The following is a 72089-nucleotide window of genomic DNA, read 5'->3' on the forward strand; positions in this document are numbered from 1 at the left end:
TGTAAAAATGTTTACACATTTTTTTACATTACGTCTACACATTACCCCTATAGTGAGTTGTAGAGGGTCTCCGCTAAAAAAAAAATAAGTTTTTTTTTGTTATTATTTCAATTTTTTAAATTTTTTTTAATTAAATAAGTTCTATTGTTTTTTTCTTTTAATATATTTGTCTAATTTTAATTTAATTATTTATACATATTTTCAACATTTTGTTTTTTTAATTAATATATGTATATTTTTATATGTCTAATTTAAATTTTCCTCCATCTACTTTAGATTTTTATCGATTTTCTTTCCATGCTTTTAAATATTTTAATCTCTAAACATTCTCCCTCTTCTAAAACTCAATCTCCCCCTCATTTAACCTTTTATTCTTTAGTTTTTCTTCTATTTTTACATTCCCTCTCTTCTTTATTAATTTTAATAATCTTTCTTAATAGACTCAAATCAATATCATTTACTCTACTTAGAATTATACCTCTCTTGTCCCCATTTCAATGTTAACTTCGCAATAATCTAATTGTACTAAAATGGAAAACTAATAAAACATTAATTTCATTAATTGAGAATATTAATAAAATTAATCTTTATTCTATTAATAGTTTTTAATAATATCTTAATTGACTCTTTTAATAATAAAAGCTTTATTAATATTAGCAACCGAAGATATCAAATGATTATTAATTTCCAAATAAAAATATCATTATAAAATTATCATTTTTTTCAATAATATTATTACTATAAACATTATAATAGGTCTTGAACCATTTTATGTAGTTCATCCTCAGGAAAAGGGTTTTAACTTATTAAAAAATTTCTAATTAACAACACTAATAACATATACATAAGTAATTGGATATTCCCATGGTTATTTATGTTGTTGAATTTTTTCACAAGAGAACTGTGTAGAGAATTCAAATGTTTCCGATGGTTGGGAGGAATGATTGAGATCTTTCCCATCCAAATTTAATTTCGGCAAATGACATGATTAACTTTGGTGTAATAGAGGGAATATTTATATTTCACATATTGAATATATAGACATGTATTTAGGAAAATAGAAATAAAAATAATTAATCTTAAAAAACTTCATTTTGTATGACCTAATTTTTTTAGTGATTATAGACTATTAATTAACTAAAATTTCTATCACATTAAGACTAACATAGATTTATCTTAACTCTGGATCTAACAAGGGTTGAGAGGGATCAAATCTCTCATGATGTAGAATTATTCTCTAGTGCCGAACTTGAAGAATGTTTGCACTTCGAGAGATTCCATTCCTCTCATAGCTTGGTATATCTCTAGTTATCATGAATCTATGATAATTTTTAATAATATTATTTATGAATTCAGGCTTCCGTGATCCATATTATGAATGTTGAGAGATCTTTCAGTAAAAATGAAATAAAGAAACTATAATTCCTGTCAAACCATCTAGTGTGGTTCATCTTCAGGACAAGATGAAGAGCCAGATCCTAGAATTAGATTAAATAGATGAGGAGAAATATTTTCTAGCCATTAGAGTATAACAACTATTTTTTAGTAAAGAATTATCATTAATTAATAAACGATTTTTTTAATTAAAATAAAGTAATAGATGGAAAGAGAGATGTTTTCTAGCTCTTAGAATATAACAACTAGTTTTGACTAAAAAATTATCATTAATTAATAAACAAATTTTTAATTAAAATAAAGTAATAAATAGAAATTCCTTGTAAATAAAGAATTAAATTAATTTTAATATTATTATTATTTTAATGAAAACGAAGGTAAGTAATATAAGGTTAAATTTAATTATTTTAAACAATAAAACTAAAAAATAGTAATAAGGAAATGGAAAAAACATAAATAAATAAATAAAATAAAAATAATAAGGTCAAATTTAACTACTTTAAACAATAAAACTAAAAATAGTAATAACAAAATGAAAAAATGAAATATAAATCAAAATAATGAATTACCTCAATTTTATCATTTAGATCCCAAAAAAATGTAGTAAAATTAATAATAATAATGTGGCAATTTTTTTTTAAAAGAATAAATAAAAATGAATATTAAATAAATAAGAAAGGAAGGAATACCATAAATTCTGATTAAAATAAATAAATAAATAAATATTATAAAAACTTAGGAATACAAGGTAGTGATCCAACACCTACTAATATTCCAACCACCTTCTCTATTTAGATTGATAGACCTCCTTTCAATTTCCAAAGCCTCACTAAAATTATGGTGATGAAAATGATCAATCCTTGCAATGACACTCCCCCTTCAACGCATCTGTGACGGTTTGTCTTTTTTGCATGTTCTACCAGAGTGGAGGAGTGAGACCTTCCATGTTTGATGTTAGTTGTGTGCTCAAGAATCCTCTAAGAGGCTAGTTTTACCAATGTACGAAGTCCCATACGAGAAATGGATGGCACAAACACATATTGGTTCATTGGATAAACTGGACCACATACAATATTACTAATATCCTTAAGAAGCATAAGGTTCCTTAGACATTTAGGCCCTTAAACACTATTTGAAGTTCCCTAAGATCAGTGAAGGACCATGTGACCCTAAAGATGGGACAAGTGTTTATGTCATCCCTTTCTCCTATGCGTCTCCTTACATTGGTGAAACTAGCCACTCAATTAATCAGAGGATTCTTGACCACATGGCTGACATCAAACATGGAAGGTCTCACTCATTCTCTTTGGCAGAACATGCAGAGAAGAAAAACCATTACATTTGCATTGAAGATGCCAGAGTCGTTGTAAAGATTTATCATTTTCACCACTGTAAGTTAAGAGAGGCCTTGGAAATTGAAAGGAGGCCTAGCGACCTGAATAGAGACAATGGTTGGAATATTAGAAGGTGTTGGATCCCTACCTTATATTCATAAGTTTTTATAATATTTATTTATTTATTTATTTTAATTAGAATTTCTAGTATTCCTTTATTTTATCTATATCTATATATATATATATATATATATATATATATATATATATATATATATATATATATATATATATATATATATATATATATATAGATAGATAGAATGTTATTTTTTTGACATCATTATTATTATTATTCGGATTTAAATAATAAAATCCAGTTAATTCATTATTTTGATTTACATTTTATTTATTTTATTTTTTCATTTTCTTATTACTATTTTTAGTTTTATTGTTTAGAGTAGTTTCTATTTTTTGTTTATTTATTTATTTATTTTATTTTTATTTTTTCCATTTTCTTATTACTATTTTTTAGTTTTATTGTTTAGAATAATTAAGTTTGACCTTTAGAAAACATCTCTCTTTACATCTATTACTTTATTTTAATTAAAAAAATGGTTTAGTAATTAATGATAATTCTTTAGTCAGAACTAGATGTTATATTCTAATAGCCGGAAAATATCTCTCTTTCCATCTATTATTTTATTTTAATTAAAAAAAAATTTGTTTATTAATTAATAATAATTCTTTATTTAAAACTAATTGTTCTTTTCCCCTATGAAAAATGGTAATTTCATTAGTAAAAGGAAATTACATTTTGTAGATGCATGTGAGCATATTCCAGAACATAACAGAGACTTGTCTATCATCATCACGTTCAAAAAATTGTTACCTTTGTTCCACCCAGGGAGGTAACAATGACTGTAATATACTGTAAGGAAATCAACTATATATAAAAACTTAAAAGTTTATCAGACCATAAATATATACATATGATTTTAAGCATAATCAACATAAAATTAAACAGTGATATCCATGAAAGGTCAGTGGTAGTATTGATAGTGTTCTCCATCTTGATGTTCCCGGATCATCCAGATGCCCGGATCCATGTTCGCTGCTTCTTTGGAAAGGCTGTCAGTAGCTGTGTTCTGCTCCCTGAAAATGTGTTTGCATGAAAAAGAGTCAAAGGATGAAATCAATCTCAGTGCCTCATCCAGTATATGTATCAAAGTAAAAGGAGAGCATCTAGAGGTTCTATTCAGCCAATCACAAACAACTTTAGAATCCCCAAATAATTGTAGATCTCTACAGTTTTTCTCCAATGAAAATTATATGAGGAATTTAGCAGCTAATAATTCTGCAAAGTTATTAGTGCCTCTTATGAATCCCATGAGCATGATGTATGAATGGTGTGGGTTGATATGTAGAATGGCCCCTCAGCATATCCAATCTCCTATGAAGCCCCATCGAAATAGGCCCATGGCTTGTTGTGATCAATTGATTTAGGAATTATACATCTATGCCTCAGGGGAGATGGATCCTCTCGAATGAGGGAGTAGTCAGCCAAGACCTTGGCTGCGATCACATTCCAGCAAGGGGGAAGGTTTTGGAAAATCTGTTTATTTCGGGCGATCCAAATGGCCCAGTTGATCAGAAGAGGTATGTTACGTTGCTTGGTGGCTGTGACGGAGCTATACCAATTCTTCTAGGCCTATGAGATAGATGCACCAGTCCAATTACTTTGTGGAGTAACAACAGGTGAAATAATATTCCATAGCTTATGTGCTTCAGGGCATTCGAGGAACAAGTGTTGGACTAATTCTTTGTTGCATTTGTAGAGGTAGCACCAGTGAGGTCCAAACTGTGAGCGCTTGAGTAAGTTATCACCAGTTAGAATTTTGTTCCTCAGAATAGACCACATAAGCAGCCTGGTCCTAGGGGGGCCTTAAGCTTCCAAAGATGTTTCCACCATGCTTCAATGGTCTGTGGTTTTCGGGATTCTGTCAGCATTAAATATCCATCTTTGGGAGTGTATCTCCCTGTTTTTGAGAGGGCCCATATGATCTCATCTTCTCCCTCAATAATACGGATGTGTGCTTCAGTAAGTGCCTAAGTATAATCATCCTAGAGCTATGCCCATTGAGGTGGGATATTTAATTGGTGAGCAAATTTCCAGGCCTGATGTAGAAAGGTGGAATTTTCTCCATCCACAATATGAGCCAGATGAGTGATATTATTATCCTGTAGATGATTTCTGAGTTCAATAGGCAGCCTGTGCATGTTCACACATCCAATCCATGGGTCTATTCCAACTCATACTTTATCTCCTGAGTGGATTCTCCAAGTAAGTCCAGCTCTAATGGGATCCAAAGCCTTAATCACAACCTTCCAGATAATTGAAATCCCTGTAGTGCTTCTTTGGGGCCTCCTGACCCAATCCAATATCTGCGTCGGGGCAATGTATTTTGATGTGGTCACCTTCAACCAGAGGCTTTCAGCAGATACTAAATGCCATCCAATCTTAGTAGCCAGAGCAAAAGAGAAATCATCAAGTTTATTTATACCCCATCCCCCCATCTTTTTGGCAAATTAAGGGCATCCCATTTGACCCAAGCAAAAATCTTGCCAGGTTGGCTTCCCTTCCAGAGAAATCTACAACAAAGGGCTTGTATTTTGGTTAGAATACCCCTAGGAATCAAAGCCAGTGACATCCAATAGACAGGAGTGGCTTCCAAGACAATCTTAATGAGAGTGAGTCAGCCAGCTCCAGATAGGTATTTGAAATATCAAATATTGAGCCTTTTCTCCATTTTAGAGATGAGCCATGTCCAGCCTACTATCTTGTATCCCAAGGGTTTCAACTTATACCCTAGGTATTTCAGGCCATCTTCAAGACTCATATGAGTGAACCGGAAGCTATGAAGTGAAAAATGGATCTCATGTTGTGTACATTTAGCTGCAGTCAGAGTTGATTTAGTATCATTAATCAACATACCTGTTGCCACTTAAAATAAGGAGAAAGTGGCTTTAATATTAATAAGATATCCAATATTGCCATTGAGAAATATCAGAACATCATCCACAAAAAGAAGATCTATGAGCATAAAATCATCTGAAATTTTAATCCCCTGTAGGCTACCTCTTCTGTGCTCATCCTTAATAAGCCTGCTGAGTCCCTCCATGACAAGGAAAAAGAGTAATGGTGAAAGTGGACAGCCCTGTCACAAACCTCTTTCAGAAAAGAAGAAAGGGGATGCACTTCCATTTATCAGGACACTGAAGGGAATGTTAGTTATACAACTCATGATCCATTTGATATATATGAAGGGAAAACCCAAGTGGGTTAATAGAATTCTAATGTATAACCAATTAACTCTGTCAAATGCCTTAGATAAATCAACTTTGAGGATCATACCTTTGCATTTCCTGATATGTAGGGTATGTAATACTTCCTGTGTAGTGCCCACAGCCTCATGAATCTGTCAATATTGGAGAAGGAAAATTGTTCCGAAGAGATGTGTTTGGAAAGTATGGGCGACATCCAGTTGGCAATGATCTTTACTATAATCTTGTAGTTGCAGTTGCAAAGAGAAATAGGGCGATATTCATCATAGGAGGATGGGTTATCAGATTTACGGATGAGCGCAATGAAGGTAGAGGTGATGGATGTCACTATATTTCCTCTGTTCCTTGTGTCCTTCATGACTCTTAGCAGATTTTCACCTATGGTTTCAAAAAAGGTGAAATAGAACTCAATTGACCATCCATTAGGTCCAGGGCTCTTGTCTCTTTTAAACCACTTCAAGGTGGCCTCTAGCTCACCTAGAGTAACCTCTTTAATCAAATCTCTTTCCTCCTCTTGCTCCACAAACCATGGAAAATATTGTGCAACTTCTATGATGTCTGCCAGATTTGCTTCCCGAGGGGCACTATAAGCTCTTTTGAAATGAGAGGTTTCCAGTGAAGCCAGTTGCAGAAAGGTATTGACAGCTTGTCCCTGTTCATTCTAAAGCTGCCATATTGTATTTATCGCTTTCCTTCCATTTGCAAACTTGTGATAGAATTTGGTGTTTTCATCCCCATCCTGAATCCAAATGGCCCTACTTCTCAATCTCCAGACTTCTTCACAACCCTTAAGGATTTTCCCTCTAGTTGTGTATAGGTATGTAATCCTCTCCTTATGTTCATCTGAATTGTATAATCCTCCCTATTCATTCTCAAAGACAGTCAACTCAGATTCTATCTGTCTCAGGGAGTGGTCATCCTGTGTCCTTTTATTGTGTGCCCAATATTTGGACATCTTCTTCAGCCCTGCAAGATTGTGAATAAAACCATTTGTGATGTGTCCCCCTGCCCCTGGTGGTTTTTCTTTCTAGAAATCAGTGACCATGCTGACATATGATGCTTCCCTGAGCTAGGCAAAACATAATTTAAAAGGCCCCTTGGGCTTAGCCCTGCCCCCTTCAATTTCCATGTAAATAGGTATGTGATTAGAGATTCCACCTGATCCTACCCATTGTCTGATGTAGAATCCCAAATCAAGTACATTCTATTTGACTAAGAAACATCAAGTCTGTGGGCTAGGCCATTCACTCCGGTTCGATTATTTCTCTAGGTAGCTTGTATCTTAGCTGTATGGATGTCTATCAGGTGATGGGAATCCAAGGTGGATGAGAAGTAATTTGAGAGAGGATCTCTCTGCACTTGGTGTCCCCAGGACTCAGAGTGTCTGATTGAGAAATTGAGATCCCCTCCAAGTATCAAATGATCTGATAGAAATAAATTTGAACCTAGGAGTTTATCCCAAAGATCAGGTCTATGCTGACAAGGCCCATAAATATTGAAGATTCTGAAATCCATTCCTAGATCCGTTGAATGAATGTCATCTCCGATATGTCTAGCCCCTCCCCAAACAATGAGCAATTTGATAGTACGGGAATTGTATCCCAAAGCAATACCCCTGGATCTTCCATGTGCATCCAAACAAATAAAACACCACCCAGGAAACATTCTCTCAAGGGTAAGGGTAATATCAGCGGCAGGACCAAGAGTCTCCTATAGAAAGATTATGTCAAGCGAGTCGGTTGTAACTAACTGACGGAGTGCTAGTTTTTTGTCAGGCCTAGCAAGCTCCCGACAATTGTAAGAGATAATCTTCATGGAGGGGGTTCAGAAGGGGTTTCTCTTGCTCTAAGCACCCGATGAATAGTAGAATACTTGCCCAAAGTTATCTCATCACTAGCCAGACATCGAGCCTAAGAGAGGGAGGATGGTAGGTCTCTCTGGAGTTTATGCGGGGGGGGCAGGGGGGGTATGATGTTGAGCCCAATATGATCCAAAGCCTGACACTTGGATTTTGAATGGGTCAGATATCCAAATGTTGGGGAGGCTTGTGTTGTAGATAAGGGTGGAGGCGAAGGGGAAATTGATAGTGAGGGAGGGGTGGGAGAGAAGACGGGGTGAGTGGAAGCAAAATTGTAGGAAACTGGGATAGAGGCAGCAAGAATGGAAGCAGAGCCCATACCAATAGATATACTAGATGATAAGATATCATGTAAAGATGAGATGTAAAGAGATGATGAAGTGAAAGAGATGCTCTTACCCGAAGTGACCAAATCTCCTAAGGCTGCCAGGGTTTGGGCTGGAGGCGGGGGAGGAGGTTTGAGGGGAGTCCTGTAATGCTTCTTCAGGGTAGCCTGTGTAGAGGTCATCACATTTGTTGTCGAGACTGTCTGTGCTTCTGCCATCCCTTCTGTAGATTCTGTATTCCAAGGTTGTTCCCCTTGCAAATGAGCCTCCTGTGCTAATGGATCCTGAACCGGTGTCTTTTTGCTCGCCCTTCTATTTAGGGTGAAATCTTTGAATAGATGCCCCACATTATGGCATCTCCTGCATCTAAATTGGACTCCCTCATAGTCCCCAATCTGCCTCCTTGATGCATTTCTCCACTAGATGTTAATGTGTTCCAATAAGCCATCAATGAGATCTAGGTGAACCAATATCCTAGAAAAATCCATATGCTCCATGATCTGAAAGGAATCATTGAAAGTGAGGTAGGTTCCAATAGAATTCCCTATCTGCTTGAAAATATCCTTCATCTAGAAATGTAGCTAGAGCCCTGGGAGACATACACATATGGGCCCAGCATTTACCCTTTCTTGTTCTAGGTTGAACATTGGCGACCATCTCCTAAGAAGCACTAGCGCTTGATCAATATGCCAAACTGTGGAGAGTACCCAGTTGGTGTGCGTTAGGCAGCTAAACCAAAGTGCGAACCATCTTTTAACAAATGTTTGAACCTTTGGGGGGTCTTTCAGATGATGACCCCAAACCTTCGAGGTCCATTGCTATAGCCGTTCCACACTAAAATGTCTGCCTCGAACACATTCGTCAAGAACTTTCTCTGTTTTGTCCATGGAGTCCAATAATTGTGTGTCCTCAGTGAGCTTTAGGAAAACCTCACAATACCATAGCTTTAGACACCTTTTCCTCCTTAAACCCCCATGTATTCTAGCAGCAGATTTTCAGATTCCGTGAAAGGTCGAGAAGTTGATGAGATTGGGGGTACCCTAGTTCCTGATGGGGCCGTCGATGGTATGGAGGTGAATATGCCAGGGATGGGGCTAATTCCAGTGAAATTGCCTAGGGGAGGAGCCACTGAGGTCAGATGGGCAGATGAGATGGGCACTTGAGAAGCAGATACCAAGGGGTAGACTGTAGAGGGTATGCAAGATACAGACAAAGGCGGGTTCGATCCCTGGACCTCCCCAAGGGTTTGCTCATTAAGGTTAGTTGGTGGATCTTCAAAGGCGAGAGATTTCGGCAAGAGCGACTGCGAAATGTAGTTAGGTAAAGATAGGGCGTCTTCAGGCAGACTCACAGATGGAATGCGGGCGCCGGAGATGGCAGGAAGGGCTTCGACTTTGTCAGAGAGCTCGCTATCAAATGAAAAATATCCTGCTGATGTGGTCTAGGGATGCATCTAGATGGGCACATCGTCCGAAGGATTCGTGGAATAATCTATTAGCTCATCCATGACTGTCGTAACCACAAGTTTCCAGCTACCTGCAGAGTTGATGTTACAGGAAATGGAGGTAAGTCGATGAGGGTAAGTGGATATCCAAATCCAAGCTGCTTGAAAACCTTAAAACCGGATGATTGTTCCTGATGCTGATGAAAGGTGAAGGAAAACGGGGAGATGTAGGGGAAAATCTATTACGGGGGTAGTCGGTAATGCCGTAATGTGATCTCTGAAAACCGCATACGGTTCCTGCAATGAAACCCTAACCCCATCTCTCTTCCCCCACGATCCAGTGTGGTGATTCATGAGATCTACCCCTTATTAAGGTGATCACTCTTAGTTAAAAGTAATTGTTACATCTCTCTTCATCTATTTAATCTAATGCCATGATCTGGTTTGGATATATCTCAAAAGTATTTATAGCTTTTTTTTTAGATTTAATTAAAAAAATGTTATAAAATTAAATTAAAATAACATATTTATAAAAATTTTGTTTTTGAAATTAGCTAGGTATGTGGTATTGATAAGTTAAGATATTGTCCCATGATATTTAAAAAAAACCTATTTACAAGTCAGTGATATCCATAGTAAAGTGGGGGTGAATATCCATGGTTAATAATCTTGTTATATTTAAACAACAGTCTTGTGGATGGATCACAATCACATAAATGAATTGATTGGGGACATGTTTCGAACCAACCAATGCATCATCAAAACAATTATTTGAAGAAAGAACTGTGGACATTCTTTGAACCAACCAATGCAATTCATCATCAAAACGATCAAATGAAAATAGAATCTGATCGAACAAAGTTTAAAAAAAATAGTAAATTAAACATTACAAAAAAATAAATGATAAAAAATAATAATAAATTTAATAAAAACTAATAATTAAATAATAAATATATCTAATTAAAAAAACATTAATACAATAATAATAAAAACACGTGAATAAAACTACGATTAAATCAGTAATAATAATTAATTAATAAAAATATTATATATGTGCGGGGATAAACAAAAAAATAAACTAATAAAGGTAAATAAGAGAAATGGAATTAGGACTAAATATATCATATATATAAAAAGTCAATAAATAAATATAAACTAAGTGAAAAGAAAATTAAAGGAAGAACATAAATTTAATAAAAGCTAATAGTTAAATAATAAATATGTGTAATAAAGCAACGTTAATATGTCTATTTCTCTTATAAACATGTCAATAAAACTACGATGAAATAAGTAATAATAATAGATTATAAATTAATGAATAAAAGTATTATGTGGGCGGGGGGATAAACAAGAAAATAAAATGGTAGGGGTAAATAAGAGAAATAGAATCAGGACTAAATATATAAATAAATAAATATAAACTAAGTGAAAAGAACATTAAAGGAAGGAGGAGTTTAAGAAATAAGGGATAAGGTAAAAAGAAAAATATTGAAAAGAACATTAAAGGAAGGAGTTTAGGAAATAAGGGATATGGTAAAAAGAAAAATAATAAAATTAATATATATTGAAATTTAATAATAAATATAAATATAAATAGTTATAATAAGAGAATTAATATTATATTAATAGAATTTAAATTATATAAAACTAGAATTAAATAGATAATAAGAGCTACATAGTGGCTAGTAAGTGTAACAATATATCTTAATGAAATTAAAAAACAATAAACACAAAAATAAAATAATTAATAAAATATTGTATTGTTAAATGTCATCACTAAAAATTAAGAAATATTATTAACTAATATGATTTATATTAACATATTATATGCATGTGTTTTATGTTTTATGTTTTATTAATATATATTTTTTTATAATTAAATTTATTAAAATATGTTTTTAATATAATAATAATAAGTCACCTTAAATTGAAAATATGGAGAAAAACTATAAGTTATGAAAATGGAAATAATAGAAAAATAAGAAGGTTAAATAAAAAAGAAATAAAACTAAATACTGAAAATTAGTAACTAATAGAAATGGAAGTTACTAAACAACCCACAATAAGACCTCAATCAATCATATTACAAATAAATAAATTTAAATAATAATAACAAATAACAGAATTGAATTCCCAATGTTAAACTATGGATAAGAGGCATACATTTTTTTATCAAAGACAAACTATTACGTAGTCGATATTGACTACATATTAGTTTTGAAGTATTGAGGGTTTTTCGCAATGCATTATATTAGTTATCATTTTTTTGGATTCAACTGCGTTAAGAAAGTCATTCATCTATCACCATTTCCATGAGAGGTAGTCATAATTGACTAATTTCTCATGATTTTTGAATAGCCCACTTAGCACTCATTGCATAGCCTGATGCTCACAGGGAAGAAGTGGGATTGAAACTAGTGAAATGAATCACATAGCTTCAATTTAAGTTGTTTACCCATAGTTTAACATTGGGAAATAATGTTTTGTTATTTTTTATTATTATTTAAATCTATTTATTTGTAAGGTGATTGGTTAAAGTCTTATTATGGGTTGTTTAATAACTTTCATTTCTATTAGTTACTAATTTTTTGTTTTTTGTTTTATTTCTTTTTTATTTAACTTTTGTTTTACTTTCATTTTTTTCTCCATATTTTCAATTTAAAATGAGTTATTATTATATTAAAAAACATATTTCAATAAATTTAATTATAAAAAATTATATACATTAATTAAAAATAAAAGACATAAATATATATAAAAATACACACACATATTAAAGTGTACATAAGTTAATATAAAAAAATATTAGTTTTTTTATAGAGTATTTAATTAGTTTTTTTTGTTATGAAATCTTTATGTCTAGCAGGTACTAGCTCCTATGTAGCCCTGCAGTAGGTATGGTATAACCTATTCAGCTTTACTTTTGACTGGATATTAGTTTGTCAGGTATGATATAACCTATTCAGCTTTACCTTTGACAGGATATTAGTTTGACTTTGACAAAAAAATTATGATGCTTATGCATAATTTAACGTCAAATTCTATTATTTTTTATTATTATTTAAATTTATTTATTTTTAAGGTGATTAGTTGAGGTCTTATTATGGGTTGTTTAGTAACTTCTATTTCTATTAGCTACTAATTTTCTGTTTTTAGTTTTATTTCCTATTTATTTGACTTTTTTTATTTATTTTATATTTCTTCTATTTTCATGAATTATAATTTTTTCACAATATTTTCAATTTAAAATGACTTTTATTATACGGATGGCATTCAATTTTTATTATTTTTTATTATTATTCAAATTTATTTATTTGTAAGGTGATTGGTTGATGTCTTATTATGGGTTTTTAGTGACTTCCATTTCTATTAGTCACTATTTTTTGTTTTTAGTTTTATTTCCCTTTTTTTCTATTATTTTAATTTTAATGAATTATAATTTTTTCACAATATTTTCAATTTAAGGTGACTTATTATTATATTAAAATTATATTTTAATAAATTTAATTTTAGACAATTATATATATTAATAAAAATAAAACACACGCATATAAGTTGACTTATTATTATATTAAAAAAATATTTTAATAAATTTAATTATAGATAGTTATATATATTAATAAAAATAAAACACACATATAGATATATGTATTTGTTTTCACTTTCTGGTTCACAGATACCCGGGTCAGTGGGTAGCTGCTACGGGTTGTTTAACACTGAGTGGACGGCACCCGAAGGACATAAGAGTGGACGTCACCCGAAGGGAATCAACGCACGTGCTACGGGTTGTTTAACACTGAGTGGACGCCACCCGAAGGGCATCAGAGTGGACGCCACCCGAAGGGCATCAACACCGCATCAGAGTGGACGCCACCGGAAGGGCATCAACACCCTCTGAAGGGCATCAACACCCCTCATCCTATTTACTGACCTGACCCCAACAGCTTTCGGATTCGACCATGTGACCTGCCATTGGCGAGGCACTTGATTTGACCAATTGAGCTAACTCTTGGGGCTTAGATATATGTATTTTAATATAAACAATATTAGTTAATCATATTTTTTTAATTTTTTGTGATGACATTTAACAATATAATATTTTATTACTTGTTTAATTTTTGTGATGAAATCTTTGCTTTTTTTGCTTATTAATAAAATTTAAATATGGTTACATAATCATTATTCTATTTTATAAGGTAAAATAGATCCTAACTTATTGTTGCTACTTATATATTTTAATGTATATGTATATTTTAATTTTTTTATCTTAAAATTTATTCATAATTTTATTGATAAAAATAAAACTATAATGTAACAAATTTGAATTTTATTATTTTGATTACTTTTAACTTTTTACCAATACTAGAACATCTCTCTTGGGCTCTATATTAATTTTAAGGCATGTAAATTCCTACCAATCGTATTATAAATTGGACTTATTAATATAAATTCAACATATTAAATTGACATGTAAAAATGTTAGGTATTATAAATTGGAAATATTAATATAAATCTAACATATTAAGCATGTAAAAATTATACCTACACATTACTGAGTTGTAGAGTGTCTCGACTAAAAAAAATTATAAGTTTCTTTTTGTTTTTTTTTTCCAATTTGTTTTTAACTTTTTTTGATTAAATAAATTCAATTTTTTCCTATTTTTAATTTATTTAGTTATACATATTTTTTTTTTTCTTGCTTTTAAATTTAACTTTTAATTTTTAAAATTTATTTATTTTTCCAAAATTAGGTTATATATATATATATTTCTTTTACTATACGTGTATTTTTGGACTTTATTTGTTTTATTTAAATTCTCTTCCCTCTACTCCATATTTTCATCAAAATTTTCTTTCCCTACTTTTAAATATTTTAATGTCTAAACATTCTCCCTCTTTTAAAACTCAATCTCCTCTCTCATTTAACATTTTATTCTTTAGTTTTTCGTTTTCTATTTTTACATTCCCTCTCCTCTTTATTAATTTTAGCTATATTTCTTAATAGATTCAAATCAATATCATTTACTCTACTTAGCTTAGTATGCTTCTGTTGTCCCCTTTCAATGTTAACTTGGCAATAATGTAATGGTATTAAAGTGGAAAATGGATAGAACATTAATTGATATTTAAATTAATAAAATTAATTAATTAATGAAATTATTGAAAATATTAATAAAATTAATTTTTACTCTATTAATAGTTTTTAATAATATTATAATTGACTCTTTTAATAATAACATTTTTATTAATATTATCAATCAAATATATGAAATGATTATTAATTTCCAAATAAAAATATTACTATAAAATTATCATTTTTTGAATAATATTATCACTATAAACATTACAATGGGTCTTGAACCATCTAATGTGGTTCATCCTCAAGACAAAGATCTTTAACTTATTAAAAAAATACTAATTAACAACACTAATAATATAAGTAATTAGATATTTCCATGGTTATTTATGTTGATGAAAAATTTGAGAAGAGAACTGTGTAGAGAATTTGAATGTTTTGGGTGGTTGGGAGGAATGATTGTGATCCTAATGATTCAAATCCTTCCCATCTAGATTTAATTTCAGAAAATGACATAATGAACTTTAATGTAATAGAAGGAATGTTTATATTTCACGTATGGAATATATAGATGTGTATATATGAAAAAAAGAAAATAGTAATACTAATACTAATAATAATAATCTTTAAAAAATTCCTTTTGTATGACCTAAATATTTTTTAGTGATTATAAACTATTAATTAACGGAAATTTCTATCACATTAATACCAACATAGGTCTATCTTAACTCTGGATCTACCAAGGGTTGAGAAGGATCAAATATCTCAAGATGCAAACTTCTTTTCCAATGCCAAACTCGGAGAAAGGTTTGCACCTCGAGAGATTTGACTCCTCTCATAGCTTGGTAGATCCCTAGTTAACATGAATCTATGCTACTTTTTAATAACATTATTTTTGAATTCATGCTTTTGTGATCCATATTATGAATTTAGAGAGATCTTTCTGTACAAATCACATAAATAAACTATAAGTTGACCTGTTTCGAGCCATATAGCGTGGTTCATCTTCAGGACAAGATAAAGAACCGAATCATGCCATTAGATTAAATAGATGAAGAGAAATGTTTTCTAGCCCTTAGAATATAAAAATTAGTTTTGGCTAAAGAATTATAATTAATTAGATTAAATAGATGAAGATAAATGTTTTCTAGCCGTTACAACTAGTTTAACTAAAGAATTATCATTAAATAATAAACACACTTTTAATTAAAATAAAGTAATAGATGGAAATTAATTAATTTTATTATTATTATTATTATTTTAATCAAAACGAAGGTCAGTAATAATAAGGTCAAACTTAATTATTCTAAATAATAAAACTGAAAAATAGTAATAAGAAAATGGAAAAAATAAAAATCTAATAAAAATAATAAGGTTAAATTTAACTACTCTAGACAATACAACTAAGAATAGTGATAAGAAAATGAAAAAATAAAATATAAATCAAAATAATGAATTAACTCAAATTTATCATTTGAACCCCCAAAAAATAGTAGTAGTAGTAATAATAATAATGTTGTCAAAAAATAAAATAAATAAACAAATAAAAAAATAACATAATAAATAATAATAAAAAATTAGTAAATAAATAAGAAATTAAAAAAAAATACTAGAAATTATAATTAAAATAAATAAATAATCGGTTATTATCAAAACTTACGAATACAAGGTAAGGATCCAAGAACTGCTAATATTCCAACCATTGTCTCTATTCAGATTGATAGGCCTCCTCTAAATTTCCAAGGACTCTCTAAACTTACGGTGATGAAAATGATCAATCCTTGCAATGACCCTCGCCTCTTCAATGTAGATGTGATGGTTTGTATTTTCTACATGTTCTTCCAAAGCAGAGGAGTGAGACCTTCCATGTTTGATGTCAGTTGCGTGTTCAAGAATCCTATGATTAATTAAGCATCCAGTTTCACCAATGTAGTCCCACAGGAGCAAGGGATGACATAAACACCTTCTCCATATTCAGGATTCACAGGGTCCTTCATTGATTTTAGGGAGCTTTGGATAATGTTTAGGGGCCTAAATGTTGAAGAAACCTTATGCTTCTTAAGTATCTTAGCAATCTTGACTGTCATCCCTTGGATAAACGGAACCAAAGACAATATTGCTAAGATCTTTAAGAAGCATAAGGTTCCTTCGACATTTAGACCCTTAAACACTATTTGAAGCTCCCTAAGATCAGTGAAGGACCCTGTGAACCCTAAAGATGGGACAAGTGTTTATGTCAACCCTTGCTCCTATGGGCCTCCATACATTGGTGAAATTGACCGCTCAATTACTCAAAGGGTTCTTGAGCACCTAGCTGACATCAAACATGGAAGGTCTCGCTCCTCCATTTTGGTAGAACATCCAGAAAAGACAAACCATCACATTTGCATTGAAGAGGCGAATTGATCATTTTCATCATCGTAAGTTTAGGGAGGTCTTGGAAATTGAAAAGAGGCATATCAATTTGAATACAGATAATGGTTGGAATATTAGCAGGTGTTGGATCTCTACCTTGTATTCCTAAGTTTTTATAATATTTATTTGTTTATTTATTTAATCAGAATTTCTAATATTCATATATATATATATATATATATATATAGAGAGAGAGAGAGAGAGAAAGAGAGAGAGATTATATTTTTTTGACATTATTATTATTATTATTATTATTATTATTTGAATTTAAATAATAAAATTGAGTTAATTCATTATTTTGATTTATATTTTATTTATTTTATTTTTCCATCTTCTTATTACTATTTTTAGTTTTATTGTTTATAGTTACTATTTTTTTTTTCATTTTCTTATTACTATTTTTCTGTTTTATTGCTTTGAATAATTAATTTTGACCTTATTATTTCTGGCCTTCATTTTTTTTCTTTTCAATGGAAAAATTGTAATATTTCATTATGTGGAAAAATTACATGTAGTAGATGCCCAAGGCATATGCAAGTACTATTGGCCCATGGCCATTTCAAAACCAATTGTGTCGAAAAATATAAATGGCCAAGCGATTTCCTGTAGGATTGTTCAAATATCCCTATACATATTCAGTCTATTTGTCTATATATCATAAAAAAATACATATTTTTGGATTAAACTAAGATAAAGCACTGAAAAAGTATATATTTAGGGCCTTTCCACCCTATGGTAATCCTAGTCTATATATGGCCTATGGTGGTATTGATAGAATTATGCTCCCATCTGTTTAAAGATTATCCACAAGCCTCGGGGTAGTAATGTGCCCTCCTTGGAAATCCTGTCAGCATCTTCATTATATTCCCTGTATATATGATGACAAGAGGCTACGTTAAACACTGTTTTCAAATTGTTGACTTCATCCAAAATATTTTGAAGTGAAATAGCATGACAATGTTTTTTATTGTTGAGCCAGTTGATAATAATTTTTGAATCCCCATAGATCTGAATGGTAGAGCAATCATGAGCTAGTGCAAAGCGGAGCATATGTCTAAGGGTGATAAGCTCTGAAAAAATGTTTGTTCCCTCCCTTAGTACTAATTGGACCTTATAGAGGTGCTGATCAGAGATGTATAGTATGAAACCCTGTCCACATCTATGAGGTTAGGTTGCTCCGTCGAAGAAAGCCCATGGCCTAGTTTTGTCAATCTGACCGGGGGCCGAGGTTCTGCGAATGTGAGAATTTGCCTCTTTAGGAATATCATGATAGGCTGTCACAGCCGTGGAAATGATAAGAGGCCATCGGATAGTTGCGTCCTTGAAAATTATATGATTCCGGGTGAGCCATGTAGTCCAACAGAAAATAAGAGGAAGGCATTGTTTCTTAGAGCCCTGGTCTGCTGCGATCCAATTGTTCCATGGTTGGAGAATAGTGGAGCCTTGCCATGCATTTTGTATAGAGATATGTTGTGTTGTAGATTGCCAAAATTGGGCGACAGTCGGACAGAGCAGAAACAGGTGCTCGTTGGTTTCAGAGCCTTGCTTGTATAAAACACACCAAATCAGGACATGAATAGATTTGTGCAGAAGGGCTTCGCCTATGAGGGTTTTGTTGCTTAGGGCACTCCACATGAAAAGGCGTGCCTACGAAGGAGTTTTCATTTTCTAGATATGTTGCCACCATTCTTTTATATGTGCAGGTTTGCGATCCGAGAGGAGGTGGGTGTAGCCTAGCTTTGGGGTGTATTTCCCATGCTTAGCTAGTATCCTTACTAGCTCATCTGGGTCGTTATTTATATTCACATGAGCTTCAGACAATGTCGATAGATAAGTTTTCCAAGACTGTTGCCATTGAATAGGAATACCCATTTCAGGGGCTGACCTCCACTTCTGTCTGAAGATAGTGTTGCGCTCACGATCAATAATATGTGCAATCACCATGGTATTTCTAATATGAAGATATTGAATTAGTTCAGGTGGCAATTGATACCTGTTTCCCCCCTATCCATGGGTCAATACCAATGCATATAGAGTTACCATTGTTTATGCGCCATGCAAAGTTGGATATGATGAAAGGCATCATTTGTAGGATTGCTTTCCATACTATAGAGATGCCCAAACAAGGCCAGTGTGGTAGACGAAACCAATCCAATATTCGTTGTGGCCAAATGTATTTGTGGTATGACACAATCATCTATAGATTCAGTGAAGGGAGGAGGGACCAACTCATCTTAGCTACAAGAGATTGAGAAAAAAAAGACAGGTCTTTTAACCCCCCCCCCCCCCCACATTTTTTTGGCATAGAAATTTTCTTCCAGCTCACCCAAGAAAAAGTTTTTCCTTCCTTTTGTCCATTCCATGGATATCTGCAACATATCTCTTGGATGCAACTGAGTATTCCCCAAGGAATCCAGGCGAGAGACATCTAATATACAGGTGTGGCTTCTAGTACTAACTTTATAAGGACAAGGCGCCCTGCTCTTGATAAGAATCTATCATTCCAAATTTTCAGTCTCCTCTCAATTTTAATCACTAACCAGATCCAGTTAGCAATCCGGTAGTTTTGGGGTTTGATCCTGAAACCCAAGTATTTCAAGCAATCTGAGATTATGTAATTGATAATGAAAGAAATGGAGAGCTGCTGTATCCTCCTGAGGAGAGATGTGAGACAGAGTAATAGTATATTTGGTCTGATTAGCAACCATACCAGTGGATTTTTCAAAAAGTATAAGTATGTCATAGGAAGAGATAGAATCCCTAATGATGCCATTCAGGAAGATCATAACATCATCAATGAAAAGGAAAAGTGTAATATGGTAGAGTTCATTCATTTTCAGTCCTTTGAGTCTACCTTCCCTTTTTGTAGTGCCAATGAGCCTGTTGAGAACCTCCATCACTATAAGGAACAGAATAGGAGACAGAGGGCATCCTTGTCAGAGTCCATGTTCGGCATGGAAGTAGTGGGATGCAGAACCATTTATTAGTACACTGAAGAATGCTAAGTTTATGCAACATATAATCCAATTTGTGAAAGCAAGTGGGAATCCTAGATGGATCAAGATCATCTTAATGAAGAGCCATCTGACACGATCAAAAGCCTTAGCGAGATCAATATTGAGTATAATGCTTTTCAGATTTCTTGTTTTGATAGAGTGAATGGCTTCTCGGGTAGTGCCTATGGCCTCATGGATCTATCTATTTTGGAGAAAGGTAAATTTCTCTGGAGAAATTTGATTGGAGAGTATAGGGCAGAGCCGGTTTGCAATGATCTTTGCAATGATTTTGTATAGGGTGTTGCAAAGGGAGATTGGTCGGAAGTCATTGAAGGATGTAGGAGAGACAGATTTTGGTATAAGAGCAATGGAGGTAGCATTGATAGCCTCATGCATATTTCTGGAGATCCTGCACTCTTCAACTACATTGAGGATATCATTCCTAATGAGGTCAAAAAAGGCTAAGCAGAATTCAATGGACCTTCCATCTGGGCCAGGGATTTTATCTTTTTTGAACCATTTTAATGTACCCTCAAGTTCATCTTCGGTAATGGGAGTAGTTAGCTCAGTTGCTGCATCCGGATCTACAAATCTTGGGAAGTGCCTTGCTACTTGAATGATATCAGCAAGGTTTGAGGCTAGGGGCTCCTTATAGAGATGTTTAAAATGTGAGATACCCAACTAAGATAATTGATTGAAAGTTTTTCAATACCTCCATCTAGTGAGGGCATTTTCCAAATGGTGTTGGATGCTTTTCTCCCCTTGGAAAAGTTCTAAAAGTACCTTGTGTTCTCATCCCCTGCTTTGAGCTAGATCACTCTACTCTTGAGTCTCCAGGTTACCTCTCTTTCCTTCAGAATTATGGCCCTTTGATTTTCTAGTTCAATCAATTTTGACTTGGCTTCTGTGCTTAAGAAACCCTTTTTTGGTCATCCATAAGATGTGCCAAGGATAATTCAACAGAGGTGAGTGTATGGTCATCCCTTTGGTTTTTTTCCTTTTCCCACTTGATAATGATTTTCTTGAGTTGCAGGAGGTTGTGACAGAATCCCTCAACCCGAGTGAGTCCTTGAGTGGGAGGGTTTTGCAGCCAGAAGTCTGAAACCAGATTTTTGTAGGAGGGGTCCAGAAGCCAAGATGAATTGAATTTGAACGGGGCTTTGGGTGAGTGGTCAGAGATGCATCTGGTTCCAACACACTGCCTATAATGAGTATCATCAGGGTTTTGAGGATGAAACGGTCCAGTCTTCTAGCTAGAGCTACCACACCAAATATTCTGTTCCTCCATGTTGGCAGGGATCTATTCATGGGAATATCTGAGAGGTGATCGTGAGCAAGAAGGTTTTCCCTGGTATCAGAGATTGGGTCAATCTATGCCGATGATCCCCACGACTCACTAAATCCAATAGAAAAATCTAGATCCCCGCCCATGATGAGATTGTCAGATGAGGTAAGAGAGAGGTTTTGGAGCTGATTCCAGAAATCCTCTCGTCCTTGACAAGTCCCATAAACATTCATGCAATCGAGATCCATTCCTAGCTTAGTAGAAAAAATATCAATACCAATGAACCCCTTTCCTCCCCAAGCCAAATTAATATTTATGGTCAGGGGATTGTATCCCATAGCTAATCCACTAGAATGCCCAACAACATCTAGTGCAAGGAATTCCCATCCTGGGCTTAGATTCCTCAAAATTCAGATGATGTGTGTAGTGTTCTAGCTAGGGTACTAGACTAGACTATATTTATTATCGACCAGGATGCGTAAGTTTAGAGGCATGCGTCTAAAGTATATAGACATAAAGGATTGTTGGCTAAGTGGTTATGATGTAGGTCACAGTACTTCTTTACGGAAGATTGGGGTATGTTACCTATCATGCAAACACTCAGGTCACTCTGCTAACATACCTTATTACAATACTATCACTAAATGCTTTTACCAAATTAAATACTGAACCTAAACACTGTGTATCACTGCAAACCAAGTTTTCGATCTCCTTACAGAGACATCACACATAAAACCCCTGTTCAGCAAACACCCAGCATTCACTAATATTTACACAAGGTAAAAATATACAGAGATCATAAATGGATTTTGAAATGAAAATAAAGTTCATGACATTGCTTTTAAAGGACATACACAGGGATCGAATCCCTTACAGGACGCGCTTCAAGATCTCAGCGATGACTGTTCAAGCATTACCATAAACGCAAACCATATACATTCAATTGAAATCAAGAGCTATTGAAATCGGAAACCAATCGTAACTACTGTGCAAACCATATAATACCCTAAGTGCAAATAAAATGAAAAGGACAGTATACCGGTTTAACGCAGGGCCCGTCCGCGTTGCAGAGGTATACTGGACTATATTCAACCGACTATCAAATCAATGCACAAGACACGAGTCGTAACTGTAACTGGGTTCTTAGTATTAAGTTCAAAAACTCTGTTTCGGAATGATACAACGATTAACCATTGTTCATTACATTGAACTGTATTTACATATGTCTATTACAACCATGTCATTTCGAAAATGAATGTACATTCGGAATATGGCTGTTGCCGCTTTTACTACATCGAGATTTTCAAAATTTTTCTATCCTAACTGATTTAAAAAAGAACAAAAAATAAATCAAATTAGAATGTGTTGCTGTTGCTGCCTTTGTCGCCAGTGTGCCATGCTTTGACCTGTGTTGACCGCGCATGTAGGAGGGTCGATTCTGCTGTAGGATAGGTGTTTGTCCATGCTTGGACATTCTACTTTTCATCCATGCCTTTCGCTCTAGCTTAGTTGTTGTGCCACATGTCAAACAATGAGCTAATTACAGGATGTTGGAACTTCCTGTAACCATTTCACCAAAAACTTCTAATTCTTTAACATAAACTTCCTAAATCAATTTCAATGCATTTTAATAACTATAGGACCATTAACTAATCAATTTTCAAGGATTCTAAGAGATATATGATGAAAAGGAATGGGCAAATGATATGTTTTAGGAGGAAAAAGGGGGTCATGGGATGATACCAACACATCTCCTCGACTTAAGGAATTAGCATGTCCTCATGCTATCCTCGAAGTGCTTCCCTTGAACTCTGTCCCTGCCTGGATCTCTGCTGCCTTGAGCAATGTGTCCACATTCTTTTTCACCTGGTTATCTTTCTGACCCTTGAGCTCCTGCTTTAACCTTTTGTATTTTTCTTTGAGGGTCTTCTTCTGATTGTACCACTTAGTGGCCCAGTTAGAAATCTCCGTTTGCTCAGCCTCTAGTTCACTGATTCTCTCCCTTAACTTTTCATTCTTCTTCTGAGTTTCTTTACTCTGCGCCCAGAGCATTTCATTTTCTCTCTTGATAACTTTTTCTAGCATATTAGCCTCCATGAGCTCTTCCTTTAATTCTTCAATTTGTTTCTCCAATTTCTTCTGTCTCTTAATGGGAGGTGGTGAAAATTTTTCCTGCTTGTTATTGCTTTCTACCTCTATATCAACTTCTGGTCCTGGTAGTGAGTGGTCAGCACTCTCAACATCCATTTGTGCAGGTGCATTGGATTCAAGCTCGTCTTCTTGTAACTAGGCTTTTGGTGTCCTCCTTGTTCTTCGTGAGTAAGTGGTGAAAATTTTATCTTGTTCGGCCCTCTTAGCATCTTCCTTTCTCATGTTCCTAGTCCTTATGCTGCCCACAGGTAGAGGTGCCTTGCTGGCTTTGGATACTGGGATTTCTTCATCAATATCCTTCATGAACCCTGAGTCCTCTTGCACTTCTTCTTTATCTTCCTCATCTCTAATTTGATTAGCAGCTAGGAATTCTTTCCACGGTTTCCCTCTTCTCTGCAATTCATGCTCAATAAGAATTTTAATTAAGCCAAAGTGATATAGGCTCTTGTCTTCATTCCCCTTCTGCTTCTGGATAGTCTTGGACATCTTGGTTAAGCTTTGTAATAGAAAATATGGTAGACTGATAACACATTGTTTCTTCAAGTGGAGCAGTAGTTTAATATGGTATAGATAGACAATACTGTAACAGCCTTCACAGGTTATGAATTTTTGAAGGATGTAGACCATCTCATCCCAGGGATGCATCAACCAACTTCTTGGAACACCTTTCTTCCAGTTAACTGATGAGACTCTTTAAATTGTTTTGTTTTAAAATACTTCTCCCCTTTTGGACTAATCCCTATTGACTGAGCTATAGTATCCTCTGAAACCCTGAATGAGAAGTTACCTATTAGGGCTTTTTCTCCATTGAAGGTGAAAGCAAATTGCTTGGTAACCTCTTCATTACTTCCATGGAATTTCTCTAAGAATGGTAACCACTGTATCTCTCTGAGAATTTCAATGCAATCTTCATGATATTGTGAACTGTCGAACACACTCGGCTCGACCCTATTATTCATAGTGGCAGAGGGTCGTGCTCTAGCCCTTCTCTGTTTATGTTTCTACAATTTCAACAAAGAAATTTCAAATTTGTTACCTGGTGTATCGCTTCCCTTAATCTTCAATATGATGCTCGGTCGGTCGATTGTCTTATGACTGTGGTGGAAGTCGAAACAGAGTGGTTATATTTTCCTCTTTCGGCGCTCACTGCTTCCAATATTCACTGTGTAAGTCGAACCCAAATGGTAATACTTCTTTCGGCGCTCACTGCTTCTAATTCTACTTTGAAAGTTACAGGAATCAAATGCGAAAATGATGGTGGGATAACCGGCTGTACTTACAGCGTATTCATTTTTTTAGAACAGAGGAGTGTTGTACGCTTGCATAGATGTCACCACAAGAGCGCTGGGAGCGTATATATATATATATAATGTTGGGTATGATTTCGGGGAGTCCCTTGAATCACTTGGGTACGTCGGGTGGTGGAGTCATGATTTGGCCGTGTGGAATACAATAGCCAGGCCGCTTTACATTTGTTTCTTTCCCTTTTTATTTAAAAACACAATCCACCACGTGTCCTGTTTCGGTTGGTATTCGGTCAGATGGAGGATGTTGGTATGACTGTAGGATGTATGACAAGGTTGATGTGTTGGTAATGGGTTTAGAAGTATGAATAGGTTGATGTATGAGAAATGATAAGAATCGGTGGAATAAGGGATGATAGGAAATGTAGGTGTCCTTGAAATCGATCATAACAGTTCACAATCATCAAATTTACATTAAAAATTAATCTAAGAAATTAAATGTTTAAGAATAAGAAACATATTACTCTTTTGTTGGTTGTTGTTGTATTGACATGCTGAGTAGGACTAGTCCCTTTTGACTGTTCTTTTGCTTGTTGTAACAGGTCCTCTAAGAAAGATTGAATGCACAGGTCCCTTTAGAAAGATTTGAAGATGTTCATGCAAATCCTTATATGTATACAGGTTCATTGAACTTGGGCATTTGATGGAGTCTTGGTGCCCAAATCCTTGTAAAAACTTGATGAAGCTCTTGTAGAAACTTGATAAAACTTTGTTGAAGTAGCCCTTGGTGTCAATCTCTTTAACAGGTCCCTTTTGGGTGTCTTAAACAGGTCCCCTTACTGCTGGTGTTGGTAGCATAGATGTCTGGACAGAACGGGTCCCCCTGCATAATGTTTATAACCAGGTCCCTCTGAGATAAAACAATGACAAAACAGCTTATTTATTGAAGTCTGGAACGCTGGAACAAGCTGCTTTGGAAATTTACAGTGAAGATATAAATTTACAGTGAAGATATAGGATAAGAAATCTTTAAGAATTTACAATGGAGAGATAAAAGAACAAAATGCTGATGCCTCTCTCCCCGACTAAAATTTTGACTTGTCCTCAAGTCATGATTCAGCTGATAAATCAAACAGTGAACAAAAGAAAGAGAATTCTTACCCGCCAACGAATTGGTTTTCAAGTAGGAATTCGGGGTTAGAGTGTGCCAGAGGCTGGTTTTCACATCTAACCCATTATTTTTTATATTTATTTTATATATATATATATATATATATATATATTTTAGTTTTTGTTTTATATAAAAAAAAAATTATTTATTTATTTTTTATTTCTTTTTTACTCTGAAATTGAAATAAAAGAAACTAAGGCAGTGATACTGCAGCTGAGGGCTGCAGTATCTCAACCTCCCTTTGCTGAGATAGTGTATGGAGAAAATCTTGCTTGCTGATGGGCTTGGTGTATAGTTTCAGGCGATGACCATTGACAGTAAAGGAGTGACCTTCTCCATCAATAGTTTTGAGCTTGACTGAACCATTGTCATAAGCCTGAACAATTTCATAGGGGCCCATCCAATGGGTGGTGAACTTGGCTTTATGATCTCTGAATTTTGAGTCAAAAAGTAAAGCCCAGTCACCTTCCTTGAACTGCTTCTTCTTAATATGTGCATCATGCCACTGCTTCCTTTGTTTTTGCATGAGGATTGTGGTTTCCTCTGCTTGCTGCCTCATTTCATCCAGCTGGTTCAACTGCTGAATTCTTTCTTTTTGTGCTTGGTCCAAATCAATTTGTAAATCTGCAGCCAGTTTAAAAGTATGTATTTGGAACTCAATAGGAAGCATTACCTCTTTGTCGTACACCAACTGATATGGTGTAAATCCTGTAGTATCTTTCCGTGTAATTCTGTAAGCCCAGAGTGCATCTTTGAGCTTCTCTTCCCAATTTTTCCTGTTCATTGCAACAGTTTTAGTAATGATCCCCTCCAAAGTTTTGTTTGTGGATTCCACCTGCCCATTGGCCTGTGGATGGTAAGGGGTACTTTTCCTATGCTTGATTTGGTATTTGTCTGTGATGTCCTTCACTAGCTTTGAGGTGAATTGAGTACCTTGATCAGTCACAATTTCCCTTGGTACTCCATACCTCACAAAAATCTCTTCAAAAAGGAAATTTACTACTGTGTGCTCGGTTGCTCTGACCAGTGCTTTTGCTTCAACCCACTTTGTGACGTAATCAGTACATACTAAGATGTACTTCTTACCATTGGAGGTTGGGTTAATGGGTCCTATAAAGTCTAGAGCCCATTTGTCAAATGGCTCTAAGTGAACTTGGGGCTGAAGGGGCATCTTATCGGTAGCTGTGGGCCTGCCCATTCTTTGGCAGCTGTCACAACTCTTTACATACTTCTTGGCATCCTTGAAAATGGATGGCCAGTAGTATCCAAGAGTAAGAACTTTGAATGTTGTCCGCTTTGCTGCAAAATGCCCACCACACGGTTCATCATGGAAAGATTTTAAAATATCAATTACCTCATCATTTCTTACACATCTTCTAATAAACATATCATAACCAGTGTAAAATAAATCGCCATTAAGCCATGAATATCTAGCACTTTGTTTGACTAGTCTCTTCCTTTCCTTTGCAGTAAAGTGTGGAGGTGTCCTTCCTGTAGACAAATAATTGGCCAAATCAGCATACCAAGGAGTTACTATGGAAATTGCAAATAAGTTTTCATCTGGAAAAGAATCTTCAACTGGAACAACCTCACTTGGATTTTGCAGTCTAGAGAGAAAATCTGCCACCTGGTTCTCTTTGCTGGTCTATCTAACACTGTGATGTTAAATTCCTGTAACAATAGTAACCATCTGGTAACTCTGCCACTAGTTATTGGTTTATTCATTAAATGTCTAATGGTCGAATGATCAGTATGTACAAAGACCTCATAACCAGTTATGTAATGTCGGAATTTATTCACAGCATAAATGATGGCAAGCGTTTCCTTTTCTGTAACTGTATAGTTTAACTCTGCAGGTGTTAGATTTTTACTAATGAAATAAATAGCATAAGTACAAGATTCCTCTTTTTGGCCTAATGATGCACCTACTGTAGTGTCAGATGCATCTGTAAAGATATGAAATTGTAGGCTCCAATTAGGCCCTCTCAAGACTGGTGCAGTTGATAGCTTCTTTTTGAGTTGTTCAAATGCTTGTTGGCAGTTCTCATTCCAGTTGAAAAGTACATCTTTGGTTAGAAGTTTAAACAAAGGTAAAGCTATCTTACTAAAATTTTCAATGAATCTCCGGTAATAGCTTGCATACCCAAGGAAACTTCTTACCTCTCTTTGATTCTGTGGAATTGGCAAATCAGCAATGATCTGGATCTTTGCTGGGTCAACCTGGATGCCTTGAAAAGAAATATAGTGGCCTAACACTATCCCTTCGTTTAACATCATAAAGCACTTTTCATTGCTGAGGGACAGGTTAGCTTCAATACATATTTTCAAAACTCTCTCAAGATTTTCTAATGCATGTTCAAATGAATTGCCATATACTGAAAAATCATCCATGTAGACTTCAACACAATCATGAATTAAATCAACGAAAATAGCTAGCACAGCTCTCTGAAATGTAGCTGGAGCGTTACAAAGTCCAAATGGCAAAACATTGTAAGAATAGGTGCCCCAAGGACAGGTGAATGTGGTTTTGTCCTGGTCTTCTGAGGCGATCCTGATCTGGTTGTAGCCACTGAAACCATCAAGAAAAGAAAATGATGATTTGCCAGCTAGGGTGTCTAACACTTGGTCAATAAATGGCAGTGGGAAATAATCTTTGAGCGTTGCTTTGTTCAGCTGTCTGTAATCAACACAAATGCGCCACTTACCATTTTTCTTGGGCACTATAACCAATGGGGATACCCACTGACTGTCAGAAATAGGATATATAAAATTAACTCTCAAAAGTTTTTGCAATTCCTCTCTGACAATATCTTGGAGCATGGGGTTCATTCTTCTCTGTGGTTGCCTCACTGGTTTAATGGTGTTATCTGTATAGATATGGTGAGTGCATGTGTCGGGGTGAATCCCATGCATATTGTGTAGTCCCAAGCAAAGGCTTTTTGGTATTTTCTCAAGAGTTTAATCAATTTCTCTTGCTGAGATGAGTCTAGGTGATTGCCTATGTTCAGAGTTTTCCCTGGACTAATCTCTATGATCTGACTCTGTGTATTGGTGATGGATTGAACTGGAAAAATGTCGTGAAATGTAGTTTGGAAAGATTGGATCGTGCATGTTTCCTGAAAGTTTTGGGCCAAAAGTACATTTGCAGCATGATATTGTTCACTTCTCAAATTTTCAGACATATCAGGTTGAGAAAGGAATAATTCTACCAAATCATTATTGTCTTGTTCCTGGAAATCATAGATTTGGTCAATGCTAAAAACAATTGTACTTCTTCTTTATCATTAAATTTATCATCAAGCCACAAATTGTGTGTTACTGCTAGTGATTGTGCCGATGGATAAAGGGTGAGTTGTTTTCTTTCGGTCCCTCTTGAAATGATCATGTTGCCCGATCGACATCCTATGAATGCATCAGCAGTCGCTAACCATGGTCTACCAAGGATGATAGGGTGTCCTCCTAAATTGGATTTGGGTTGAAGGACTAAGAAATCCACTAGATACTCCCAAGAGTCCAGTGAGACAATGATGTCTTCCAAAATCCCTTCAGGAATGACTTTGGACCTATCAGCTAGTTCTAGAACAATCGTTGTATGTTGCAAATTTATGAGCTGGAGTGTTCTCATGGTTTCAAGAGTCATGACATTGATTGCGGCTCCAAGATCTATCAAAGTGTTTGGAATCCGTATGTTGTTAATGATGGTGGTCACTTTGGGAATGCCAGGATCAACATACTTTTCCATGGAGATGGTATTGGTCATAAGGCCTGCTAAATTTCCTAAAACATGAATGGTTTGAGGATCAATCCTTTTTCTAGCAGGCTTCTTGAGGCACATGTCTTTGATGGCTTTGGTATAGATAGGAATGTCTTTTATAGCTTGCAGCAATGGAATTTTTATGTAGACATTTTTAAGTTCATCTAAGACATCAAATTGTGGTATAGACAGTGCTGGTTTTATTTGGACCAATCGGTCTGGAAAAGGTGGATGCAGTGGTTGCATCTGTTTATCTTTGGTATCATTGTTTGGTTTTGCTTGATTTGTCATTTCATTTTCCTTTTCTGAGTTTTCTTCTTGCTTATCTGTTATTGGAGAATCTTTGTGGAGCACCCTACCAGACCTCAAATTAATGTTTTGCAAAGGCAGTGTGGAATATGAGGTTCCTTCTTCTACATTATAGGCTGGCCTCTCTGCTCTATTATTCAGATTTGGGACAGTTTGAGTAGGAATTTGAGTGGGTCTGGGAGGTTGTGAGTTAGCTGGAAATTGCAGTTGTGGTGCATTTATTGGTGGAGGAGTAGGCAGTGCTTGTTGAGGAGGTTGGGGCTGATAGACAACTTGCTGAGGATACTTCTGATATGGTTGAGAATGTGATGGATACGGCTGTTGGTATTGTTGATATGGTTGTGAGTAAGGTGGGTATGATTGAGGATATGTATGATAAGATTGGGAGTACTGTTGAGACGGTCTCCATTGGTGTTGTGGTTGGTTTTGGTGCTACCATGGCATGGGTACATTCCATGAGTTTTGTGCATACATTTGATCATTCATAGGAAATTGCAGATTTTGATTTGGAAACATACCTTGGGGTGCTGGCCTTGGCTGCCATGGTTGCTTTGTGCCCATGTAATACACGTTTTCCATCTCTGTATTGGCTGCCATATTACAGTTCTGCAAAACTTTAACTTTAGGACAGTTAAACATATCATGATGTTCAGTACAGAAAGCACAAACTTGAATGTTCTCTAGAGGGCAATCTTTTAATGCATGTTTCTTCCTGCATTTTGGGCAGAAGATAGCCATGATATGATCTTCATCTTCTTGTTTCTTCTTGGCTTTTAAAGTGTCAATTTGGTTCCCTAGAGTGCTTAACAGATCTGTTTTAAACTCTTCTAAAAGATTCCCTATTTCGGCCCTTGTGACACTTGCAGAGGCAGATTTTGTGACCCTTGATGACAAGCTTCTCCTTCCCATTTTAGCTTTACTCCTTGAATACTTTTCGCACAACTCAGCGATTTATTCAAAGGGTAAGGCAGAAATGTCACCTTTGCCCATCAAGTTGAGATCATCCATGTATTCCTCTCGGATACCTTTCAAGAATATTGTGCGGACCAGATCAGGAGGCATAGTTCGGTGTTTAGATTTTTGTAAGTTGTAGACAAACCGTTCTAAATATTCCTCTAAGGTTTCATCCTCTTGCTGACTCATTCTAAAGATATCATCTTTAGAGTCTTTGGATCTGCAATAAGGCTGATATTTCCTTAGAAATATTCTCCTCATGCCATCCCAATCAACTATAGCATGCTCACCTAGCCCCATGAACCATTTTAAGGCTGATGCCTTTAATGTGGCTGGGAACAATCTAAGCCTATGGGCATCATCTGTATAGCCATAAGTTCGACATACAATGTCAAACTCGAACAAGAATATGTCTGGATCCTCCGAAGCCATACCATAGAAATTTGGTAGCACGGATGGGGGTATGTTTTTCATTTTGATCTCCTCATCCTCCTGTGGTTCATGTATAGGGAACTTAAAAGTTGACTCCTCTTCATCTCCTTGGCGTGGTACTGATCCAGATCCTTCCTCAGCCATTCTAATTGGTCTCTCTGTGTCAGTGTCACTTGGTGGAAAAAGGAGAAAGGAAGATTGTTCGGTCACTGTACTACTTTCTCCTTGTGTGGAAGGTCTAGGAAAGTGCTTCTTCTGCGATTTGTGTGTGAATAAAGTTTCCCTCTCAATAAGAGTAAGTTTTTGTCCTGAATAAAATTTTTCTTCCAATGTTTGGATAACTTCCTCGGCTGGTGTTGTATTCCCTAGAGAGTCTGCTCCTGATGATGATGGGTTAGTTTTTAGATGGTGGGGGGTTTTTACAAATATACCTTGACTGTCTCTAAATCTAGGCATAAATGAACATGATTTCTAACTGTGTTTTTGTTTATTTTTGTGTGTTAAATTTTTTTTTCTTTTTGTCTGAATCCTTTAAGTACGCCTCCCCGGCAACGGCGCCAAAATGTAGTGTTCTAGCTAGGGTACTAGACTAGACTATATTTATTATCGACCAGGATGTGTAAGCTTAGAGGCATGCGTCTAAAGTATATAGACATAAAGGATTGTTGGCTAAGTGGTTATGATGTAGGTCACAGTACTTCTTTACGGAAGATTGGGGTATGTTACCTATCATGCAAACACTCAGGTCACACTGCTAACATACCTGATTACAATACTATCACTAAATGCTTTTACCAAATTAAATACTGAACCTAAACACTGTGTATCACTGCAAACCAAGTTTTCAATCTCCTTAGAGAGACATCACACATAAAACCCCTGTTCAGCAAACACCCAACATTCACTAATATTTACACAAGGTAAAAATATACAGAGATCATAAATGGATTTTGAAATGAAAATAAAGTTCATGACATTGCTTTTAAAGGACATACACAGGGATCGAATCCCTTACAGGACGCGCTTCAAGATCTCAGCGATGATTGTTCAAGCATTACCATAAACGCAAACCATATACATTCAATTGAAATCAAGAGCTATTGAAATCGGAAACCAATCGTAACTACTGTGCAAACCATATAATACCCTAAGTGCAAATAAAATGAAAAGGACAGTATACCGGTTTAACGCAGGGCCCGTCCGCGTTCCAGAGGTATACTGGACTATATTCAACCGACTATCAAATCAATGCACAAGACACGAGTCGTAACTGTAACTGGGTTCTTAGTATTAAGTTCAAAAACTCTGTTTCAGAATGATACAACGATTAACCATCGTTCATTACATTGAACTGTATTTACATATGTCTATTACAACCATGTCATTTCGAAAATGAATGTACATTCGGAATATGGCTGTTGCCGCTTTTACTACATCGAGATTTTCAAAATGTTTCTATCCTAACTGATTTCAAAAAGAACAAAACTAAATCAAATTAGAATGCGCTGTTGTTGTTGCCTTTGTCGCCAGTGTGCCATGCTTTGACCTGTGTTGACCGCGCATGTAGGAGGGTCGATTCTGCTGTAGGATAGGTGTTTGTCCATGCTTGGACATTCTACTTTTCATCCATGCCTTTCGCTCTAGCTTAGCTGTTGTGAAACATGTCAAACAATGAGCTAATTACAGGATGTTGGAACTTCCTGTAACCATTTCACCAAAAACTTCTAATTCTTTAACATAAACTTCCTAAATCAATTTCAATGCATTTTAATAACTATAGGACCATTAACTAATCAATTTTCAAGGATTCTAAGAGATATATGATGAAAAGGAATGGGCAAATGATATGTTTTAGGAGGAAAAAGGGGGTCATGGGATGATACCAACAATGTGTTGAGCTTCACCGAGGGTTTCTTGAAGGAGGATAATGTCTACAGGCTCATAGTCAAATAGCCCGTGGAGGGCTAGATTTTTGAGTGAGCTATCCATACCCCTGCAATTGAATGATAGGCATTTCATGGGGGAACCATGTCATGGGTATTCTTCACTCTAAGAACCTGATCTAATGAAGAATGCCTTCCCAAAACCACCTTAGCACCAGCCCGAAGTATAGCATGCGAGAGGTAAGATTTGTGCCCACGAGGGGGTTTAATAGTCATCGAGGGGAGGGACAGGCCAAGACCATAGTGAATTGAATGTGAACCCATAGAGGGAGGGTGGGATCGCAGGTTATAAGGGTGAGGGGGAGCTAGGGGGAATGGTGTTGGGGAGGAGGTAGCTTTCAGATTGAGGGAAGGGGAGGTAGTGGAATAAACCAGGTGGTGGGAGAGAAGAGGGCAAGGAATAGATGAGGGAGAGGTGGATCGATCCTGTACAAATGTGTTATGCTGATGATGTGCAGAAAATGCATAAGTATTCAAAAATTAACTAAGTGAACTATTAAAAAATCATGAGAAATTAGTCAGTTACGACTACCTCTCATGGAAATGGTCATACGTGAATGATTTACTTAACGCGGTTGAATCCCAAAATGATATCTAATATAATGCGTTGTGTAAACCCCCTAATACTTAAATTCAAAAAAAGAGTGAAGGGATCTCTACTTGAATGGTTCGTGAGGCACAATACTTGCTAAGGTTTTTAAAATGGGGTAGCAAGCTAAGTGGGCTTGATTGTGGGGAAAACTCCACAGTTAAGTGTGCTTGAGCCAGAGGCGATATGGGATGGGTGACCTCCCGGGAAGTCCTGGTAACCGGGTGCAAGCCTTGGAAGCGATGATTCACGCTATGTGATTCATTTCACTACTTTCAATCCTACTTCTTCACCCTTGTGAGCATCACCTGATGCAATGAGTGCTAAGTGAACTATTCAAAAATCATGAGAAATTAGTCAGTTACGACTACCTCTCATGGAAATGGTCATATAATGCACTGCATAAACCCCCTAATAATATTATTTATATCAACATATATACACTTTAATATATAGGTTTATATGTATGTGTTTTATTTTTTATTATTATAAATATTTTTTTATAATTAAATTTATTAAAATATGCTTTTAATATAATAATAATAAGTCACCTAAAATTGAAAATATGGAAGAAAAACTATAAGTTATGAAAATATAATATATATATATATATATATATATATATATATATATATATATATATATATATATATAAAGTTAAATAAAAAAAGAAATAAAACTAAATAACAAAAATTAGTAACTAATTCAAAGGAAAGTTACTAAACAACCCATAATAAGACCTCAATCAATAATCTTACAAATAATTAAATTTAAATAATATTAAGAAAAAACAGAAATTGAATTCTCAATGTTAAACAAGCAAACATTGACCTAGCTTAAATATAGTTTAATAAAACATATATTGAGAAATCCACCATATGAGCCATCAAGCATACATAAGCATACATAAGCATAAGCATACATAAAGAGTAACCCTTCCGGAGTGGTGGTGGCCCTCCTAGAGTGGGAGCTACCACCTGAGTATTATTTCCTAATATTATTTTTATTTTCATGAATTATAATTTTTCACAATATTTTCAATTTAATGTGACTTATTATTATATTAAAAACGTATTTTAATAAATTTAATTATAAACAATTATATATATTAATAAAAATAAATCACACACACACATATAATATTTGTTAATCATATTTCTTAATTTTTAGTGATGACATTCATCAATATAATATTTTATTAGTTGTTTTATTTTTGTGATGAAATCCTTGTCTTTGTTGTTTTTTTGTTTCCTTAAGCTATACTACTATGTAGCTCTTTTTATTGATAAAAACAAAATTAAAATGTAACAAATTTGACTTTTATTATTTTGATTACTTTTAACTTTTTACCAATACTTCAACATCTCCCTTGGGCTCTATATTAATTTTAAAGGACATGTAAATGTTTATGAATTTACTTATTATAAATTGGACATATTAATGTAAATTCAACATATTAAGTCGACATGTAAAAATGTTAGGTATTATAAATTAGACATCTTAATATAAATTCAATATATTAAGCTGACATGTAGAAATGATTACAAACTTTCTTACATTACATCTACACATTAACCCTACACTGAGTTGTAGAGTGTTTCTGCTCAAAAAAATTTATGAGTTTTTCTTTTAGGATTCTCTTTTCAATTTGTTTTTAAATTTTTTTAATTAAATAAGTTTGATTTTTTTCTAGTTTTTAATATATTTGTCTAATTTTAATTTATTTGGTTATATATATTTTTAATTTTCCTTTTATAACTTAAATTTTAATTTTTTAATTTATTTATTTTTCCAAAATTATATATATATATATATATATATATATATATATATATATATATATATATTATTTTTAATATAAATATATTTTTATACTTTATTTGTTTTATTTAAATTATCCTCCCCTACATTTTCATCAAATTCTTTCCCCTGCCTTTAAATATTTTAATGTCTAAACATTCTCCCCCTTTTATAACTCAATCTCCCCCCTCTCGTTTAACCTTTTATTCTTTATTCTTTATTTTTCTATTTTTACATTCCCTCACCCCCTTATTAATTTTAACTATCTTTCTTGAAAGATTAAAATCAATATCATTTACTCTACTTAGCTTATTATGCTGGTCTTGTCCCCCTTTCAATGTTAACTTGGCAATAATCTAATGGTACTAAAATGGAAAATTGATAAAAGATTAATTTAATTACTTGAGATTTAGATTAATAAGATTAACTAATTAAATTATTGAAAATAATTATAAAATAAAATTTTACTTTATTAATAGCTTTTTGAAATATCATAATTGATTGCTTTAATAATAACACCTTTATTAATATTATCGACTGAACATATCAAATCATTATTAATTTCCAAATAAAAATATCACTATAAAATTATCATTTTTTCAATAATATTTTCATTATAAACATTACAATAGGTCTAATGTGGTTCATCCTCACGACAAAGGTCTTTAATCTATTAAACAAATACTAATAACATAAGTAATTGGATATTTCCAAGGTTATTTATGTTGTTTGAAAAAATTCAGAAGAGAATTGTGGAGAGAATTCAAATGTTTTGGGTGGTTGGGAGGAATGATTGGGATCCTTCCTATCCAGGTTTAATTTCGGCAAATGACATGATGAACTTTGATGTAATAGACGAAATATTTATATTTCACATATGAAATATATAGACATGTATCTATGAAAATAAAAATAAAAATTAATTAATCTTAAAAGAATTCTTTTTTTATGACCTAAATATTTTTTAGTGATTATAGACTATTAATTAACTAAAATTTCTTTCACATTACTATCAACATAGATCTATCTTAAAAAAAATTCCTTTTGTATGACCTAAATATTTTTTAGTGATTATAGACTATTAATTAACTAAAATTTCTGTCACATTAATATCAACATAGATCTATCTTAACTCTAGATCTACGAAGGGTTGAGAGCGATCAAATATCTAAATATGCAAACTTATTTTCGAGTGCCAAACTTGAAGAAAGGTTTGCACCTCGAGAGATTTGATTACTCTCATAGCTTGGTAGACCTGTAGTTAACATGAATCTATGCTAGTTTTTAATAATATGATTTCTAAATTCAGGCTTTTGTGATCCATATTATGAATGTTAAGAGATTTTTCTGTAAAACTCACATAAAGAAACTATAAGTCGATGTGTTTTGAACCATCTAGTGTGGTTCATCTTCAGGGCAAGATGAAGAACCAGATCGTGGCATTAGATTAAATAGATGAAGAGAGATGTTTTCTACCCGTTAGAATATAATAGCTAGTTTTGACTAAAGAATTATCATTAAATAATAAACATTTTTTTTTAATTAAAATAAAGTAATAGATGGAAAGAGAGATGTTTGCTAGCCATTTGAATATAATAGCTAGTTTTGACTAAATAATTATCATTAATTAATAAACAATTTTTTAATTAAATAAAGTAATAGATGGAGATTAGTTGTAAATAAAGAATTAAATTAATTTTATTATTATTATTGTTTAATAAAAAAAGTCAGTAATAATAAGGACAAATTTAATTATTCTAAACAATAAAACTGAAAAATAGTAATAATAAAATAGAAAAAGTAAAAATAAAATAAAGAAATAAACAAAATAAAAGTAAAAAGGTCAAATTTAACTACTCTAAACAATAAAACTAACAATAGTAAAATAATATTTCAACCATCATCTTTATTCAGATTGATAGGCCTCCTTTCAATTTCCAAGGCCTCCCTAACTTACAGTGATGAAAATGACCAATCATTGCAATGACCCTCGCCTCTTCAATGCAGATGTGATGGTTTGTCTTTTATGCATGTTTTTCCGAAGCGAAGGAGCGGGACCTTCCATGTTTAATGTCAGTTGCGTGCTCAAGAATCCTCTGATTAATCGAGCATCCAGTTTCACCAATGTATGGAGTCCCGCAGGAGAAAGGGATGACATAAACACACCTTTCCCATCTTTAGGGTTCATAGGGTCCTTCACTGATCTTAGGGAGCTTCAGATAGTGTTTAGGGGCCTAAATGTCGAAGGAACCTTATGCTGCTTAAAGATCTTAGCAACCTTGTTTGTGGTTCTTTGGATAAACAAAATCACAGCCAAGATTGCTAATATCCTTAAGAAGCATAAGGTTCCTTCAACATTTAGGCCCTTAAACACTATCTGAAGCTCCCTAATATTAGTGAAGGACCCTGTGAACCCTAAAGATGGGATAGGTGTTAATGTCATCCCTTGCTCCCATGGGACTTCGTACATTGGTGAAATTGGCCACTCAATTAATCAAAGGATTCTTAAGCATGCATCTGATATCAAACATGGAAGGTCTCACTCCTCCGCTTTAGCATAACATGCAAAAAAGACATACCATCGCATTTGCATTGAAGAGGCAAGGGTCAAGGATTAATCATTTTCATCACCATAAGTTTAGGGAGGCTTTGGAAATTTAAAGGAGGCCTACCAATCTGAATAGAGATGATGGTTGGAATATTAGCATGTGTTTGATCCCTACCTTGTACTTCTAAGTTTTTATAATGTTCCTAAGTGGTTCACAGGCTTAAAATAGTCAATACACACGAAATTTCAAAGCTATTTGCAAATTTGAAAAGGTATACTATTTATGATCATGTTTCTCTGATATTCCAGTCAGACACTTTGCAACACTGTCTCCATATACAATGCTTCTAGGCTTTCCATTTTTCATATTATAGTCAACCACTTTGCAACGTTGTCTCCATATGTGGTTTCTATAGCCCATGCCACCATATTGTTTGCAATAGCTTAGATATAGCACTATTCCACTCTCTGTCTTGTGGCATCCCATATACATGGTTATTGGTATTATGATTGGGGAATTGCATTATTTTTATTATATCTCTTTTCTGCATAGTATTTTTTTATACACCTTCCCCCAATAACACCTTTGCCCAAATAACACCTCCCTTAAATATACCTCTACCATATATCAGAATTATATTTTTTTACCATGAGGAGTAAAATTTTGCAATAGAAGTAATTTTTTCTATAGTACACAGATTTTACAATGCATTCATTGATATCTATTGTGGGAGTGGTTCTCACTGGGAAGGAGAACTATCCAGAATGGATAGAGAAGATCAAACACACTCTCATTTTTAATGAGTTATGGAAAGGATTTTGTCTTGGAGAAGGAGACAAAGAACCAGAAAAGCCTACCTCAGACAAGGAATTTGCCATTTGTGAAAATAAAAACAACAAGGCCTATGCCTTGATTGCAACATCTCTAAATGAAGAGGCGAGTCACCATATTTCACCATTTTCAAATGCTTTCGAATCCTCGCAAAAATTGAAGGAACTCTATGACTCACACTCTATGCTTGAAGTTGTTCAACTCATGATTAAATTTTTTAGCCTTGAATTACAAAATGATGATCCTCTTGCTCTTGCATCATAACTAAAATCTATTATGTGCGATATCAAAGTCACTAATGTTGAACTAGAAATTTCTCTAATAACTTTTGCCTATGAACTTTATCCCACTTATTCAAATTATCTAAAGTCATTGCAAGCAAATGGAAACCTCAAAGAAATTACGTTTGACTCCCTTGTTAATAAATTTGCTGAGGGAGAGAAAGCTTTTGAGAAGAAGATAGCTCCTCAGTCTTCTAATGAGGTTGTGTTTCTTGCACATAGAGAGAAGAATATTATTCAAGATTCTTCTAGAGGAAGAGGTGGTCGAAGAGGAAGAGGAAGAAGAAATTTCAGAGGCAGGGGGGTAGACACTCTCAAGGAGAAAATTTTGATTTGCATTGCATACGTTGCAATAGAGATGGACCACATGACGCATCCACATGCAAGTTTCCTTGGGATAGAATTGAGTTGGAAATAAATCAACCCAACAGTAAAAATAATGAAAAAGAGAAAGGTAAAGCAGCTGAATCCACTCACTATGTTGTGGCACATTGTAATATTGGAGTAAATGAAGACTTGTTTAAATCTTCACTTTCTTCTTCGAAAATGATTGGTTGCTTGATTCAAGAGAAAATTTCCACATGACTTTTAGAAGAGATGTTTTTGAAGAATTTATTGACAATGTTGATGGAGTAGTATACTTTATAGACAAATCAAAACTCAAGCCATCAGGGCTTGGCACAATCAGGCTGAAATTGCTTGGTCTTCCAGACTTTCTTCAGCATCATTTTTTATATCTCTCATAGCTGAGGAAAACCTTGTTTTTCCTGGTCCACATCTGCCAGCAAAGACACTCCATTCATATGTTTGATGGAAAAGTTGAGGTGATAAAAGCATCAGATCACTCACTTGTCATGACAGGGATAGAAGAAGAAAGGCTTCTCAAGCTGCAAGGTACCTCTTCTCCTGCACAAATCTCTCATACAATTCTAATTATGATGAAGGTACATTCCCATCAAGTCTATTTTGGCATGCTAGATTTCGACACTTCAACTATGATAGTCTTCACTTGTTGAATAAAAATGCTGTTATTGGTATGCCTACAATTCCTACAAAACTTAAAAAATGTGATGCTTTCATTCTAGGAAAGCATAGAAAATAGTCTTTTCATGATTCACATTCCAGAGCACATAGAAAACTTGAACTCATTCATTTATATTTATGTAGTCCAATGTATGTTCCTTCTGCAAATGGAAATAAATATATGATGACTTTTATTGATGACTACACTAGAATGTGTTGGGTTTATTTATTGAAGAACAAATCTGATGCTTTTCAAACATTCAAGAATTTCATACATGGATTGAAAATGATGCACAATATCATATTGGCTCTATTTGCACTAATAATGGAGAATACACTTCAAATGAATTTGAAAACTATCTTTACAACCATGGGATCAAACATCAAACAACTGTGCCTTATAATCCCCAACAGAATAGAGTACCTAAAAGAATGAATAGGACAATATTGAATGCGGTATGTTCCATAACGCTTTTCAAGAATGTAAAATTGATTTTTTTTGGCTGATGCAATTCTATGTGTTGTATATGTAAAGAAAAGATTTCCATCTAATGCTATTAGAAACAAGACTCCGTATGAAATGCGGTATGGACACATTCCTTCGATAGAGCATCTCAAGATCTTTGGTTCCACCTGCTATGCCTTGATATCAAAAGTACATAGAAATAAACTTGGTGCAATAAGTCATAAGTGTATCTTCTTGGGGTATTCAAATACCTCCAAAGCATACCGTCTCTATGATGAAGTTAATAAAAAGTTTTTTGTATCTAGATATGTAATCTTTCTTGAATCTTTCAAAGATGACAATGTTGTTGAGCGACAACTTGATCGCTTGGATAGATTCACGAATGCAAAATCATTTCAAGAATTTGATAATTAGATTCCACATCTTAAAGGGGGATTACTATACTGGATCAATCTGTGGAATCTTCTTCTGAAGCACTCTCTCCCCCACATGAAACTCTAGCCAGTGATGATACTTTGAGTGATGTGATTGACAGAATTTGGAGATTCAATCTTGATTCAGTCCCAGCTGAATCAACTGAGCATCTTGGACCATCTCAGAAAGGTCCCCCAAAGTGGCTGACAAAGGCACTTGAAAGTGTTCATCTTGATGAGGTTGGAAAGATAGGAACAAGAAATTCAACTAGGAAAAATGAAGGTGATGTAGATGATTTAGATTCACCTATTGATATGGATGTTTCTTATGATCGTGAACTGAATTTGTCTACATATTTTGAACCAAATTCCTTCAGAGAATATTCTACTCATGACGAATGGAAATAAGTGATGTAAAAGGAGTATGATGCCTTGATAAAGAATGGCACTTGGAAGTTGGTTAATCCTCTAGTGGGAACCAAACCAATTGGTTGCAAGTGGGTCTACAAGAACAAGTATAGTTGATGCCTCACTTTACAAGCACAAATCCAGGCTTATGGCAAAAGGTTTTGCATAGAAGGAAGGGGTCAATTATGAGGAGAATTTTCCCCCATAGAAAAATGGGCTATCATCAGACACTCTTTGCCCTAGCAACTCAAAACGGTTGGAAAGTCCATCAAATGGATGTAAAAATTGCTTTCTTAAATGGATATTTACAAGTGAATGTTTTTATGTCCTAGCCTGAAGGATTTGTTGTGAAAGGACATGAACATAAACTATGCAAACTTGTGAAATCCTTGTATGGACTCAAGTAAGCACCTCGAGCCTGGTATGAAAAGTTAACTGACCATCTTCTAAAACTCAATTCCAAACATTATGATCTTGATGATGCAACTTTGTTTGTCAAAATTTTTGGCAAAATAGTTGTATATCTTGTGGTATATGTAGATGATATTTTGATGACAAGGAATAATGAGAGCTACATTTCATCCGTAAAGAAGGAATTGAGGAAATGTTTTGAAATGACTGATTTGGGCTATGTTCATTACTATCTTGGTATTGAAGTAACTCAACATCCGAAGTCTATATTCCTTTCTCAAAAGAAGTACATTGGATATCTGTTGAACATGTTTGGAATGGTTTAGTGCAATCCTCTAACTACTCCAATGGAACAGAACTTAAAGCTCACATTCGCTGAAGAAAAAGAATTTGAGGATGCAACAAAGTATAGACAACTTCTAGGAAGTCTCAACTACCTGACTACTACCTGACTAGACATTTCGTTTGTTGCTGGAATCCTCTCCAGGTTTATGCAAAAGCCTTGTGAGGGACATCGGTCTGCTACAAAAAGATTTCTAAAGTACTTGAAGGGAACTCAAGAATTTGGACTCAAGTTGACGTAGGAGGTTGATCAAAATAAGGTGGGAATCTTAAAAATAGGCTATTGGTTACTTTATAACCAATCAGATGTGTTCAAGCGGATTCTGTACGTGGCTTACTTTATCCCGAGGGTCCCACTTTTCCCCTAAACATGTCGGTCCCACGTTGACTTTCCCTTTTTAAATAGGCACTTCACTCCACGCTGTTGATCTCCTCTCTCTAGATCTAACGGTCATCACTCACCCTGATCAATAAAACAATCTAGTGATCCTCCATCGTTGATGAAAGCGCAGTTGATCCAATGGTTAATGGCGATATCGGGTGAGCCACTTGCATGGGGATTACCTGCCCAATAAAGAATTTTTCTCTCTCCACCCGAGTGCTACGTGTCGATTGGTTAATGGAATCGGGTGACCACCCCAAATTACCACTTACCACTTTTCCTTCGACTAATATTCACCTTGGCTGATAAAACCCGCTTTTCCAATACAACCCACATACATTAAATCAAACTTAAATAAAACACTTAATAGATGTTTTAGCGCTTAATTCCAAGATTACCCATTAACACTAAATGACCATGATTAATGATGAACACATAAACATTGAGATTTACAATTAAATTTTGAAAACAGATAAAATACCCGGTTACGTTCAGAACATGGATACATAAAGGTAAATGAGATTTTGCACCAGGATTAACACACAGATGCACACTGAATCAATTTCTTCAATATAATAGAATTTACAGAGCCTTGGCCCTCTTGGATCAGTTACAACAATTTATTTGACCTTTGTCTCAATCTCAAAACCCTATCTATCACTCAAACTCTCACCTCTCACTCAATTCTCAATCATCTCAGCTAATCCCTTTCCATTACATTTTCTTCTCTTTTATGAGTCAAATCCCATTCTAAATGCACTAACAACTCAATCTCTATTTTAATCAATCTAACAATCGAATCTCTATTTTTAAGTTGCTCTGTTACACACATATGCTAACAACTTATCCCTTAGTCTAAAATAAGACAATTTTCTAATTATTACAATAATGAAGTAAATATCATTTTCGAGAGATCCAATCCTCTCTACCAAAATTGACTTTTGACCACTCAGGTTAATGAAATTCAACTCATTTAGCCACAACATGTGAACAAACCATCACATTGCTGGCTAAGTCCAGATGCTCCTGCATCAGATTCCCGGGGAAGAAAAGAATCATCCCTCAGACTTTTAGGGTTTACTCCATACTTCTGCAACTCTACTGTTGTCAACCAACTAGCATCCTCCATTGGTTGTCCTTTCCATTTGACTAGATATTGAAAATAAACCTGTCCTCTAGTTCTTTTGGATACTCTTTTCTCCAAAATAGCTTCCACCTCTTTCTTAACTGTCTTTTGCATTTATTCTTCCCAGTTCAAAGTTTGAAATTCATCTTCTGTAGTTTCCTTTTGTAGCTCTGTCTCTGTCTCTTTGTATGGATACAAATCTGTAATATTGAATATAGGTGATATTCCAATCCCTTCTAGCAATTCAATTTCATAAGCATTAGTTGAAAACTTTCTTACAATTCTACATGGTCCTATCTTTTTCATTTTTAGTTTATTGTAAGTCTTAGTAGGAAATCATTCTTTCCTCAGATACAACATCACTAAATCTCCCACATGGAATTCTGTCTGTCTTCTTTTGATGTCACCTCTTTGTTTGTATTTTCCATTACTTTCCTGCAATCAACCCTTGACATCTTCTTGTAGTCTCTACATCTGCTTTGCAAACTCTTTAGCTTTTGCACTTCTTTTCTCCTGTTTACCCAAATTTCTGAGTTCATACACACCTCTTGGATTCATTCCAAAAAAATCTGAAATGGACTCATTCCAGTACTTTTGTTTGGAGTGTCATTATAAGCAAACTCAGCCTGAGCTAGTGCTAAATCCCATTGCTTAGGATTTTGATACACTAAAATTCTCAATATGTTACCCAAGCTTTTGTTTACCACTTCGGTCTATCCATTTGTTTCAAGATGGTATGTTGAACTGAAACTAAGGTTAGCAACTAGTTTCTTCCAAAGAGTTCTCCATAAATTCCCTACAAACTTTGTATCTCTATCAGACACAATACTTATAGGAAATCCATGTAATCTTACAATTTCTGAAAAAAATAGATTAGCAATATGTGTTGCGTCACTAGTATTCTTACATGCAATGAAATGTGCCATCTTGGAAAATCTATCTATTGCAACATAAATGGAATCATTCCCCCTTTGAGTTTTAGGTAACCACAAAACAAAATCCATGTTAACTGCATCCCATGGTCAGTCTTGTATTGGAAATGGCTGGTACAATCCTGTATTATGGCTTCTCCCTTTAGCATGCTCACATATCCTGCACTTCTCAACAAATCTCTTAACATCAGTCTGCATCTTTGGCCAATAGTAAAAGGCATTTACCTGAGAAAAGGTTTTGTCTTGTCCAAAGTGACCAGATAAGCCTCCACTGTGTTTCTCCTTTATTATGTTTTCCATCATAGAACATTTGGGAATGCACAACTTGTTGCCTTTAAACAATAAACCTCCTTGGATAAGATAATATAACCATTGGCTTTTGTTATAAACTATTTGATTTTGTACTGTTATATAAATATCTTTGAAATTTGCATCATCTTTATACATTTCAACCATTTCTTCAAATCCTACAACACCAACTTTTAATTCTTGCACAATGAAATTTACCCTTCTTAAAGAATCAGCAACTTTGTTCAAATTACCACTTGTGTGTTTTATCATAAAAGTAAATCTATGCAAGAACTCTACCCACTTGGCCTATTTCTAGTTCAATTTTGGCTAGTTGTTTATGAACTGTAATGCATGATTGTGAGAATACAATATAAACTCCTTTGGTAGCAAATAATGTCTCTATTTTTTTAAGGCTTGTACAATAACATAAAATTCTTTATCATAAGAAGAATAATTCTTCATAGATTCATTTAATTTCTCATTGAACTATGCTATTGGTCTCTGTTCCTAACTCAAAATTGCTCCAATTGCAACTCCACTAGCTTATGTTTCAACTTGAAATACATTTTCAAAATCAGGTAATGCTAAAACTGGTTTGTCTGTGATTTTTCCTCTTTAGAAACTTAAAATTCCTGTCTGCTACTTCTGTCCACTTGAATGGTTGATTAGTCTCCATGATTGTTTCAAGAATTAGTGCACAAATCTAACTAAAACCTCTGATAAATTTCCTATAAAAACTTGCAAGACCATGAAAAATTCTTACCTCAAATATATTCCTTGGAATAAGCCAGTTCCAAATTGCTTGGACTTTCTTTGGATCCATTTTCAACCCTTCTTTAGAAACTACAAATCCCAAGTAAATTAATTCATCTTTCAGGAAACTACATTTCTTCAGATTTATCAGTAATTTCTCTTTCTGGAGAGTTCTTAAAACCAATTTAAGATGCTCTAGATGTTCTTCTTTGCTTCTACTAAAAACTAGAATATCATCAAGATAAACAATAACAAACTTGCTTGCATATTCCTTCAAGACTTCAATCATCAATCTCATGAATGTGCTAGATGCATTAGTGAGTCCAAAAGGCATCACTAACCACTCATACAACCCACAGTTTGTTTTAAATGCAGACTTCCATTCATCTCCTTCTCTAATTCTTATTTGATGATATCCACTCTTCAGATCTATTTTAGTAAAATACTTTGACCCACTCAAACAATCCATCAAATCATACCTGCGTGGTAGAGGAAACCTATACTTGATAGTGATCTTGTTTATGGCTCTGGAATCTATACACATACGCCATTCACCTCCTTTCTTTGGACTGAGTGCTCTTGGTACAACACATGGACTAAGACTTTCTCTTATTAGTGCCTTATCCATCAGTCCTTGCACTTGTTTTCCAACTTCTGCATTCCCTTGAGGAGTTAATCTATATGCTGCTTTGTTTGGAAAAATTTCTCCTAGTATTAGATCAATATGATGACTAATACTCCTGATTGGTGGAAATGCATTTGGCAACTCATCCATAATAATACCAGCAAAATCATTCAACAAAGTTTTGATTTCTTCAGTTAAATCATCTGAGTTTGTGGAAGTCAAAATTACCTTAGGTCTCCCTATAATAGAAAAATGCATTTCTTCACCTTTTCCAACCTCTTGCAACAGCTCCTTTCCACTCATAAGCATAACACTGTTTCCAAGTGCTCCTTTGTCAGCTTCATCCTTCAATGGCAGTAGTGTATGTATATTTCCATCCTTCTCTAGAGTATAAGTATTTTTCCTCCCATCATGAATAGATTTCCGATCAAACTGTCAAGGTCTTCCCAGCAATACATGGTATACATCCATTGGCATTACATCACACAATATCACATCTTTATAAGTACCAATCTGTGTCTCTACCTTGCATTGTTCTGTCAAAATAATCTGATGTCATTTCTGCAACTATGACACTTTTTAAGGAGTAGGGTGTATTGTCTTCACTAATCCTAGCTTGTCCACCATCTCTGTAGAAACAAGGTTATCAGTGTTTCCACTGTCAATTATCACTTTACAACATTTACCTTTGGATTTGCATGTAATTTTGAATAAAATCTTCCTCTGAGTTTTAAATTAGTAACTAATAGAAATGGAAGTTACTAAACAACCCATAATAAAACCTTAATCAATAATCTTACAAATAAATAAATTTAAATAATAATAAAAATAACAAAAATTGAACTCCCAATATTAAACAAGACCTCAATCAATCATCTTACAAATAAATAAATTTAAATAATAATAAAAAATATTAGAAATTGAATTCCCAATATTAAATATGGATAAGCACCCTAATTGTTTGGTCAAAGGCAAACTAATATGTAGTAAAAGGCAAAACTACAGGTATAATAATTAGATATTTTTTTATAAACAAAATAATAATTAATAAATAAATAAATGTTCTAAATATATAAATATATAAAAAAGGTAAATAAGGGTAATAAAACTAGGATTTCTCTTATTCAACCTTTTTATATAGTTTTTTATATATTTAGAATATCTATTTACTATTATTTTATTTATAATAAAATATTAATATTTAATTATTATATATTTAATTTGAGTATTTGTTTTATGTAGTTTGGATTGTATTATTATAATATTAATTTTTTTATTATAATTATTTATATTTGTATTCATTATTGAATTTAGTCTTCTGAGATCCCTTATTTACTCTTATTACTTTATTTTTTATATAATGATTATTCAATTAGTTATATAAATATATATTTATAGTATTTATATTTATAATTAATTATTATTATTTATTTAATTTTCGTTTTATTATTATTCTATTAATGTTTCCTTATTAGGTTTATTTATTTTTGAATTATGAGTTTATATTAATTATTATTTTTTCTAATAGTTAATTTTTTTTAATGGTTAATTTGTTGAGTTTTAACCTATTTTTTAGTTTGTAGACTATTTCCTCTGTTTAAACTTTGTTAGATCAGATTCTCTCTTCATCCAATCGTCGTAATGATGGATGTGATTGATTGGTTCAAAACACGTTGACAATCATTTCTCGTGTGATAGACTTGGTATAATATGTTTAAATATTTCTACTCACAAAAGCCTTCATTTAGATAAATCTTGTTATATTGTAAATTTATTGTAAATATTTTTTTTATGTGATTATTAATTTAATTTAAACTACATAATCATTGCTTTAATTTTTATGGTAAATAGTATCTTAATTTATAGCTATTATTTATATGTTATATATTTTAATGTCATACGTATATTTTGATTTTCATTTTCGTTTTCTAAAAAACTGTTCATAATTCTATTAATAAAAACAAAATTGAATTTTATGATTTTTATTACTTTTAAATTTTTATTATTAATTGAACCAACATTTTCCCCAATGGGGGTGTGCACAAGATCTAAGATGTGGCTTGGGGGAACAAGCCACCACCTTGCTCACCTGATCGTGATTAAATGAGGTCAGTGAAATGCATTCTGCATATGTTGCGCATGCAACCACCTAGATGGCATTAAATAACAGAGTTGAGTTGTTGTATTTTGTTTCCATTCTTGATCCAATATATTTTCTTTGGTTATGTTAAACAATATTGCTTAAAGAGCATGAAAATACCATAAATGTAACATCTGTGAAGAAGCAACACAAAATGAAGACAATATAGACAATGAACCAATCTTTGTTAATGGAGTTTACTCACAATGTGTGAGCTACGTCTCGAGGCCTAGCTTCAAAGTGGAGAGATCTCTATATTATCTCAGCAAAATAATGGAAAATAAATGGAAAAATACATGGAAATACCTCACTTCTTGGGATGAACCAAAAATTCATTATTCGGATCCCAATTCTGACTCCACGAGTGGATTCCTCTCGAAATTATGAGAAGAATGAGTATAAACTTTACTACCTTCTTACAAGTGTAACTTTGTCTCATAAAATGTATCAATCATTAATGGAGTACATGGGATTCAACCATGGGCCATCAGATACACTACTCAGATCACCATCTTGACCGTACTAGTGGATTCCTTGTGAAATTTCAAGAAAAAGGAGTATGAACTTGACTAGGTTATGGAAATATCAACTCCTCAAATTTCGTGCCACAATAATTTAGAATATGATTTGAATATTCACTTGGAATATTAATTGAAATATGCTACAACATATTCTCAAAATATGCCTGGGGATTCATGCTCGCATGGGACCCCTCTCAGCGTTCCACCTGTCCTGGTTCATGCGATGAGTTCTATGTTCCTCCCTCATGGTTCCATCATCCTCTATTCGAATGTAAGGCATGGGTTTAAATAATATTGTGTTAGGTAGATTTTATAAGCTTGTTGTTGGTAAGTTGGTTTATGCATTGTATATAAGGCATATTACTGTGGGAGGTCTTAGGGTCAAACCTGCAGGTCTCCCACCATTTTTGTTTTTAATATAACAATATATATTAATATGTATATGTTGGTTATAGTTTGGTTAAAAAAAACCATACATCATAATTCATGGAGGTTTGGCACACATTTCTAGGCCACTTGGGACTAATTTTAGGTGCCATGTGGTAGGCCCTCATTGGTCCACATCATATGTCTAGTCAACAATCATGTCACAAGCCAGACATCCTGTCAACACCACGTGTTTAGACCATGTGCTGCCACATCACCTAATGGTTGGGTTGTCACATGGAAACCTGTGGGAGTGCCATGTGGCACCCTGTGTGTCCCACCATAATATGTAAAATTTCTTGGATATTCCACTAGATAGTTCATCATAATGAATATGATAAAATTATATTTATAATCTAAAATTCTACATTATTATAGTTTTATTAGATTTCTGGATCTATAGATTTATTTTTAATAGTGCATGCATGTGAATTTAAAAGTATGCAAAAAAATAGAGGAAAACAAAATAAAATCTCACACACATTTGACACAAGATATGACCTGGGAAACTCTTTCAGGAGAAAAACCCAGCTGGAAGGTGAGGTTTCTCTCCTCTCTTTCTCTAAATAGAAAATATTTCTGAGTACAAAGCAGTATGACATGTGGCTTATGGGTTACTATAGTGCACAATTCCTCTATGTGTTCTCTATCTCCTATTCCTCTTAACTATTTTTTTCTCAAATATGGAACAAATGTACTCGAAAGAATAGAACCCATTTTCCTCTTAGTGGCCCAGTTAGAACACAACCTGATAGCCTACTAATGGTTAGGTTTGACTACCTCAATAATAGGGGTTGATGTGGCATACTCTTGAATTAACATAGTTACCGATCAAACGAGAAAATGACCTAGTACCCGTTTTTTTGAGGTAGCAAAAAATCACTTGATTTTGAAAAATGGTGATTCAGAATACAACTTTTTTTTGGAGCATATTTTTTCCACTTTAAATTTTTTTATGTATCAAGTATGAACAATTTTTTTAAATGTTAGTGATTTTCATGCTGATTTTGAAAAGTGTTGATGCAACATCAACATATTTTTTTAGAGGGATTATTTTTGACACTTTAATTTTTTTTATGTATCAAGTGTGAATACTTTTTTTTGTTAGTGATTTTCATCTTGATTTTGAAAAGTGTTGATGAACATCAACCCTTTTTGTTTAAAGGGCTTAGTTTTTACACTTTAAATTTTCTAATGAATTAAGTGTAGATAATTTTTTTAAATGTTTGTGATTTTCATGTTAGTAATAAAACATAAAAGAAATAAAAATAAAATAAAAAAACTTGAAAAAAAGAATCAAATATAAAAAATATATATAAATAAAAATAAAAACAAAACCTATAAAAATGTAAAAAAAAAAAAAAAAACCCAAAATTAACTCGTAAAAATAATAAAATTGAATAAAAAATTAACAGAAAAAACAAAAAATAAATAAAAAATGAGTTTTTTCAAAAAATATATATATAATTTAAAGAAAAACAAATTAAACCAAAAAACTCTAATTTTTTTTAAGTTAAAAAATAAAAATAAAATATAAAAACCTCATTAGAAAAAAAACCTTAAAATAATTACCAAAAAGAAAAAAAAAAAAAAAATCTACTAAATAAAAAAATCTATTAAATAAAAAAATATTTAAATTAAATAATTTAAATAAACAAAATAAAAAATAAAAAATAAAATAAAATAAAAATTTAAGATTTTTTTTTCTTTTTAAATTAAAATTATAAAAATAAAAAATAAAAAGCATAAAAGAAAATAATAGAAAAAAAAAAAAAATAAATAAATAATAAAATTATAAACATTAAAAAAATCAAATAAAAAATTTTAATTTAAAAGAAAAAAAACAAAAAAATAAAGTTAAAAAAAATAAAAAAAATCAAAACATATAAAAAAATCAAAACAAATTAAAAGAATAAATAAAAACAAATTAAAAAAAAAAAAAAAGCTAAAAAAAGAAAATTAAAACAATTAAAAAAAATGTAAAAAAAAACAATTAAGAAAAAACAAAAAATAAAAAAATAAACCCTCTGCTCACCCTCTTAGTGCTGGTAATGGTGGCACTAGGCTCTATATCAATAATATGCTTCCCTTTTCCATTCCCCTTTTCATTTTCTGACTCAGAGTCGAAACATGCATCTGATTCGGAAGCCTTTAGCTCAAACACCAGTGGCTACTTGGCTCGACACTGACTTTTGTTGTGAGAGGGGCACTTATGGAACTCACACCATTTCCCTATGTTCTTCTTTGTTTTTGTGGTGTTATTATTTTCTTGCGGCTTCGGCGGGTTGTCCTTGGTCACCCCACCTTGGCTTTATCCTTTGTTTTGTGGTTTGGGGGCACCTTTCCTTTACTTCAGATTCACAGATCCAAAGTCTCGCTTCTTATTTTTAAATTTCTACTCGATCTTGATAGTGTATCGATAGGTGGTGCCAAGCGAGAAGATGTCCAGGAACTCCATCTCGTCTTGGATGTACTTGTGTAGAAAACCGTGATACTTGAGTACCAAATTCCACACAGAATCCTTGATACCCAGCTTTGTGTGAAGGGTATGAAAAATATTTGTTAACTTTGCCACACCTTGGTCCCTTCCTATCGCAACGTGGTTCACTTTACTCATGTATATTCATAGCTCCCAACTGGGTAATATTTTTCCTTGATGGCATCTCAGAAAGAATTCCAAGTGGGTGTGGCTGAAAATAGTGAGCTTCCCTCTTGTCCTTTTGTTAACAGTAGGTTTCCCATCAATCCTTGACATGGGGAGTAGCTTTGAGGAGTGCAAAAGTAATATTTTCTCAATTAGAAAAGTCATGAATCGAAAAATATCCCTCCAATAGATTTAACCATCTATCTATGATGTCTACATCTATTTGGCCTTCAAATATGGGAATGTCAAAGTTAGCTTGTACCTGAGAAGGGGTGGCGCCTCCATAGTGGTTGTTGGATGAAGATGTGTCACCTGTGGGTAGCCAGCGAAGGATCTGGGAAAAGTTATCTATCATCATGTTCCTCTGTCGCTTGAGGGCTTCCTCGAGAAATATTTTGAAAGGATATCCTCCTCCCTCATCTTCCTTTTCTTCTGCCATGGGAGGTCGTCAGGGTTTGTGAGAAAGGTCTTACAAAGGTTCAACCATTTCAAGCCCTAAATCCTTATACCATGATCTCGTTGGGGACATGCAAAGAAAAACAAAGAAAGAGAAGACCACTCTGATACCACTGATCCAGACTTATACAAGAATGCAACAAAATACATATATAAACATAAACATAAAGATGTAGAAGAAATAAAACTTCATTTCATTAATATCAAAGAAGTGAAAGATGCTTACATATAGAATGGAAATAAAATAGCCTGGACAATGGTACCTTATCTCTAAGGAGAGATGTGGAGGCTACGTTCCTATGAACTATGTTATAATGAGGCTCAAGGGCCTTTTTATTATTGAACAACAAAGGAAAACCATAAAAGACTAAAAACCTAACCCCACGAGATGAAATGCCAAGAGTTTGTGGGCCTAGTTGGGGTTAGTTTGGCAACCAACTTCTTAAGGTTGTAGCTTGGTCATATGATATTTGTGTGGCGTGTATGATACCTTGTTGGAAATATGTCTTTGAATACTACATGATTTTCTGTAGGCTCGTCACTCATCTATGGCCATGGGTTTGTTACGAACCTAAAAAGAATGAAGTTTAGGGGGTCAAAACAACTCTGGAAGTTTAAGACCCGAAAAACTATTAAATAGGTAAATGCTTCTATAATCAAGGAAACAGACGAAAACGAATGAAGCTCTATGTGGAATAGCTGGGTGGCTACCAATATCCACCTAGATCACCACTCCATCATGGATTTTTTCTTATAACCCAATGGGTAAAATTGCCCCCTTAATGCAAATGTAAATTCAGAACATGAAAGGATTTTAGCATTTTAGAATCATTTTTCTAATGAATATTTGAATGATTAGAATGAGGGGAAGAGGAAGAGCTTGAACTTGAAGATGGAGATTCATGAGGTTCTCCTCCACCTCCTAAGTGTACTAACGCATTATCATCTATTGGAGATCCTTCTTTCTTGCCCTCTTTTTCCATTCTCCTTTCATAATTTGCAAGGAAATTTTCCACCTAAGATACCCTATGGTAGGCCTTGTGGAAATCCTCCTCATTCTTTGTGCATATTTCATTATCCTTCATTTTCTTTCTTCATATTGCATGTCCAATCTCGAGGTCAAAAGACTTGTTTTTTCCTTCACCCTCTTTGAGTTTGGCCTTGGTAAGCATCCACACTCACAATTCACATCAAAGAAGATTGCTTTAATACCAACAGGATCTGTGATATTCTCTTTGGTGATGTTAAACATAATTACTTAAAGAGCATGAAAATACCATAAATGTAGCATTCATGAATAAGAAATATAAAATGAAGACAATATAGACAATGCACCAAAATTTGTTAATGGAGTTCATTCACAATGTGTGAGCTATGGCTACAAGCCCAACTTCAAAGTGGAGAGGCCTTTATATTATCTTAGTAAAATAATGGAGAATACATGGAAATACCTCACTTTTTGGGACAACATAAAAATTTTATGCTTAGATCCCAATTATAACTACACAAGAGGATTCTTCTCGAAATTCTGAGAAGAATAAGTATAAACTTGACTATCTTCTAACAAGTGAAACTTTTTCTCGTAAAACATGCCAATCATTAATGACATACATGTGATTTAGCCATGAACCCTCACATATACTACTCATGTCACAATTATGGCTACACAAATGGATTTCTTGTGAAATTTCGAGATAAAATAGTATAAACTTGACCAAGTTCTAGCATTATCACCTCCTCATCAAATTTCATGCCACAACAATTCAGAATGTGTTTGGAATATTCCCTAGAATATGCTACAAAATATTCTCAGAATATACCTTGGGATTTGTGCCCACACAGGACCCCTCTCGGCCTACCACCTACCTTGGTTTATGTGTTAAGTTCTATGTTCCTCCCTCATGGTATCGTCATCCCTTGTTTGAATGTAATGTATAGGTTTAAATAATATTGTTTTAGTTAGAGTTTATAAAGCCCGTCGTTGGGAAGTTTGTTTGTGCATTATATATAAGGCATATTATTGTGGGAGGTCTCGGGTTCAAACCCATGGGCCTCCCACTTTTTTCATTTTCAATATAACAACATATATTAATATGTATGTGTTGGTTATAATTTGGTTAGCATAAATCATAAAGCATAATACATGGAGATTTGGCGTGTATTTCGAAGCCACTTGGGACTAATTAGGGGTGCCATGTGGAAGGCCCTCATTAGTCCACATCATATGTTGAGTCAACAGCCATGTTAGTGCCATGTCACAAGCCAATCATATTATGAGTGCTATGTGTTCAGACCATGTACTTCCACATCACTTTCTATGGGTCCCAACTGTTGACTGTACATGTTCACTGAGTTTCCACGTGGAAGCCTGTGGGAGTGCCACATGGCACCCTATGGGTTACGCTTGCACTTTTTTTCTTTATTTTGTACCAAACATCAAATGATATCACATCTTCCTCACACAAACTCAATTGAGGTGGCATTCATGTCGCTGGAATCATCTCAAAGAGCTCTACGACTTGGTGTCGATTTTGCTAATATTTGAGGAATTTGAATTTTGGACCTTTTTGGATCCTCCTGTATCAGTTTTAGCGGTGAAGGTGGAGGCCAGTTGTCATAGGTGTGAGGCTAGGGAGATGATTTCCCTATTGCTTACCCCTTCGATCGACTCCTGTGTCAAGGTGTTCTAGTTTAGTTTTTCCCTTAGAATGTATTCTGAGAGGTGTGTTTCCTACCAAGAGCTAAAGAAGTGGAGGGAGGTGGATTTGTCTAGTGGAAAGAAAGGAAATTGGTTGTTGAAGTTGTATTTTGGTTGATGGAGTTTTGATTCAATTGGAGAGCTACAAACCCAGTATCTTGGTGACAAGGTGGGGGAGAAAAACTTGTAGTGGGTGTTGAGAAAATTGAGGAGGGTGAAAAATTTCAGTCGTAGAGAGGTCAATCGATTAGCGGATCCCAATTTCAGTTGTCAAGGTCGGTGTTGCCTCATATTGTTCTCTTGGTCACTGGAAATTTGGTATCGTCCATTCTACTTTACTTTGTAATTCTCAATATTTTTCTTGGTTGTGTTAGCCTACTCTGTGTTAGTCTTATTTTTGTCGTGGTGTATATGCTTTTGCTAGGTCTTGGGCCTGGTTTGGTTTGGGGAGGGAATTTTGAACCTAGAATTATTCTAGTTAAGGGACATATGATTTTGAGTTTGTGGCAGGGGGTTGACCTTATTATGCCCTCAATACTTTATGTAAGTTGGTGAAATTATCGAAATTTTGGCACTTTGTGGGATTTGGGTTTTTTTGTTTGTATTTTATCCCTGACTACTATAGTTTATTTAGAGAGTAGAACCTGTCCTAGGGTGTATGAATATGGGGATCCTACATCTAGTACTATTTTTTATATGCCATGTGATGTATTGATATTCTATTGGTTTCGTCGCTTGATTGGGTTTGGTTTGTATTCTTCTCTTTCCATTTCCTTGATTATGATCATTTTAGTTTTTGTCATAAGTGTTATCCCCTCCTATCCACCATGTTTCCTAGGAAACACATGCGCTACAAAAGGGGTGGTGGTGGAAATAGTCCACCATGTCAATGAAGGGCTTGGCTCTTTTCTGAGGACTTAGTCACTACATACTTCAATGCAGTTCCTTTAGAGACAAGGAGAGAAATTAGGAAGATGGAAATTCAGGTGAGAGCAGAAATACAATCTTTCTTTAATTCCAAGATCATATATAAGGTATCTTGATGGTTCCATACTCTGGGCATACTAGGGGACAACAAAAAAATATCTCAATTTTGTTGCCCTTAGTTGGTATATGAAGACTCTACCTGCTATGGTTTTGAAAGAAAAACAGGGATAACATTACAATGTATTTGCATTGATGGAAAACATCAAGAGGTTCCTGTGGAACTAGCATTTCACTATGGACTAGCTTGACTCAAGACTAGCTCATGTTGAAGTACACCTACCTTTCCATTCATATAATGATGCTCCTCCTAGATTAAGTGCTAGGGATCCTACACCCATCTCTTCCTCTAATTCTTAATGGTGTTTTTTATTAGCTATGGTTGGTATTATGTTATGTTTTGAAATAGTTCACTAGAAAGTCTGGACTTTAGTATTGGATGAATTGGAGGAAACATTTTGTGTTTTGTAATTTGGGTTTAGTAGAAAAGTATGAATCACCCAACATATCCAGGAGTTAGCATGGTTCTCCTTTGTGATTTGATCAGTTTAGTGATATCCGAGTTTTGTTTTGTTAATACAAAGTTCTTAAATATACCAAAAAAATTGAGCTAGCATTTAAATGTTTACACTCATTTACGAACACTAGAACATCTCCCCCATACTATATTGTAGAGTGTCTCTCAACGCAAATATTTTTTCTATAGATTTTTTTAATTATTATTATTTATTTTAAATAGATTTTTAAAATTCCCTACATTTTATCTTATTGTTTTAAATTTTGTTAAAAAAAAGTACCTTAAATTTTTAGTTTAAATCCATTTTTATTGATTTTTTCTTTTACTTCTTTTTGAAAATACATTTTTTTGCTATTTAATTTCTTTTAAACCAAAAAAAATCATATTTCCAATTAAAAATAAATAAAAAATGTGTCACATCTTTTTTTAGGCATGTTTTTCATGATTATACACTAATTATGATCTTATAAGTCATAATTAAAAAATATTTTGGTTTTGGTGCCCATTGAAAATGGGTCAAGTTGTTTTAAGCTAAGATCTTAAAAGAGATATAATTTTAGCCTTAAATAAATTAACAAAATAAATAAATAAATTTTCCCTTGGGAAAATTACTCTTTAACTTAAGTGGTTTTAATGTTTTTTAGTCATGATATTTGGTTTATATATGCCATGGTTAAAAAATGTTGAAATTTTAAGTTTTTTTGTATTTCTCATATTTAATAATAAATCTCTGGTTGAAAATTGTTAAAATTTTAAGGTTTTTCACAGTCATGTTATTTGATCTTTAATGTCATTGTTGAAAATTGTTGGAATTTTAAAGTTTTCGATGATCGTAATTTTGGATTTTAATGCCATGGCTTAAAAATGTTTGAATGTTAACTTTAAAAAAAAGTGTGACGCAACATCACCACTTTTCATTTTTGAGGTGATCTTTCATGTTTTATGCATAAAAATAAAGACTTTTTGGGCTAGAGTTCTCATTTTAAGGTTACAATTATCATGACGCTCGTAAAATTATTTTTTATGCTTAAATTTTTCTTTTGCATTTAATTAAATTACCTCTAGTGACCATGTTGGATAAGGTTATGAATTATTTCCCTCTTAGAGGGTTTTAACCACATAAAAACATTAGTTTTATGAGCTTTCATTTGGTTGTGTGAATGGTTATTTAAGATGTTATTCTTGTGTGGAATAAATTGTTGTTCCTAAACATATAAATATTGTTTCCATACTACAATCCTATCACAAACATTTTATCAAGCCCATAGTTGATATGTATTTTGTTATTATTAATCCTTTGTATAAGGATGATACCTTGGGTTTTGACAATAGGAAGTAGTTTTTATGCATGTTCCTTTCATATAGGTCTTGATCTTATAATTCCATGTCAATAGTTTTTTTGAACCAATATTTCTATTGTAGACCACTTGTAATCACAAAATTTCTTCAATTAACCATATTAATCATTTATTTTGGAAGTACCATATCAAAATGCAAGCAAGATGGAAGAAACATTGTTAAGCCCTATATAAGGCTCATGTAATCCTAAAACCCATTATTATGCCCTAGATATTGAGTGATTATATTTATATTTTTATATTGTTGTGTAGGCTAGAAGCTAACATGGTCTTATTTTATTATAATTGTACCATTTGTCTCATATACATGTACTAAGGAGACCTAATTTTAAGATTACAAAATCTTGTTTTATACATTGTATTCATTGTAAAAGAAGCTTTCCATCTGAACAAGGCTAAAATAATTGGTTTCATATCATTTTTAAGGTGAAAGGTTCATAACATTTGGTATCAAAGCTTATGGTCCTAGGGATTTACTGCTTCAAATAGGTCATTATGGAATTTTTACTATAATTTGTTCATGGAGGTTTAAAATGGTGAAACTTGGAAAATATTGAGGAGAGACATCTAGTAACAATTGGTTCAAAATTTTAGATCTTGGTTCTCTATATTTTTGGAGATATTCTCTAAGGAACTTAGGGTTCTTAAATTCTCTTGAAATTAGTTTCAAATGTGATCAAGTGCTCAAAATTATGCTCAAAAATCAAAGTGTCAAAATATTGTCAAACTTAGCTTCAGATTGAAGAGCTCTTCATTCTGAATCCAACGGTGTGAACGATACTCAAATATGAGTTCGTATGCAGAAGTTAGAGCAAGTAAAAGTTCAAGTTTGACTTCTCTGTGTGGAAAGATTGGATGACATGGCAGGGATCCCAGCGAATGGGGAAGCGCCAAGTGGCAGGTTTCCACTGGGTCGCACATATCGCATATTAGGGAAAAACAAAGGATGCAGGACAGGAATCAACACCTAGCAAGTTGGGTTGCTATTTGCAATAATCACATATCGCACCCAAAACCGCGTTGTTATTTGTTACCACTGATAAACTTTTGATTGTGATGACTGCCTAGACTTTATTATGTTATAGTTTAATGTCCTGGTGACTCTGCAATATCGCATCGCAATGTTTTGCTATGTTAAAAGCCCACAACTGATTGCCGATTGTGATGAGCAATAAGACCCCAGACGCAAGAATTTTATATGACGCAGTTTAATACCCCAACGGGTCTGCAATACCACAATCATAGTGTTCCCCTATTAACAAAACCTTCAGCTTCTAAACTTCACTGATTGTGATGAGTGATGGGTTCCAGACGTGGCATTTTATATGTTGTAGTTAATTATCCCTGGCATTTCTACAATATCACAATCGCAACGTTTTGTCCTTCCATAAGAGCCCACAACATTTGCTGATTGCGATTTGTGATATGGATGACAAGATATAGCCTACCATGTGGTGAATTTCTCGCTCTGTTGACATATTTTGGAGGGGAAATGGGGTTTTTGTCGGTTTTAGAGCATTTTGTGGAACAAATAGTGGAAGAACTAGGAGAATTCATAAATTCTTTAGTTTTTATCCAAATTGGATGCAAAAAGAAGCTAGATAACCATCTTTTAGTATTCTAAACTCATTGAGACAGATTTTAGAGGCATCTGAACATTGTAAACACACTTTTGTTGTAATTTGAGCATAATATAGATTCCTAAGCCATTGAAAGTTGGACCAAGGAGACATAGCCCAAAGGGGTGAACTCTTTTATCATGTGCCTATTGTGGGTTGTATTTTGATGTTCTTTATTGTTATTTTTCTATTGTTCAGTGTATGTTTTATGTTAAATTGTTTCTAACATTTACATAAGAAACTCTCATGGGAATCAGTTAATTAAGCACAAATATTAAATCCTTAAGCACTTGATAAGAAAATGATAAGAATCTTGGGTTTTATTCTGAATGGGGAATTAGCACAGCATTACTAATCTTCTCCATTTCAGTTCAAGTTGGTATCGGAGCACTGGTTTTTTCTTACTAAATTTTCTTTGTGAAAGAATTGTTTAATTATTTGCAAGTTTATGTCATGCTTACAAGTTTAAAGCTCAAAAGAGGTGAAGGGAAGGTGGTTGAAATCCTTGAAGTTGGGTCAAGTGGAAGAATAGCAAGGTTACCAAATTTTTCTACACCAATACATCCTCAAGTTGCAGAAGTTGCAGTTGAGATTCCAACACCAGTACAACCTCAAGTTGCAGTTGAGACTCCTGAGATCATGCCTCGTGGAGGAAAACCTTTTTACATGACAGAAGATGAGAAGACCTTTAGAAAGGCTTTATTTGATATGACAGAGATGGTTAAGGTCCTCTATGAAGAGAGGAATAGTAGATTGTAAGGAGGAAGTTCCAAGCCTCCCAATGGAGAAGGCTCTTCAGGATGAGGTAATGGAAAAGGAGATAATGGAAAATGAGGTAATGGGAATGGAGGCAAACCTCCACCATCTCCACCATATTCTTCATCTTCTTCTTTGAAAAAACCTTCACACTCTTCCACTAACACCACCGCTACTCATACTCATCATCGTTCTTCAAAAGGGATTGGTAAATCACCTTTTCTAAAGCTAGATGTTAAATTTGAGTTGCCTATGTACAATGGTGAAGTTAATGCAGAGAAGCTAGATAATTAGATTCGTCAGTTGGAGGTGTATGGTAGAATTCATAACGTTCAAGAGTATGATATCAAAATTTAGTTGGCTTCATTGAGAATGGAGGGTGCAACACTTGTATGGTGGGAATCAAGGACTCTAGACGACATCAAAAAATATGGTAAGATCTCTATTACTTTGTCTGATTTCATTGCTTCTACAAAAAGATAGTTCTACCCTTTAGCTCATATGAAAATCCTATCGTGAATTGGAAAAATTTTAGACAGTTAAAAGGTCAAAATGTGCAAGAGTATACTCAAGAGTTTAGGAAATGAGCTCTTATGCTAGCAGTAGACTTACACTCACAAGATACTTTGTTGAAATACATAGCAGGGTTTCATAGCTATCTTCAACATACCGTTCTTATGTTTAGTCCCACGAGCCTTGATGAGGTTTGTGTTCAAACTACACACCTTGAAGAAAGATGGAAAAATGTACAAGAAGAAGGTAAGAAAAAAGTCATTTGAGAGTGGTGAAAAAGGGAAAAAATTTAAAGGAAAGACAAAGAAAAATGATTCTATTAAGAAAGAAGGGGAGAAACCCATGTGAAAGAATTGTTCCAAAGAGGGCCATGATGAAGGGCATTGCTAGAAGCTTCATCCAAAATTAAGACCGAATAAATTCAATAACAAAGGGAAACAAAGGACAAACGTTGCTGCACAACAAGACTTGGGTTTCAACTTAGATGATGAAGCAAAGATTGTAGCCATAGACACTAAGGTTAAAGTCGTTGCAAAAGCAAGCAAAGAGGAAGTTATGGCAAGCACTAGCACAGAAAATAACTCTAATAACATTTCAAATGAGAAAAACAGAATAGAGTTGTTCCATATCTGAGTTATTTCCAAACACACCAAAATTGAAACGTTGTTTGACAGTGGATCCCAGGCAAATTTAATTTCTACAGACTTGGTCAAGAAGTTGAATATGGAAACCATGCCTCATCATAATTCGTATCCATTGGTTTGGATAACCAAGGATTCCAATATGCAAGTCACACAGAAATGCAATCACTACCAATTTCATTAATGAATTCGAATTATATGTTGTGCCATTAGATATTTCTGGGATTATGTTGGGAAGCCTATATTTGTATGATAGGAAAGTCATTTTCCATAGACTTGAGAAAGAATATCATTTATTCAAAGATGGAGTGGAGTATATTGTCAGAGCCCATCGCAAAAATCTTAATATGTCTTTGGCAAGCACAGGGTAAATGAAGCGACTGGTCAGTTCCAGCAAGAATATCGTGCTCCCTATGATCAAGCAGAAGAATGACACGAAGCATGAATCCTTTTCAGGCTGTGAGGTGAAGCTGGAAGATGAATTGGTTGATGTGGTCAATCAATATGGAGACATGTTTCAAGAACCAAAAGGATTGCCAGCAAAAAGGGGGATTCAACACGAAATTCATCTACAGCAAGACTGTCCACTCCCAAATATCGATATGTATGTTAGATAAAGGTGTAATTCATCCCTCAACTTCGTCATGTGGTTCACCAATTGTATTGATACCCAAGAAAGATGGAACCTAGCACATGTGTGTAGATTATCAAGATTTGAATAATATTACAATAAAGAATTGATACTCACTACCCATAATAGATGATTTGCTATATTAGTTGAAAAATGCAAAATATTTCACTAAATTAGACTTGAGAAGTGGATATCATCAAGTTAGAATAGCTGAGGAGGATATTTGGAAGATTGCTTTTAAAACCAAACAAGGATTTTTTGAGTGGTTGGCTATGCCTTTCGTTCTTTGCAATGCTTCATCTACAGTCATGAGAGTTATGAATGATGTTTTAAGATCCTTTATTGATGAGTTTGTAATTTTCTATTTAGATGATATTTTGATATTCAACAAATCACGAGAAAAGCATGTCAAGCATGTGAAGAAATTTTTGGATGTCATGAGAAAAGAACAATTATTTCTAAAGATGTCTAAATGTGAATTTGGGAAAACTTCCTTAGTGTATTTGGGCCACATAGTTGGAGGAGGTGAGTTGAAGATTGACCCCTACAAAGTTTTGGTCATTGTGAATTGGCCAATACCCGAATCAATCACAAAAGTAAGGAGTGCCTTGGGAGCAGTGCAGTACTGGAGGAAATTCATTTCTAACTTCTCCTCCATAGTAGCTCCACCACATTATTTGACCAGCGTGAAGGTTGTCTTCCAGTGGGGAGGCAAACAACAAAAAGCATTCGCTGCTTTGAAATAAAAGATCAGTTCAACCCCAGATTTAGCATTGTCAGATTTAAAACAACCATTTGAAATATAAACAGATGCAAGTGACTATGCCATGGTGCAATTATTTTACAACATGGTAAGCCCATTTCATTTCATTATGAAATTCTTAATGGTATTGTTATTAATTATCCTACATATGATCAATATCTTTATTAATTGGTGCAAATTGTGAAGAAATGGAAGCATTACTTGATGGAAAAGAAACCGTTATTCACACGGATCATCAACCTTTTCAATATCTATAATCTCAAACCAAATTGCAGTTGTCAAGGCACTTTTGTTGGATGGGATTTTTACATCAATTCCTCTTGGTAATCAAGTACAATAAAGGTATTTATAATAGAGTTACCGATATCCTTTCTAGACTAGTTATTAATGTCTCCATTTTACTCAAGAATCATTCTGTTATGCCTGAAAGTTATGTTGAAAAATAAGCACAAGATGCTAAATTTCAAGAGGTATATTTAAACTTCAGTTAAGGCCACCAAGTTGAGGAATTAGACTACCATGTGCATGATAATTTGTTGTATCATTTCAGAAAACTTTTTGTTCCACAAGGAGAGAGAGTAAATGTCACGAGGGAAGCACACACTTCTCTTATTACTGGACATTTCAATGTAAGTAAAATAGTGGCAAATATTCAGAGGTATTTTTATTAGCCTCGTATGCTTGAAATTGTGTCACGTTTTATTAGAGGTTGTTCATTGTGTACAGTCAGCAAGCCTAGTAATAAGAAACTAGGATTGTATTGTAGCAGCTACAACCACCCTCCAAAATTTTGCCTTAGCCTGTTTTGGAGACTCCCTACCAACCTTACACAGCACTTTGTCTTGCTTCGTCAAGTACTCAAGCTTCAATTATTTTCCTCACACAAAGGCAGCCTGTCGATCATAGTTGATCCATCCCCCTCATAAGCTACTCACCCGGACTTGGTCTAGTTGCATGATGATCATCTTCCCCTTGAAAATTGCACATTTCTGGAGAGAAACCTACCTTCCCTCCAGAAATTGTGCAATCCTCTCTGATGCCTGTTGGGCTCCAGGATTGTGCAATCCTTCTAGCCAACCCTCCCAGCACGATTTGCGCAAATTTTCCTAGCAGCATGCTGTTCAGCCCAGGATTTGCGCAAATCTGGGAAACAATCAGCTACTCTACCCAAAAATTGCACAAATCTCCTGGGCAGCCAGGCCAACTCCCAGCCAGAAATGCACATTTTTCTCCAGCAGTCAAGCAATCTCTTGCATGTGCATCTGAGTTGACCGGTTCCCTCCAGGACTGAGCAAATCACTATTGCATGCATGGGCTACTTCTCCCAAGGCAACATGAAAAGGCATCCCTTGTTTCAGGGATCTATGTTTAGTAGTTGGAGGTTACATGCAAGGAGAAATTCTGAAACCTCCCACCAAGTGTTGCTTCCCCTAGATTCGTGGCATGCACGTCACAACCTCGATGTTATCAAAACTCATCAACTGGATGCTGTAGAGCTCATTCCTCACATCAACCTTGCAGCTTTGACATCCCACATCACATCTAGGAGCAGTGGGCACATTCAACTCAATTATTTTGGGGTAAGCCCACTTCCCATGCCTTGTGCTTCATTTCTGTTTCTTTTTATGTTTTCACTTGTGGGAGTACTGTTTTCTTGATTTCTTTGAATGCTTGTTTTCATTTACATGTATATTATCTTTTCCTAGCTCTGTTTCAGCTTTCGTTGCTATCTCACTGTTGTCGCATGCATGAAACTATTTTGCGCGGACGTTCTCCTAACCGGCGAACTACCTCACCCACATGCATGTTGATATGATTAATGAATATCTCATTTATGTTTTGCATGCAGTGTCAATCGCTTTTGCTATCACTTAGTTTCACCATGCATTTTCTATCTTAGTTGCTTTCAATTGCTCGTCGGTGAGTCAGGCCAACCTTAGCCTGAACTCTGCCTTCACCAAGGTTGCATTGCGCAATCTGGGGCAGGAAGGCTCACCTTCCTCTCCATATTTACACATTCCTACACAGCACTAGCCTCCAGGACTGTTTTGTGCATTTCTGGAGGACAGTGGCTACCTGGCCCAAGAAATTGCGCAAAATTGTCCTTAGGCCAACAGTCCTTCCTAGCTAGAACTGCGCATTACGTAATCCAAGTAGTCAATAGCCAAGATGGATTATGCATTGCACAGTTCTAGTAGTCATTCAGTCTCCCACCAGCCCAGATTGTGCCTTGTGTAGTCTTAGCAGTCAGCCTCCCAACCTCCCAGTCGAAATTGTGCATCCTTCATGATCATTCACCCAGGTATGTTGTAAGTCAGTTCTCATGTTCATTTTGGTTTTTGACTATGTTATCACTGAGGCTTTCCTTGAAGTTGCTGGAAGAGTAAAGGGGTCTGAGGTAACCACAAATTGACTTTTAAGTAAAGGATCGAGCCAATATATACTCAGAGACGGCTCTCTCTTTATGATTTAGCTTGGTTTTGAAAGATATTAGGCTAATTGTGAAGTTTGGGAGTTTTGTTTGAGTTTGGGTGGTGAGATTCAGTAGCAAAGGGGTAAAACTGAGTAGCTTAGTCCATTGGGCTAATGGAATCAAAGAAGATAGCTTAACTAGATTTGGTTTCTTAACAAAAGATGGTTTCTCAGGGAAGATGGTCAAACAAGGAACAAATAACAACTTGGAATAAATGGAATGGGCTTAAAATGGGTGAAGGGCATTTAAGAATCCTTCAGCATATTTAAAGAGGGAACTTGAATGATTACTACTAAAGAGGAGTTAAGTATTCTTTAATAAATAATCAAAATGAAAGAACTAGAAAACAGGAGCAATCAAGATTTCACCGTTTATACTAATTCAGAAGAAAACATGGAGAATAATAACGATTGAAAACGGAGTGCAATCATGCATATTCTGAATTATTCTTTTTCATTTATCATTCATATGTGAAACATAGATGATATAATAAAAAAGGAAAACTTTAAAACATAAGGTATAGAGGACTTATTGATTCGGTGTTTGCTTCAAGAAGTCTGTGAAAAGTCCTTTGCTTTAATTCCTTATCCAGCAAGCCATACAATAGTTGGTCCAACAGCACTTTATTCCAAAATAGTCAATATTACAACAATGTCAAAGAATCCACCCTCAATACTCCAATTGAGGGGGTATTTAAAAAAAAAAAAAATTACAAAAAATATCTCATAACAGAGTGAGATATAAACTCGGGGTGACTAGTCATATCCTTCAAGAAAATAAGGCTAGAAGACCTCGTAGATGATAAATAAGGCAACTGAATGGTTTGCTGTCCCTATTTCTAAGAATGTGCTGGAGTTAGGCCCTATGATTTGGCCTCTTGCTGTCCTTGGTGTAATTATGTGTTGGCTGCTCTGTTTTGATCATTCCTACTGATACACTTTACATGCATCTGATACTCTTTATCTGTTGATCTCTTTTCATCTTCTTTATCTTCATTGACTGTAGTAAAAATCAAAATTTACCTTTTACTAAGGATAAATTTACAAAATTTCCAACATGTCTTCCCACCATTTTTGTTCTGGCAACCTGTGTTTCTGAAGCTTTCTAAGGGTTTCATCTATTTCTGTATACCTGAAAAATGTGGGCTGGATTGGGAACAAGTGCTTTATCTCATGCTCAACATAGAATAAGTTCTCTAAGCTGTCATAGAGAACTCGGACTGTGGGGAGTGTTTTTATTCCTGATGCACTTGTTGACGAACTGGCTTGATTGCCAACATGTTTATTCAATTTGTCTACATAATCTATATGCTTCATTAATCTTTCATTAATCACCAAAGGACTTGGTAGCCCTTTATTCTGCAAAATAGTGAACTTATCCATAAAAGAATTAATTTCCACCTACATATCTTGACATCTTCTCTCTAAATTCTGCATCAAAATTTTCTTGGTTAGCACCCTTTTGATTTCCAAAATAGTGTCTGTCTTGTCTGAGATGCCAAGTTCTTCCAATTGTTCCTTATTTCTGTTATTCAAAAAATGTATGAGCCAGTTGGCTTGATCAGGCATTTGTCCTAATAGAGCTTTTGTCCCTATAATTTCTCCCTATGCTGCTTTCACTAGATCAATCTGTTCATGGATCACTTGGATGGATGGCCAAACATCATTTATAGATTGAGTAATGTTGGTCCACAGAATTTTCTTGATCTCTGCCAGAGGCTTGTCAAAAGTGTGATCCTTTTCTAATGTTTTCACTTTATTTTCTAATGCTTTGATCTCCCTTGTTTTTTCCACAACATTTATTTTGGAGATATCATAATTTCTTTCTACCTTAGCCAACTGCTCTTTTACCTTTTTAAATTCTGAAACTTGTAGTCTCATTTCTTCCATTGCTTTTATCAACTCTTCAGTGCTCAAATTATCATTGTTGCCCTGTGTTGTTCCTATTGTTGTTGTACCTGTGACTGCCTCTGTTGTGACTGCTGGAATATTTGGTGCCAATGCTACTCCAAGAGTTGATGGGGCTGTTGTTGATACTACTGGGATTACATTGGGAGGCTGGGAGGTCGACTCTCCCTGCTTGTCCTTCAATGCCTTTTCAAGTGCTTGTTCAGTATCATTCAGTCTTTCATTAAGCTTTAAGAGAAAATCCATCATTTCTTCTTCAGATTTTTGATTTATAACCTCATCAGTCTGTGGGTGCCTTGAAGGTGGCAGTTTTAGTTGCTTCCTTAGGGCAGCAATATCTTCATCTTTCTTTTTGATTAGTGCTTCTACCCCTTTCACATATTTGGGATCATGTCCCAATCCAATAATTATTTCTTCCAAATATTTTATTCTGTTATCTTTGGCTTGAGAGGAGGCTTTTTCCAAGTGTAGTTGAGCAGTAGTATTGTCCAAAGAATTTTGTAACCTATGGGCCATCATTGCCTTGCCAATCAAGGTTGAGTAAATCATTTCTCCCGTTTTCTTATGCAACTCAATTTGATCCAAAGGATGAATATCCTTTGCCATGACTTCAAGGTTTGTTCTGATATAATTTGTTGCTGATGTAGGCTGCTACACCTTAGGCTTGAAATAGCTCATTATCATCTTGCCTTCTTTGATGTCATAGGATGACATCAATCTTTATTGATTTGTAGGAGCCATCTTCAAATATCTATTATAAACCTGCATCCTCAAAGGATCATTCCTATCTTTTATTTCTGTCAATGTTTTCTTGATGTCTGAGGCATCAGTCCCTGGTGACTTGGAAGAAGATATCTCTACGCTTTTCTTCCTTTCTAGCTCCTACCTCTAAGAGCTAGTGGATGTTCCTCCTATTGGGAAAGTTTGATGACTTTCCACTCTTTCTTCCCTTTGACTATCTGTATTTTCTTCTGCAAATTCCTCCTCCGAAAGGGGATTTAATCTCTGTTTCTTTGTTCTAGGCTGCCCTGATGGTTCACTGGCAGGGGTAGTTTTTTCGCTATCTCTCTTTTTGTTCCTTTCCTCATTTACAGGAGTTTTCAGAATTGGAGGCTCTCCTATATTGAACTGAGGGAGGGGTGTCTGTATTTGGGCCTGTTCTCTGGAAGATTCAGGCTGCTTGGACATTGTAGGCTATTCAGTGTGTTGAAAGCGAGTCTCTAGTTCCTTACCCTTTGATGACCCTGTAGTTGGTATACTTGTTTCCTATGAAGGTTGTTGAGAGGTTCCAGCACTGGAGGCACCAACTCCTAACCTCTAAGATAACTTAAATGATACCTGCCCAAAAGAATCCAAGTCAAGTGTTTTCTCAAGATCTCTCATAACTTTCTCAAAATTGACTTGTTCACTATCATGCTCTACTAGGGTACCTTCCCTCCAGTCATCCATATTTTCATACTTTTCAATTTCTGGAATTCTATGGTGAATATAAGGGGAAAACCTGTTCTTCGTTCTCCTATCACATATAAAACTATTAGGATCATATGGTTTCCACTCAAAACTCTTTTGTAACTTAAGTTGCTCTTCTAGAATTTTTTCTGCTTCTTTCCATGCTTCCCTAGTGTTGCAGACAAAAGACCCTAGCTGGTTCTTTATTCTAAGCTGAGCTTTCTTCTTGGCATTACAAAAATGGACTAGGTTTGCATTCATCATTTGTCTGAAATATTCCAATGCAAACAGTCTCATTGGAACATATTTTGGCAGCTTGAATGGGCAGAGTTCACGTCCATAGATTCTGATTTCTGTGTGATTCTTATATAGGTACCAGTCACCTATCCTATACTACTTGGAGAGCTGGAGGATTTTCTTCATATCACCATTGATCCTAGGAGGGGAAACTCCTGTCAATAGAGTGGTTGCTGGATGTACAAATAGATCAATGAACTCACTATAAGTGTAAGGGGTCTCAAGGGATCTATGGAAAATGGGGCTCCAAAAAATGACAGACCTTGGATTGCCTCTAGTATCAAGTTTCTTGATAGGGAAAGGGAAGCTGTCTAACTGATAATACAACAAGTGATGATAGATGAAAGTAGTGTATTTGAAGACTCCTTCATTGTCCAGTTTTAGGAATTGGTCATGAATTTTGTTGGCAATGTAAGAGGAATAATCATATTTAACAGCAGGGGGATTTCCAGGAGTAAAAATAGACAATAATACCAAGGTGATTTCATCCACATACTCTCCGGAGTTGAATCCCATGATTGAGGCTATCATAGCAATAATAAGTCTTCATGTATCTGTAAAGAGAACTTGTAGATAAGGAGGTGGGCCTTTAGGCTGATGTTCAGGGTCCATGAACATTTGACAGATGTGAGTAAGTTTTGCTTGAGACAATTGGGGAGCTCTTTCAAGTAAGTATCCCATACAAACGGGAGTGAGAGCATGATTGGAATGGAATTGTAGTATTTCATTGATGGACTAAGAAGTTATGGAAAAAAGGACTTCTTGACTTGGGGACAGGACTGCTCTTTGAGTAGGGTCATAATTAGCACAGTAGTGATGAATGATATCTGGGAAAACATGGACCGCGGGGAGGAAGTACACAGGAAGATTGGACTCCCATAGTCCTAAGATGTCAGAGCCATTGAGATAGCTATCTCTGGCTTGGCAAAAGATCTTAGCGTGGTTTTCATTACCTGATAAGTCTTTTATTTGAAAATCTTTATCGGCCAGGGGCCAATAATCTAAATCTTTGTGAGGGGCATTTATGGGTGTGACATTCAGAGCTATAGGAGTTTCCATCACTAGTTCTTGTGGATTCAGGAATGGAACTTGGGTTTTCTGTTAGAAAATAGGCCAAACAGCAGGTTTGAAAACTCTTATGGTAAACACAGACTGAACTGGAACTGAATTTGGCCCTTTCTTGTAGAATTTTCAATAGAAAGCAAAAATTACAGGGTTTCAGTGAAAATGGGTAAATACCTATATTGGGGAAGTGAAGAATGCAATGGTGGGATGGATGACATGTTCTGGATAGCGTCACTACAAATTTTCTGACCAGGTGGTGGTTGAAAAACTCTGGCAGTTGACGGGGACGTCGCTTTGCATGGGAAAACAGTCGCAGCATATAACAGTAAAAAATGACATTAGATTGGTTTTATTTGCAAAATCTAGGTTGGTGGGGGTTTTTTGGATTATCGGGCGGGTGACGTAAGTGGCGAAAGGATGTTTGTTTTGTCGTTTTATGGAGGGTCAGTAAGTGGTATGTGCTCGCACCGCTTTTGGGGCTGGGCGGTTTTCGACCGAGGGCGAGTGATGATATGGACTGCACGACGTGTGGCGAAGGTACGGGTGAAAAACCACCTGGTGATCATGCGTTAAAGCACGGTCACCAGGGGGGCATGATATCGGCGTCGACCGCTGGATGATGGGAAAGTGATCGGTGGATGGGAAGTGAGGTATGATGGGATTTTACTTGTAGCAGGCCTAATTTAATAAAAATGTTTTAATTGTATCGGGGTCAATGCAATTGGTTGGGGTGTGGTTGTTAATTAACCTTGAGGGCTAATTAAGTCCAATGTGCAGAGCGGGGAGGTTAGGTTATTAATAAATTTCGGATAAATCTATTAATCCATTTTTAAAAGTGTCTATGGTTATAATTAACCAAGGTGGGATATATAATGTTTCGGGGATTAGTATATAACTAAATAATATGGGAAAGGGAAATAGGGCAGGATTTATATATTATTTATTTTAATAGTTAATACAACTATGAAGTGTAAAAGTGCCAAGTTAAAACAATTCACATATATATTTGAACTTAGGCTAAAGATAAAAAGGGGTTTTTTAGGTGATATTGTGCATTATTCATAAGTAAAATAAGGTTTTACTTAGGAAAAACTTTATGAAATGAAATGAACGGTTTATGGATGATACTAAGTACTTAGGCTTTTCAAATTACTGGGCCGAGGGTCTGGTCCCTCCAGAAGTCAAAGAAATGCTCTGAGCCCCTTTAATTTTCAAAGACCTTAATACTTTTAGGGAGAATTAGTGAAGTCTTTGGGGCAATGTGAATGGAAGTCAGTTATTTGGCCTTGTCTTGCTTGAACTGCATCAAGTGTAATGTCTACCTTGCACCTGTGACAAAAGTAAAAGTTAACACATTTCAAAGACATTATCCATCACAAGTAATTCTGTAACACCATCTACCTACCGTACCTACTTTAGCCTGACATTTTTTCTTCTTTATTAGGGTGCATTTGAACTAGTAAACCCTTATCACTCTTTTTCTTTTACATATAGAAATCTATCTAAGTCTAACCTTATTACATCCAAGGGCTTAGATTAAATTGTTGAGCTCTTTTTATTCACTCTACCTATCTGC

The sequence above is a fragment of the Pinus tabuliformis genome, chromosome 7, assembly GCF_031772625.1.
Source record: "Pinus tabuliformis cultivar Carrire ecotype Pingquan chromosome 7, CPIR1, whole genome shotgun sequence".
NCBI classification, from domain to species: domain Eukaryota; kingdom Viridiplantae; phylum Streptophyta; class Pinopsida; order Pinales; family Pinaceae; genus Pinus; species Pinus tabuliformis.